Below are 60,948 nucleotides of genomic sequence, written 5' to 3'. Positions count from 1 at the left end.
GCTCGCTCTCTCTCAAAAGACCTCACTTCCTCTACTCGCCCGGTGAGGACGGGAGGTGAACAGCGCTCACATGAGGAGATGAAGCGACATGCTCAGGACGGCACAATTTAACACTTACTAATAGTTTCTTTCTGGAATTTTCCATTGAATGTTTTTGGACCACCATTGATCAAGGGATAACAAATTGTGGAAAGTGAAGCCGCGGAGAAGGCGCTGCCGTGGGGAAGGGGGGACGGCTGGCTGCACCAGCCACTCTGAGAGAGAAACGCCACAATGTTGGCGGTCTAAGGAAAGCTTTTTATTAAAAATAAGTTTTTGGCCCACATGATGGCCCCACGCAGGTGTCCCGGTCAGCACGACGATGTGGTGGTTTAAGGACCCAGGTCCTCCCACGCAGAGGGTCCACCACCTCCTGGGGCCTCAGGGCTGAAGGGGAGAGACAGCGGAGGACACACCCCTGGTCTCGGCCGCCTTGGCCCACAGGCGGCATCAAACCGCCTCCCGCCGGAATGCGGAGGATCCAGACTTGCTTGTCTCCTGTGCTCGCAGCCAGACCCTGGGCCCGTCATACCAAGTGTGAATGTGCAGGGAGCACGGATGTAGAGCTGCGGAGGCTGGAGCCGGTACGTCCCCGGAGGTGTCGGAGCCACGGGGGCCCGCGGTGCTCCGGGGGGACAGGGCCTGCCTGGAGCCCTGACGCACGAGCAGGTGAGCAGCAGCTAACCAAGGGGATGGCGACCGGGCCGAGTGTTCGCTCTGCTCCGGCCAGGGGCCCTGCTTGGCCTTTGTGGCTTGGAAATCAGCTCCCGGCCCAGCAGAACAAGCCCCATGTGTCTTCCAGCCGCGTTCTCTGGCCCACGACTGACAGAACTCTGTCTTTCCCAGGCTGCCCGCAAGACTTCCCCCATGACGATGATGATAAGGACAACAGCCTCCCATCTATCGTGGTCACGTCAAGTGCGTCACATCCGGGACATCCTCGTGCCCTCCGGAGGCCAACGATCTCCGGCAGTCACGACGGGCACTTCTGCCTGGCAGTTGCACCATTTCTGGAAATCCAGACACGGCTTCCTCACCCCCACCCCAGCCCCAGGGCAGTGGGCCCCTCAGGCTCTGGGCAGGGCACTGGCAGGGCGCAGCGGCTAAGAGAAAACGGGGTCCCCAGGGGCGCCTCAAGTCCTTCTTCACACAGTTCTATTCACGGGCCGGCTCAGGCCAACGCTTGCTGTCCACACAGTGTGTGCTGCTACACTTTACCGCCTATGCGTCTCTCAACAGCTTCATGAAGCTGTGGCTACCAGGCCTGATTTATACATAAGACACTTGCTATCTGAAGAAATTAAACAACTTTCCCCAAAGTACACACATCATGGTGGAGTCCGGATTTGAGCACAAGGATCACCTGGGTGTCCTGTACGTGCCAAGGGCTTTTTAATGCATTTCCAATGACAGAATTTCAGGACCAGTTGCTAAGCCTCGTGAGCTGGCCTAGCAGGTAAAAATGGCCCGTGTAGTTGGGCAACGGGAGTAGGTTCCAGACAAGCGGCTGCTATGGCCCCGCGTCTAGCTGGGGTCTGGGCAAATGTTTGGTGCTATTTCTGAAAGGCCCTGAGTTGGAGCCGCAGGCTCTGGGTATCCTGGGGGGCAGCCCATGCGCGTCTGGGAGGCTGGGCCACAGGAATAAGGCCACAGCCGCAGAGATTCAAGCGCAGGATTTTGCCCGATAATTCACCTTTTTAAAAGAGTAAACACGTCTGGTCCTCTAAGGACACAGAAGAGGCCTGGTGAAATGCACCGATCCACGTGTGGTGGCCCCGTGGATTCATACGCACGCACCCTCCTCGCTCAGAGCTGGAGCTAAAACCGGCGGTTTCCAGACTCCCTTGCCGCCAGGGTGCAAGATGGGAACTACTTCCTATCACCCGGACTCGCGTGGGGCCCTGAATTATCCGGAAGAGAAATGCGGGCGGCTTCCCGCCTTAGGAGGCGGCTTCTGGGAGACGGTGGGGCAGCAGCTTCTTGACTGCACACGGGCAGAAGGCCCCGGGCTGCACAGCCTGCATGGCGGGCTCAGGAGCCCTTCCTGGGCGCTCCTTCCCGGACGTTGCTATGGTCCTGCCGGGCCTCTTCAAGGTCTTTAATCCTTCGTAAACGCCTCTTTGTCCAAACCATCTTAGGTGGATTCCCTGGCCTGCCACCCGGAACTCTGACCACGCCCCGAAGGAACGCGTCTGCGTGGCTGGGTCCACCCTCTTTACTCCGACCCAGGCCCACCTGACCGGAGGGGCGCCGCTGCCCTCCCTGGGACCAGGACGGCCGCTGCGCTGGAGCAGCTCAGCGACGTCGTCTGCAGTAGAGGACAGGGGCCACCGCGCCCTGCAGGCTTCCACGTGGAACGTGGTGCGTTCCCAGCACCGCGCCCCCACCACACACAGTGAACAGCGCCCCTGGGAGCTCACCTCCCACACGCAGACCAGCCAATCCAGAGCCCTCCGAGGGCCCCACCCACCTCCTCTGTGGGGCTCCATCCCCAGGCCCCTGCCCAGCCGCCCCAGGCACACGAGGCCCCAGGTGAGGAAGGGCAGCTCCTACTACGCCCGGGCCGGCTGACCGTCTTCACACGCGCCAGGCCCGAGCCTCCGCAGCCTGTCTCGAAGTTGCTGCCCACACGCTGCCCGCACTCCCTCCGCCTTCTGACCGCCCTGGGCCTCTCTGCGTGGGCCCGGGGCACGGGAGCTGCCCCCTTCTCGTGGGGTCTGTGATGGACACAAAACCCTTTTGCAACGGCAGCCATCTACTCACCAGCTCGCCTTGCCACACCTAAGTAATAATAAAACCCGTATTTTGAAACACCCTTTATCGACGCATCTGTACGTTTAAAGAGCATCTGCCTCGGCCACGTAAGCGCCACGGTTCTGGGCCTCAAGGGCCCGCGATGATCAGCTCAGACACTGTTGCCACCTTTCTGAAGTGTGATTAGAGCCACACACATCAAACAAATAATCCCACAAATGTGTAATTAGAAAGCGTAACACACTATATGGAGAAAATAATTACAGAGCGCTATGTGAGCACAAGGGGACCGGATTATGGCTCCTGCACGCAGGCCTATAAAGCCTGAGCCGGGTGAGGAGTGGAGAAGGAGGATGTGTAAGGACCGACAACAGGAGCACGTGCCAGGGTCCTGGGGCAGGAAGGAGGGTGGGTCAAAGGAAGAGAGCAGCTGGGATGGTCACTGCAGGGGAATGAAAGGAAGCAGGCGAAGGGCGGTGCCAAGGTCCCGTGGACACCTGAAGGACTTTGGAATTCTTCCTGAAACAGCCTATCTTTGAAGGGTTGTAAGCAGAGAATTATCTACCATAGTTTACTTTAAAGAAGTCTTTTAAATTGATCTGAGAGAGAGAGAAGGAGAAGAAACAGCGAGTGAAGCATCGACCTGTTGCTCCACTTACGGATGCATTTGTCAGTAGATGCTTCTAAGTGGCCTGCGTGCGGCTCAAACCCGCAACCTTGGCATATCTGGACAATGCTCTAACCAACTGAGCTACCTGGCCAGGGACTAGCATAGTCTGTGATTTATAAAGACCCCCTGGCTGCTGTGCATGTGCGATTACAAGACAAAAATGAGAGCAAGAGGGAGACAAGTGTAAAGATGCAAAGTGCCAGGGAAGAGGATGGGGAAGGAGAGCAGGAAAGGGGGTGACTGTGGGGTCAGAAGGGACAGGCCTTGGTGATGGGTGGAGCCGGGGTGCAGGAGAGAGGGCGTGGCGTCTCCCTGGGGGCTCCTTTGGGCCCTGGGTGGGAGGGAGGTGCCCGGGGGTCTCCTACGGAACCAGCTACCAGCTGCGTCCTTCCGCGAGCCCCAGCAGCCCAGCCCGAGCCCCGCGTCCCCGCCTTGGGTTGCAGCGGGGACGAGAGGCGGGAGCCGGGTGAGGGGTTTCCCTCCCTGCCCTGAAACCCAGCTGAGGGGCCTGTTCCGAGCCCACCCTCTGCACCCCGACCCCAGCAGGACAGAATGTTCTGGAAGGGAGGAGCCCCAGGATAAAAGGGTACACATTTCCTCCTTTTCTTTCCTTCCTTTATTGGCCCTTGGAGGAGTGAGCTGCCCCTTTGAGGGGAGGGCCCAGGTAGAAGATTTTTTCAGGATGGAGAAAACCTCTTTCCCCCCAGGACTACAAGTCACACCATTGTGTTTTTGGAAACTGACCCCCTCCCCAACTCTCCTACCCTCTGCCACCTCCTGTGGAGAATCAGTTTTTCTGTTGCCAAACAAACAAACAAAAAAAAAAAAAAAAAAAGGTACCCACAAGACTGGCTCTTCTTCTTTTTTAAATCAAACTGACCGAGATAAAATTTACATACTATAAAATATACTCATTTTAAACCTACATTTTGATGTGGGTTTTTTTTTTAAGTTTTCAGTTCAGTGCATTTTCACAAGTGCCCCCACCCCCGTAACCGCAGCTGGCCCGGGGAGACGGCACAGGCTGTTTGCGTCACCCCAGCAAAGGCTCCCGGGCCGCAGGCAAGCCCGGCCTCAGGCCCGCTGTAGGCTCTGCCCACGCGCCAGCCCCGCAGCCCACAGCCCTGCTACACAGTGAGGGCGGCCAAGACACGGGGTCACTCGGTAAGTTGCCCAAGGTCACGCAGCCACGGGTGGCAGAGCCAGGACCCGAACACGCACAGCCCGGCGCCTGGCCCGTCTGCTCAGGCAGGCAGGCTGCGGAGCGCTGTGGCGGGGGCCGTCGGCAGCCCCGCCGAGGCCCACACCAGGGTCCCACCTGGGCTGCTGTACGGACAAGCTGTTCGGTCATCCCTAAGCGGGGGCTACAGTCCAATCTCCCGGTCCCGTGAGATTCACAGTGACGACTCCTGCCCACAAAAACAAGAGGTCTGTCCCGAAGGTATCCAGCCAAGTGCTATGAAAAAGAGCGACGTCCGCTGAAGAAGATACGAGATGTAGGAAACACTGCACACAAGGCCATGGCGCCTCCGTCCCCTTCGGAGGAGGCACCCTGGGACCTCACACGGTTCTCCCAACTGCCATCAGCTGCCCCTTCGTGTTTTCCTGAGATGCAGTTTCCATCTCTACCTCTACTCCGGAATTTTTAGCACCATTTTGTAGGTCCCACTGGCCCCATCTGTTCCCAGGTCTGAGGGATCCCTAGGAGCCTCCGCCACAGGCTAAGGGATGTGTGGAGGGGGATTTCGTGGGGTGCGCTCTGCGCCTCCGTTTTGGCAGGTCGAGTTGCCAAGAGACGGGGTTCGTTCGGGGGGAATGGCTGGCTCTGGGGACAGAGGAACAGAGGTCCAGCGGGGTGGGTGGCAGGCGGGGGGCAGCGCACGGCCCTGCCACACAGCACAGCACCCGTCTCTCCCAACATCATGTACTCAAGTTACAGCTATCTAGACTTTCCAAAGCAGGGAAACAATGTATTGGCCGAAAAAAAAAAAAAGTAATTTGTCAGAATATGATTTCACCTTTTCAGCTGGATTCTAGAGGTGTATTGTTCAGCTGCTGTGTAAACATCCCAACTTCACTTTTATTCAACCAGAATAAAGACTAAAAAACAAAAAAGACAAACTCTGATATTATCGCTTGTCCAGGCGGGTCACCAGGACAGCGCAGAGGCACAGAGGCCCAGGCCCTTAGGACACAGGGCCTCTGGGGCACAGGACCTGCAGCCAGATGGACTGTTTACTGAAGCCCCTCCATACCCCCGGGACCCCCTTGGAGCCTGGGCAGGAGGTGCTCAGAGCCCCGGAGAGGAAAGGAGCCGAGGGCTGCGCGGGGCCGGCAGGAGCTCAGCAGCCCCGGGACGAATGGTCGGCCGAGCCACTTCCCACTCCCTGCTGCGCATTCATCTTCACGCGCTCACCTTGCAGCCGATCTGGAGGATGTTTGTGTCACTTAGTTTTCTTACTCATCTAATGACAGGCAGGGGAAGCATTCCAACTCCGCCAGTCCCAGGGCTCTGTGGCAAGGAAATGCGCAGACCGGGGCGGGCCCGACAAGGGGGTGAGGAAACCCACCGCACGCCCCGCCCGGGGCCTCTGCACCTGGGGTGGGACTCTGTGCTGCCCCCTTGGCCCCGCGTCGGCAAAGCCCGGCCTTTTCATTTTTCTGCCCTGGCAGCTGGGACCTGCCCCAACTGTGAGGTCACCTCAACCCACTGATGACTGTAGTGGCTTCGTTCTTCTGCCGCCCGTGACCCAGCCTCCGAAACGCTGAGGTGGAGGCGTGCAGCCAGTCAGTGGGCGGTGAGGAAGCCTAAAGAGGCCAGCAACGCCCTCTAGGAGCCAGGGCTGGGGGTGGACGCAGCAAAGAAGCCAAGACAAGGTGTGGGCTCCTCTTCCTGGGACATCGGAGGGCATGCATGGTGTGCCCATCACTGAGCAGGGCCTCCAGAATCAAGTCCCAGCTCTCCACCGTATTGAAAAAACAAAAACAAACAAACAAGAAAAAAAAACTTCAAAATTTTCTTTTAATTACAAGAAAAGGCACTAGCCAGGTAGCTCATTTGGTTAGAAGATCATCGATACACCAAGGTTGTGGGTTCGATCCGTGGTCAGGGCACATACAAGAAGCAACCAATGGATGCATACATAAGTGGAAAAACAAATTGATGTTTCTCTCTCTCCCTAAAAATCAATAAACAGAAATTTTAAAGGGATATCATCCAGGAAGCAAAGCTTTGAGCGCAGTGGAAAAGGGCTTCCCTCCTCCAGGGCACAGCACACGCCAGCTGGGCCCCCACCTGCGGCACAACCTACGATCCCTCACCACCTGGCTTCCTCGTCTTTCTGGCCTCCTGTCCCTCTGCTCCCTTCTTTGCTGGGACCTGCCAGGCCTCCCTCCCCACTGCTTCGGGCAGTGGCTCTGAAGCCCCCTGCCCCCTCTGCTCTTCTGTCTGTGGAACCCTGTCTCTGCCTTGTGAAGTCCTCTACCATCCCCCCTCTCCCCTTTTTATAAAGCCTCTTTTCTCAACACTGAAATGGAACACTCGGACCGGCACCTGACCTTGGGGGAGAGGAGGCAGCCTTGTGGCACTAGGCTGTAACCCGCGGGGCGTCATGCTCTCGCTGGGTAGGCAGCGTCGGGATTGAGGTAAATTAAAACGCAGGATGCCCGGCTGGTGTCAGAGAGTTGCTTGTTCTGGGGGTAAACCCCACACATCTGATCATCAGGACGGTCAGAAGGGAAGTGTTCTGTGTGAGGGCGAAGAAGGCTCACAGGAGGGAAACACAGGAGGGCAAAACTGGGATTGCCTGGACGTAGGAAGGAAAATACTGAGTTTCTCTGTTAATAACTCTGTTTTCCGGTCATTTGTAAATGACTTTTTAAGGAGTTCCTTATCAAGTGACTTGCCTATTTTTTTAATATTGAGGTAATACTTTTTTCTTATTAACTTGTAGAAGTTTTTCATATACTGCAGTTAGGAGTCCTTTGTTAGATATGTGTTTTGTAAATATACATGGTCCAGCAGAAGTAAGGCTTGCTTGTGTGTGGCTGGTAGGGTAATGATATAGGTGTAATAATTTATAGTTTTAATGTGAACACTTCGCCTCAAATGTCGTATGGTGTGCTTGACTGTGATGTTATGTTACAGAATTACATGCTTATGATTTTGCAATGAAAGATTTTGTGATAAAAAAAGGGATGTTATTTGTGCCAGGTCCTGTATTTCTTCCAGTCCATGGTTTATCTTTTTTACTCTCTTATAGTGTTTTCAATTAACATAAGTGTTTTTAAAGATTTTCTTTATTTTTTGGGGGGGGGGGTGGGAGGGAGAAAGAGAGGGAGAGAAACATCAATGTGCCAGAGATATATCCATCAGTTCCCTCTTGCGCACCCGCCCCTGGGGACCTGGCTCACAACCCAGGCCCGTGCCCAGACTGGGAACTGAACTGGTGGCCTTTTGGTTCGCAGGCCGATGCTCAATCCACGGAGCCACACCAGCCAGCGCACATCAATTTTTATTTTTCACTACTTATCAACTTATTTTATTAGACTAGAGCTTTTAGTGTCCTATTTAAATATTTGCCTACTCTCACATCATAAAAATACTCTTTTCTTGTACAAGATTTACTCTTTTACATTCTCATTTAGTTTTATGATCTACCTCAAAGTATTTTTATGTACGATGTGAGGAAAGAATCAAATCCCCCCGCCCCGGGCCCCATATATAGTCCCTGTTTCCTCCTACTATCCCTTAATTGAAAAATCCTACGTGCCCCACTGAATCGTGGCGGTGAACTGTTGTAAAATAAGTAATAAAGAGACTCCATACCTGCGTAAGAAAATTTCCTCAAGGACGGATCAAATATGCCACCATGGTCCCACAGGGTCATAACGGAGCCGAAGGATTCCTGTCCTGACTTCCCCACCCGCGTGACGTCGTGTCCCCGGTGGAGCGACATGAAGCCCAAGGGATGCTGCAGCAGACCTGACTTCCATCGCCGCGGGATGACCACCGAGCCAGATGAGGTCGCAGCTCAGGTGACGTCGAGGCTTGTGTGATGTCTCCTAACGTCTGAAATGGCGTTTAAACCTACTATACTGAAGTCTGTGTGACATTTATGCCCAGGAGACCAAGAGCAGGCGTGATGTCCCATTGCTGTGAAAGGACACAACAGGTCACGGTGTCTCAACCACTGTGACGTCCAATAGCAGCAGACATGACGTTTAAAACCCCTGATCGTCGCAGGCTGTGTGAGGTATAGTATGGTGTCTGGTCGCGGGCGATATGACGTATAAACCAGCCGACCGAGCAAACATTTTAACGACTCGACGCAGCGAAAATGACGTTTAAACTGAGTCCACCTCCCAATAGTGTGACGTCCAATGGCCTAAAAAGACTTGAACACAATCGACCTTCACCCGTCAGACCGGAAATGACGTTTAAACAAAGGCTACCTTGCTGGCATTTTGACATAAACTGACATCATGTTTGAACCCGGCTGATGTAACATTCATTTTAACATCTGGTCCCGACGAAAACGACGTCTCAGTGCAGTCGCCAGCACCGACTTAATGACCTCAACCGCGACGGAAATGACGTTTAACGTCTATCGCCTACAGCAATTTTTACCTACGTTGCGGAGATTAAGGGGCCCCATCTATTCATTTGACCTTCCTCAAAACGGAAATGACGTATAATAAACGTCCCCATTTCATAGTAATATTGACCCTCTTACCGACGGAAATGACATAAATATTAAGTGTCCTAAGTAATCATTTTGACCTTCGTAAAGACAAAATGACGTAAAAATTAAGGGGACAAAGGATCATTTAACCATCCTCTCGACGGAAATGACATCTAAAGCAGTGCCACTACACATAGTGTCGACCTTCTTCGCGACGGAAATTATTTAGGACGTAAAATTAAGCGTCCTAAATAATCTTTTGACCGTCCTCGTAACAGAAATGACATCTGAAAGCAGTGACATCATAGGTATTATTAACCTTCTTCGCTAGGGAAATGACATAAAAAATCAAGAGGTGTATGTCATCATTTTGACCTTCCTTGTAACGGAAAGGATGTAAAAATTACTGGTCCTATAAAATCATTGTGTCCTTCCTCGCGACGGAAATGACGTCAAAAGCAGTGACATCACACGTATTATTGACCTTCTCCGCGACAGAAATGACGTAAATTAACGGGGGGGGGGTCCATATTTTCATTTGACCTTCGTCACGACGGATATGAAGTCAAAATCAATCGCACTATATACAAATTTTGACCTTTGAGACGGAAATGACGTTAAAACGGTGACACCACACATTATTGCCCTTCCTCGCGACGGATATGACGTCAGAATCTAGTGCCTTGCCCAATAGAAACACATTGACCTTCTTCGCGACGGAAATGACGTAAAAATTAAGTGTCTAATCGTTCTGACCATTCTCGTGACGGAAATGACGTCTGACAACGGTGACCTAAGCATTTGGACCTTCTTCGTGACTGGAATGACATAAAAATTAATGGGCCCCATCTATTCATTTGACCTTCTTCAAATTGGAAAAGACATATAATTTAAGACTCCGAAATTCATTATTGACCTTCTTTGCGACGGAAATTACATCAGAATCAAGTGCCTTGCTTTATAGTAGCACTTTGACCTTCTTTGAGACGGAAGTGATGTAAAAATTAAAGGGCCCATATTACCTTGACCTTCCTCGCGACGGAAATGATGTAAAAATTAACTGTCCAATCATTTTCGCGTTCCTCGTGAAGGAAATGACGTCTGAAAACGGTGACATAAGTATTCTGACCTTCTTCGTGACTGGAATAACATAAAAATTAACGGGCCCCATTTATTTATTTGACCTTCCTCAAGTTGGAAAAAACATAATTTAAGAATCCCAAAATCTTATTTATTGACCTTCTTGCGAAGGAAATGACATATAAATTAAGGCGCCATAATATTTTGACCTTCCTTGCGACGGAAATTACGTCCGAAAGCAGTGACATCACGATACAATTGACCTGAGCGACAGGAATTACGTAAAATTAAGGCGTCCATATCATTTGACCTTCCTCGCGACGGAAATTACGTAAGAGTTAATCGCCTTGCCCCAAAAAGCATTTTGACCTTCTTCGCGACGGAAGTGACGTATAAAGTTAAGTGTCCAATCATTTTGACGTTTCTCGTGACGGAAATGGTGTCTGACAACGGTGACATAAGTATTTTGACATTCTTCGTGACTGGAATGATGTAAAAATTAACGGGCCTCATATATTCATTTGACCTTCTCCAGTCGGTAAGGACATACAATTTAAGACCCCTCCCAAATTCATATTATTGTTGACCTTCCTCGCGACGGAAATGACGTCAGAATCAAGTGATTGGCTTATATTTACTCTGACCTTCTTTGCGACGGAAGTGATGTAAAAATTAAGTGTCCAATATTTTTGACATTTCTCGCGACGGAAATGACGTTTGACAACAGTGACATACGTATTTTGACTTTTTTGGTGACTGGAATGACATAAAAATTAACAAGTTCCGCCTAGTCTTTTGACCGTCCTCACGTTGGAAAAGACATATAATTTAAGACCTCCCAAATTCATATTATTGTTGACCTTCTTTGCGACGGAAATGACAAAAATTAAGGGGCTCTTATTTTGACCTTGTCTGCGACGGAAATGACGTATAAGCGGTGACATCATACATTATTGACCTTCCTCGCGACGGAAATGACGTCAGAATCAATTGCCTTGTCCTATATGGGCACTTTGACCTTCTTTGCGACGGAAATGATGTAAAAATTAAAGGGCTCTTATTACTTTGACCTTCTCAGCGACGGAAATGACGTTAAATTAAGTGTCCAATTATTTTGACCTTCCTCGCGACGGAAATTACGTCTGAAATCTGACATCATACAATTGACCTTCTGCGCGACAGGACTGACGTAAAATTAAGGAGCCCATACCATTTGACACTCCTTGCGACGGATATGATGTCAGAATTAATTGCCCTATGTAATCATTTTCACCTTCGCGACGGAAGTGATGTAGAAACTGACGGGCCCATTTAATCATTTTGACCTTCCTCATTACGGAAATGACGTTTGAAACCAGTGACATCACACAAATTGACCTTCTTTGCAACGGAAATGAGGTAAAAATTAAGGCCATTGAATCATTTTGACCTTCCTGGCGACGGATAGGGGCCGCATAATCATTTTGACCCTTTCTGCTACGGAAATGACGTTTGAAGCCCGTGAAGTTACGCGTTTGTTGACCTTCTTCGCGACGGAAATGAAGTTTAATATAGTGGACATATTTGTTTTGCTCTTATAGTGACGGAAATCCTATTTAAATTAAGGCACCTCGATAGTCATTTAGACCTTTATCGCACCGAAAATAACATGCAGGGCATGGCGGTGCCCCCCTGGCTTGCCGGGGGCCAACCCTAGGTCACTAGGCACCCCCTCCCTACAAGCGGGCTGCGGTACCCCTGAGGGTTGCTGGCGGTCCATCTTCAGGGGCTACTCACCCCTTCTCTGCAGGGAAGTTGCGGTCCCCTGGAGGCTGCCTGGGGTCCCCTCGGAAGCGCCACACCCGCTCCACACAGGGGAGCTGTGGTCCTCCCCTCTTGGCCCCACGTTGCCCGCGACTCACCCTCGGGGTCTACGCACCGCCTCCCTACAAGGATTTTCTTGCAAACAGCAGATACAGCCACTTTGATTTACGGTTTTCCCGAGAAGATTTGGTGTAGCCACTTGCCAGGGCCCCTGGTTTTCTCAGTGCAGACCAAACCTTTGACGATGGTGCCTGCACTTTCCACCCTGACTACGGCCTGGGAGGAAGGGGCTCCTGGTTTGCCAGGGCCAGCATGGCTCTGCTGCAGTCCCACTTGTAACCACCAGATGGCGCCCTTCGGACGCTTATTGAGAGGGCGCTGGGTGCTCAGCCTCGCAGCCCAGCAGCAGGAGCCTGGAAATCTAGTCAGTTGACAGTCGGCTTGTTTATGACAATGAACAAAGGTAATAGAAACTTGCATTTATTCTTGTGCACATGTGAATTTAGGAAAAAGTTGTAAACAGCATTGTATCTATGTATTTTGGGGTGAGACAACCCTGGGTGTTATTCCTGGCCTGCTGCTTCTAGAGGTGGGACCTGCCACATTCTGGGTGTCAGATTTCTCCTCCGTGGAACACAGTTACTACTTCCAGGGCTTTAAATGAGACGAGGTTTTTCAGAATTCCTGGCATAATTCCTGGTACATACCATGTATTCACTTTCCCTTCGAAAACTCTTCCATCACCACCTCTGCCTCCTTGACATCCATTGCTGCCTGTTGGGTTTGACAATAGCTTCTCCGTCTGTCTTGTTGCTCCATGCTCCAGGCTGGGGACCCTCGACAGCAGGACTTGCCTGATTTCTCTGCCTTCAGCACCCAGCCCAGAGCCGGGTACTTAGCAAACCCTCAACCAAAGGATGATGACCAAGGACACCTCTGCCCCCACCTCCACCTCAGACAAGAAACCTGAGTCATTTAGGTCTAAAGTCTTGGTTGTTTGGGCGTAAAACACACAGTTGGGAAAATGTGGTAAAACCTGAACTGGTGTTTCTGCTCTTGGGACCCCAGACGCCTGGCTGCCTGTGCACCCCCCGGAGATGCCGGACGGAGCCAGCCTGGCCGGAGCCCCGCTGTGGGGAGGGCGGCCCCGGGGCGCCGGTGGCGAGCACCGCGACCGTTCCGGCCCCACAGGATCCCCGGTGTCCCAGGCGGGGGGCGCTTGCCGCCCTGGCGAGGTGGGCAGGGGGGACACATAGATAGGAAGTGTGGGCAGGCTAGCGTTGCAGTCCCTGGAACCCTGCCCGCCCCTCTGTCCCCGGTGGGTGAGGGTCAGGCGCCCGCCCCCCCGGGGCTCCTCGCAGGCCTGGGGGAACGTGCACTTCTTTGGGCTTCCCAGCCCTTCCAGGCTGGAAAGAGGGAGTGACTGGAGCAGGCACGTGGGCAGTGTGGCGGGCTCACCAGTAAACGCAGGTGGAGATGCGAGGAGATGGGCCGTGCTTCAGCTTGCCCGGAGCGCTGGACGCCATTCCCGTAGTGACACAGGGAGGACTCCGCCGCCCTGGACCAAGGTCCCTCACGGAGACTCCGCTCCAGGAGGCGGGGCCTCCCTAAAGCTCCCAGCCTGGCCAAGAGCGTGCGTTTTCCCTGACTTTTGTCTTTACACATGTGATCATTCAAAGCACTGGAAAAATGGGAAGTGGGACTAGAAGATTCTGGAAACCCCCAGGTTTCCCAACGCAAGAGCGGCGTGGCTGCTGAAGCCCGGGAGGCCACAGGGATGAAGGACGACAGGAAGGGGGTTTGGAAGGCACGGGAGGGGGCGGGCGGCTAGGAAACACAGGTTGTTACAGCACTCATGCAACAGAGCTGCTATTTCTTAAAATGTTTTTTTATCCTGGAAACCACGTGACGTGCCCAGCGCAGAGAGAGCAGTGCCATGAACCCCTGGGGGGCCCCCAGCTTCACAGTTTCCAACATTTGCGCGTCATTTTCCATCTCCCGAACTTCTTTTTCTTTCAGTTATAGTAGAAGCACCTCATTCTCTTTTAGGAGGCCAATAAGCCCTTGTAGAGACCGCAGGTGAGGACCGAAGAATGTCTGGGGCTGGGAGGAACTTGAACGTGTTCTGGTGCATCCTTCTTAGGTTGAAGAGCCTCCGGCCAGAGCCGCCTGCCGCCGGCCTCAGGGCGGCTGTCCCGTGCGTCTGCTCTAACGACTGTGCCCGCAGCCCTGCCAGGAATCCGGGGCCCTCTGTCACCCTCACCTCTGTCACCCTGGCCACAGCCCCTTCAGTTCGTCAGCCGGAAGCTGCATGTGTCATCTGCATTAGTCAGGACTTGAGACTTCTAAGCGACAGATGCTCTCACTGAATGGGATAGTGTAGGTCTTGTTGCCAGTTCTCCACCTCTTCCCTGTAACGAACTTACAAATTCATGCCTCTTCTCCGTGGGACTTCACGGGTGTTTCTCCCCATCGCTGCCGTTCGCTCTGCTCTGTGACGTGCCATGGATGAAAGGTCACTAGCAGCCCAAAGGGGAACAGAGAGTTTAGGTGGCCTTTGTACTTTGGTTTGGCGTCTTGAGCTTCTGTTATCAGCCAGGGAATTTTGCCCGAGGCAGCTGCTGGCCGGGGAAGAAGCTGGCTGGAACTTGCCCCACGGCCTGGAGCGACGTCACCCAGCAACTGGCAGGCCCGGGAGTAAGAAACCTGAAGTATCTGTGAGCACACAGCCTAGTGCGGCTGCCTGGGAACAGGCTGAAACAGCAAACAGAGCTTGATCGGTGGGCAGAACGGCAACGTCCGAGGCAGGTGCGGCTGGACTTGGGCTCAGCTGCTGTCCCCACGGTTCTGTCACCCCCCAGGCCTTCCCCACTCATTCAGGCATCTGTTCCGCAAACACGGGCCTGTGCCCACTGGGTTCCAGGCTCTGAGGTTACCGGATGAACAGACATTCTACCAGATGACAAGGAAAACAAATTCTGGACCCAGTGCGGCAGTGAGGGGGCCGCGGAGGCAGGAAGATAGGGAAGGCCAGGCGGGCACCCCGAGGAGCCTGGAGCCTGAGTGCGTGGGCCCTGGGGGCAGCCAGGGAGTGGGAGCCCCAAGAACCACGAGGTGTCGGGGTGTTGGGTCAGTCAGCTGCAGTCAGGAGGCTGGAGGGTCTTGAGGCTGCTGTGATGGCCCACACATGTGGTGGCGAGTGGAAAGTTTCTCAGAAGAAAAGGGAAGTGCCCTTTCTCAGAGAAGGGGAGGGTCCGGGGCAGGCAAGAAGCCTTGTGTGCCAGTGAGGTGCTTCCCCGAGGCTGGCGGAGCATTTCGGAGAATGACAGAGCAAAGACTTCCTTCCCCTGGCGACCGGCCGGCGACCTGCCTCGTCAGAATGGTGCTGACGGACGCGAGGTTGGCACAGGCTCCGAGCTTCTGCCGGCTTCTCGTGGAGCCGTGGGGGCCGCCGGCCCCCCAGGGAGGAGAGGCAGGCAGGGCAGCCCCTCTAAGATAACCCGCACAGCGGGAGCCCGGAGCTGGACGGCCCTGCTCAGTGGGCCGCATCAGCCCACAGACTGTGGGCGAGGCCCTGCGTGGCTGCCGGCGTGTTGCGTGAGGTTTGGGGGAAGTGCGTGATGCAGCCCTGCGCTGGCCACAGCCAGCTGGCACGGCGGGGACGGGGTCCGTGCTCTGTCAGGCTGCACGGGATACCGCAAGGCCTCCCCTTCCTGGGCTCTTTGGGGTTTGGGTGGTGGCACATTTGCGGGGAAGCTGCTACCCTCTGCAGCCTCCCAGGGCTGCATCCAAGCCGCTTTCTCCCCCGGACCCCACCGGCTCTGGCCCCTCGGCCCCTCTGTGCGCTGGCCATGGTCCTGCTTGCGCCTCGTCTCCTCCATCTGGCTCGGCTCGGGGAGTCTCCGTGGGCTCCCAGGGTGTGTAAGGGACTTTTAGACTTAGTACGAAGACAGACAACTCTTTTAAAAAAATGGACAGGTTTTAATGGATGCTTCAGAAAAAAAAGATACATAGACAGCCAACAAACACACAGAAAGAGATCCAGCGTTATTAGTCGTGAAGACATGAAATTAAAACCACAACATGCTATCGCTGCGCACGCACCAGACGGCCACATTTCATGGACTGGTGACACCACGTATGGCCTGTGTCCGGGGCGGGGGCAGGGCAGGGCCTCTGTGTTGGCGGAAGCGCAAAATGCTGACATCGCTTTGGAACACAGCTTGGCGGTTTCTGGTGAAGAAAATGAAAAACAAAACACATCTCTTACCATTCGACCTGAAATTCCATTCCCAGGCATTTGCCCAGGACAAATGGAAACATGTCCGCATGGCCCCTGCGGAAACAAGCTCCTTACACACACACACACACACACACACACACACACACACGTGCGCACGGTCCGTGGTCCAAGAGTCTGGCTCCGGGGTGAACACCTGCAGGAATAAATACCTGCGCTCCTTAGAAAAGCCTGAACGCGGCCTGGAGCAGGGCCGGGACGCGTCTGGGGTGGTCGAAACGTTTTACGTTACGATGGAGATGTTTACGTTTGTCAAAACTCACCGAGATGTTTACTTAACATGGGTGGATTTTATATTTGGAAATTGAACGTTGCTAATGATTTAAAACAACGCTGTTACCCCCGCGGCCTGAGGAACCAACGCTGTCGATGCAGCTCGGCCAGGACAGCCTCCTGAAAATGCAGAGCCGGCGTGTTTGTCGCCTGCTTAAGGCCCTTCAGAGGCTCCTCTTATTCTCCAGTCCCTTGCGAGCTCCCTGCCCTGTGCACAGGCTGCTTGACCCCGGCCCCCCCACCCCACTGCCCCCAACGTGTCCGCACTGCCCAGTGCTGCAGCCCAGCCTCGTCAGATGCCGATGAGGTGGTGGAGTTTCCTTGGGGAACCTCCTGGTGTCACTTTGTACCGGGCACCAAACATGCAGTGGCCGGACTTTCTGGTGGTCCGTGGGAGACCCCAGCACGTCACGAGATCTGTGGTCATGAACAAGGCCCCTGGCGAGCGCGGGCGCAGCGGGAAGGTGGCTGGCTGGCTGGCTGCGGGCTGTGCGCTGTGCTCCGCACGGTGTTCTGAGCTCCCGGCTCTCGGCTGAGACTTGCCCTCATGGGGCTGGGTTCACTCGCAGTCACCAAGCAGCGCGCTTCTCCTTCCTCGGGCAGCGTCTTGGCCGTCCGGTTTCGGGCGGTGGGAAGTCCGAGGCCCTCTGCCCTGGTCGCTGGAAGGTCCTAGTCAAACAGGCTTGTCTTTTGTACTTCCCCTGAGATGGCATTTAGGACAACAGAAGAAGGTGTTGCTTTCACTTTGCAGAGTCAAACCCAACAGAAAAACCAACCTGGCGTCCTGCCCAGGGAGAGCGGGCTGCGCCCGTGGAGATCGGGGGACCCCGGCACGACAGGGGAGCGCCCCTCGGCATCTCCCCTCCACCCTTCCTCCTCCATCTCCGCTGTGGCCATGTACCAGTCCCGCCCCAGACGGCACGTTTGTTGACACCTTGCTCTTGTGTCCCTGCCCCTCAGCTGCCCGCGTGCTCGCCGATGCCTTGCTCTCGAGGACGGCACGAGAACTGGGGGCAATGCCACGTTTGCTCAGGGGACCCATGGGAATGGGTCTCCTGGGGTAGGACCTGAGCTCCCGCCAGGCTCCCAGTGGCACCTGGGTTTCTTGACGGGGCGTGGCCTTGCCCCCATTGTGTTTTCTGATGTCGGGTGGCTTCCTCTGTGTGGTATGGGGTTACCATTGACGACCGTTGTTCCCTGCAGAGAAGTCGCCCTGGCCTCAGCCTGCGCCTGGGAGGTGGCTGCCATGAAGCTCCGAGGAGCTGGGGCTTCCCCGTGAGCCACCTCCGCTGAAGCAGCCAACGGCCCAGTGAGTTTCCGCCCAAGTGCTGCCGTTGGTGAAAGGGGCCGCTGACCCCAGCGGGCTCTCCCCTGAGGTCACGCACCCCCAGAGCCTCGTCTGGGGGCCTGGGGCCCTCTGGCTGCTCATGGGGCACGGACGTGCCGAGGTCCTTCCCTCACAGTCCCCATCAAAATGGGCCCTTCGTCAGCCCTCGCTTTCTGCTCCCCAGCCAGAGCGGGAGGGGGACCGACAACAGCAGCCTGTGGCCAGGGTGGGGGCGAGGGGAGATCTCTCCCAGCCTCGCCTCGCCCCACGCAGCAGCCCTGTCCTGGGAAGGTTCCAGCCCCGGGGCCCTGGGGCAGCCTGGTGGGAGGAGGGACGGGCGGCCACCCCAGGGCTGGTGGGGCTCCCTGCCTCCCTCCCCCAAGGGATCCTGGGAGGGTGGCGTTGGTTAAATTGCACACGTGTGTCTGTAAGTGGCCTTGCCTGTCAGTGGCACATTGCGGCAGTTTTAAAACACGGCTGCAAATTCTTTGACACTTCTTCCCAGGGACAAAGGCCCGCGTGTCCTCTCCCTGAAGGAGGGCGGGCGTGGGGTCACTGCTGCTGCCCATACCGAGGGGCAGCAGTGGGGCTCTGTTGCCTCCCCACCGGGCCACACACGGCCGCTCAGCTCCTGCTTGTCGCACTGGAGCACTCGCTCTTGGGACCCGGAGCCACTGCGGCGGAGGAGTGACTGGTTCGAGGTGGCCGGGCCGCGGAGGCCACATGGAAAGACCCCGCGCTGAGAGCTGCCCCTCCAGGCCCGGCCGCTCCAGCCCCGTCCCGCGGCGCCTTCCTGCCAGTGCGCCCAGCGCTGGGCGGACGCTTCTTTCTCCCGCGCCTCACGGCCCCTGGCGCTCAGCTGCGGCCCTGTGTGTGCCGCCGCCACCGCGGGGCACACGTATGATTTCTGGACCCCGCCGTTCTGGTTGACGCCCCCCGAGGGTGCTTGGGTGGGCCCCTGATTCCATACAAATTCCACATGTGGACTCAGGGGGACGGGAACCCTGGGCTGGTCCATGAGGCGCACGGAGACCCCTGTAGATTCTAGTGAGAAGGGGGACGTCTGTCTTCACGCCTTGTCGCCGTCAGGCACTGGTCTGTGTCCCTCACTCCCTCTCCTCTCCAGTCTTTCTGCACTTTATCAAAAAAGAAATCCTTCTTTTTTAGAAAATACTTTGTTTTTCTCTCACCTGTCCTTGAAAAAGCATTTATTTGGAAACTCCCCAAAAGAAATTAAAGCAGGCCGCACTCTTTAACATGTTTAAAGCAAGTTGTTTTGGGATCCACAGGGTCAGGCATATGGAGCCCTATGTGCCCCTTTGCAGCTCGGCAGCCAAGAAAACACCCCAAGGAGGAGGTTGCGGGAGAGACTGTGGGGGGACGTGCCCTTGAAAGAGAGTGGGGAGGCCGGTGGGTGAGGCTGGGGGCGCGGCAGGCCTCCTGCAGGGCTGACCTCGGAGGGGGCGCGGAGGCAGCAGGCTGGGTGGGGCTGCAGCCGGGGCGGGTCCCACAGAGCAGGGGCTGGGGCAGCCCTGGCTTCCCGGGTACCTGTCAAAGGAGGCGACTGACAGGAACCGGCCTTAGCGCCCACGCCCTGCTCTGTCATCAACTGGGGCGCAGGGGGAGGGGGGCACTTCCTCAGTGACGTCCCCATGGCAGGACCTCAGGGAGGTGTGTTTGCTGGGCCAGCAGCTCCCTATTAACGAGCACCCCAAGCAGCATTGGCGATAGCTCAGAAATACCACTTACATGTGACTTTTTCTTCCCCCTCTGCAGCTGTTCATAGACCCTAATGCAAAGGACCTGGTCCCCCATATGTGGATGGAGAAGAGAAGTGGGTCCTGTCCCTGCAGGGACCCTGACACGTCTCTTCCTCGTCCCGCCGCCCCTGCCCACAGGCGGCCGCTGGCTCTGCTGCACACAGGAAGGTGCAGCCCGCCCACAGGGGCGAGACTGGAAACCTGCCCGAAATCCCCGCGCCCCCTCACAGCCGGTAAATTCACCGTCTCCGACCAGCCGTTTCCCAGAATCGCCACCATGCTCATCACATGGCAGACTTGCATCTCATTTCAGGCTGCGCCGGTGCCTCGTTGCCGTCAGCCCCGAGAAGGGTGATGGGGAGCCGGTGCTGAGGGGGCACCAACGTGCGCCAGGCGTGGTGAAGGGGGCGACACAGGCCACCTCGCTCTGCGTGGCCTGAGGCCACTGTGTCCCCTTGTCCACCCCCGGGGCACACGGTGAGCGAGGGACCGAGTCGGGTCCTCTGTCCGCGATCGAGCGCTCTGCCTGGTCCCACGGCTCTCACCCGCGCATCGGATGGCCCAGGCACTCGGGGCGCTGGCCTAGAGCAGGGCTCTGTCAGGGGCTCTCCAGCCGGCGGCAGGTGGAGACGCAGGGGGCGCTCTCGCCTCCCCTCCTGTTTTGCCCCCTCCAGTGCCGAAGTGTCCCGCGGTGTTGCCGGGGCAACGCGCGACAGTCACCAGGGCTTGCCGACCCCCTCCCACCCCGTCGGGCACAGTGGCACCGAAGATATTTTTTGCAGGTGACATTGACATCATGGACTACGGCTGATTTTGAAGTGAGCGGTTCAGCGTTGCTTGGCGCGTTCACACAATGCAGTGTAAACACCACGTCTGTGTGATTCCCAAACATCTTTGTTGCAAAACAAAACCCTGTGCCTGGGGAGCAGTGAGCACCCCCTTCCCACAGCCCCTGGTACATGCCCATTTGCTTTCTGTCTGCACAGGTCTACTTTCGGATTTTTCACAGATTGGCTTCTTTCCCTTGGCATCATGTTTTCGAGATTCGTCCACAACCTTCCTTTCGTGGCTGAATGGCGTCCTGTACCGTGGTAGCCCCTCCCGTTGATGAACATGTGGGCCATTTCCACCTCTTGGCTCCTCCGCGTCATGCTGCTGTGACCGTTCGTGCTTCAGTATTTGCCTGAGCCCCGGTTCTCAGTTCTCCTGGGCACATGCCCTGAGGAGTGGGGTTGCTGGGCCGCGTGGTCATGCCTCCGAGTTTCTGAGGAACTGCCGGGTTTCCACAGGGACAGCACCGCAGCCAGTCCCACCAACAACCGAGCGGAGTTCCAGTTTCTCTGCGTCCTCACGTCTCAGGCTGAACGACCACAGGCAGGATGGGGAAGTGGGGCCTCAGAGACGGTTTGAACTTTTACTTTTACATACGGCCTACGCAGGAGAATGCCCGGGGGGACGGAGGCGGCCGGTGATGCAAACAGAAATTCCACTGGCGACAGATGTCACTGTGTGTCACATCCCGCCGCATTCTGAGCTCTGGTTTCACAGTCACCTCAGCCTCTTCCTGGGCAACAGCTCGGGACGCAGCTCTGTGGGCGCGGAAGATGACCGACTGCGAGTTCGGGTACGTGCAGGCGCTCGCCCAGGACTACCTGCGGTATGTCCTGCAGATGCCGCAGCCGGGGGCCCGCCCAAGCAGGACCTCCCAGCTGCTGCAGGATGTTGCGTTTTCAGTCCAAAAAGAAGTGGAAAAGAATTTGAAACCCTGCTTGGACAGCCTCGATGTCGCGTCCGTGGACGCTGCCCGGACACTTTTCCACATGGTGATGCAGAAGGAGTTTGAGGACGGCGTCATTAACTGGGGCAGGATTGTGACCATATTCGCCTTTGAGGGGGTTCTCATCAAGAAGCTCCTCAGAGATCAGATTGCCTCGGACGTGGACACTTACAAGTGCAAGGAGATTTCTCACTTTGTTGCTGAGTTCATAACAAAAAACACAGGGGAATGGATACGGCAAAACGGAGGCTGGGTGAGTCGGCTTCATTGCTCTTTACTTTGAAATAGGAATTTATAGTTTCCTCGTTAATTAAATGTACACACACACACACATGGATTATATTTTCAAGCACATCTGTAACACATCTTTAGAATCAACAGTGCAGAGCCTAGTCTAGGGCTTTGTGTGTGTTAGGGTTGCCATGACAACGTAGACTTAGCAGCATAAGATTTGGTATTAGATGTGGTTATATGTAGGTTATTTATTATGTTGCAAAAGGTAGGTGTAAATTTTTGCACATTATTGCTTACTAATTGATCTCCCCACCCCCCCACCCCCGTTTTCTAATAAAACGAATTCTGGCTGGTAAAGCTTGATGATAAAAAGTAATGGGCTGCACCACCAGCAAGAAACTTTTTTCAAGCACTCCCGAGTGAAAATTGTCTTTTATAATCCACGCTTTGAAAAGCCAGGACCACGCGAGGGGCCGACATCGGGACCCCCGTGGAACAGGGCCCCTTGCAGCTGGCGTCCCCGCTCGCCTCTACATCCCAGGGCGGAGCGCTGAGCTTTCCAAAGCGCCGAGTCCTGGAAACCCTCTCCCCAACGCCCAGCCCCAGCCCTTCCCTCTCTCCAGGGGGCACCACTGTTATCAATTATTTTTCATGCAACCCACGGCTCCTGGATGGAGCCATAGAAAATACACATAGTGCCTCTTTGTAAGAAAGGTTTTTTTATGTGTGTAAGTAGTACAGGGTACTTCTGCTTTTTCTTCACCCCAGGGTATTTAAAACAGTCTTTTAAAAAGCGTGCTACATACCACGTATGCTATTGTGCGCAAATGCTATCGAGTAGCCACTTGGAGCGGACACTTAGGCCATTCCCGCAGTTTACCATCCCGCACGATGCTGCCCGTTGCGGGTGCGTGTTTTAATTGACTAGATCTTCTAGGTCACACGCCCATCACCGCGTGTGAGGGCGTTAGAGCAATCTCCTAATTTCCCCACTCTTTTCCGCTCAAAATAGATCCCTCATTTACCTCGTTTCATTCTAGTTTCCTTGATTACTAGTGAGGTCAAGCACCTTTTTATACGCTTACTGACCACTGGCAATTCTTATTTAGGGAATTGTCTATTTATACTCTTTAGCCATTTTCCTATTCTTCTTACTGACTTGTGCAAATTTTTTGAATATTCTGGATAGAAACTACTTTCATACATAGGGCAGAGACCTTCCATCTGGCTGCCTCTGGAAGCTGTAGATGTCTTCGGTCATTATAAATGCTTTAAAACTTGATAGAACCCTATTTCTTGGTGCCTTGCACTGTCCTGCAGAGGGAGAGGGGGCGCCGGAGGCCCTCCCGGTCCCACCGGCCTCCAGGGCCGGCGCCCTTGCCTCCGGACTCAGCCTGGCTTGGGGCCGGGCGAGGTGTCTGACATCGGACATGTTTTCTTCCGGTGCCCGCGTTGTGGGGACGCACAAACACGCGCGGGCGCCCCACGCGCAGGCCGCGCCTGCACGGAGGCCTTAGGCAGGTTCCAGGCCCCGATCACTTCCGTCTGAGTCACGAGGGAAACGCTTTGCAAGGTGTCCTTTCACAGCCACCTCCGCCTCCCTTTCCCGGCTCCGTGACACCGGATCCTGCTCACGGGAAGCGGGTCCCTTGTGCTGTTCTGGTGCTGTAATGAATGAACTTCCTCCCGAATCAGTCCGTGGGTGGGGGAGGGGCCCGCCCGCGACTGTGCCGGTGGAGCCCCGAGGGTCACAGGGTGAGGGGGCGGGGCCTCCCCCAGCTGTAACCAGACACCGGCCAGCGCCGCCCTCCGGGCCCCGCCCGCCGCCAGCGCGCCTTGGCGTCACGGGTCCCAACGGTCTCCGAACTGCAGGGGGACAACACCCATCATTGAGTTACATGGCCAGCGGCCCAGGGATTGCAAACAGCTTCTGGGCCAGGAATGTGGTGCCTCTGAGGCCGACGGACCTGAGATCCAGCGCGGCCTGCCCGGCTCGCTACCTCCGCGACTCATCCAGTGGCTTCGCCGCTCCGAGCCCGGGTCCCTCCTCCGCGACCCGGGGAGACGGCTGCCACCCGCCTCCGGGGACGGTCTGAGGGCGCGATCAGCAACGCTGCGCCCAGAGCAGCCTCTGCAGCAGAGCGCTATTCCGTAGGTGCCGCTGTTATCGCCAGCGGCAGTATTGCCTAACGTCCCTGCATTGGTGTATTAAATCTCCATTAATTATGTGATCGACGACAGTTAGACGTTAGTCACCATCTAAACAGATGCCCCAGAGGGGGAAAAGACCAGTGTATCTACAGTGGGACTTAGAAGCTACTAATTTATTCTTTATTTTTATCGGCATGCATTCCTCCCTCCCTGCCTGCCTGCCTCCTTTTGGAGCTTCTCTCCTCCCGTTTCATTCCCCTTCCCCATTGATGGTTACTTCCTTCTGTCCCCTGGGCCCCGGGAAGTGCTGAGGATGACTGGGCTCTCGCAAGACCTGACGGGAGGGCGAGGGCGATTCTCTGCTGTGTTCAGCATTCTCGAGGCAACGCTGTCTCCTGAAAGCGCCCGGACTGCGGGCTCTCGGTTCCTCGGGCGCCAGGGGCCTGTCCCGGGACAGCGGCCCCCGCCCCGCGCGCGCGCCAGGGGCGGGGACGGCACCCTCGCTCCGCGCAGGCTGGCCCAGGTCCTTCTGCTGAGAACGCGCCGGCAAAGAGGTGTTGAGAGACGGTGAACGAAGGGACACAGGAGCTGAGGTCCGAGCCCTGGTCTTCCCAGTCTCCAGAGGTGCGGCCTTGCGTTAGCGGTGGCCCTGAAGCCACCGGAGAGTCCGCGTCCTTGTATACAACGCCCTTCCTTTCCCATCACGTCACATTGTGTCGCAAAACACAAGGACTGGACTACCTACCTTAGAAGGGAAGCCCCAATATTTCAGAACGTCTTCCTGAGGGCCCTGGAAACCGTCAAACACAATGTAACTGTGAAAGTCACATGGGAACCCCCGCCTAGTTTCCATGTAGAATTCTTAGAACGACGCTAGTACGGACAGAAAGCCCCCGCGCCAGCGCAGATGTGCGGTCAGGACTGGTGCTTTCCAAGCAACCAGCATAGAAAAGTCTGAGTCATCAGAGTTAGGGCAGCAGGGTTCCTGCTTTCACGATCTCCTTTAATGTCCTTGGTGTTCATCACACTAGATGCAAAGGCGTTCCTGACCCCAGGATGTGGAGCTGGCTCAACGCGGAGCACGTGTTTGCTAGATGAACGCGTGTAAAGATCTATTCACCAATTTTCTAACCCATTTGGTGGTTGCTTGGAAATGCATGGTGTGAAAAGCAGTGTTTGCGTTCCAGCACGGGCCCAGGCACTGAGAGGCCGGTCTCTGGGTAACACACTTTATTCTAGGCCTCAGTTTCCTCATTTGTCAAAGGCCGGCTGGTCTCAGAGGTGCTTTTCGGTGAGGATGAGCCATAATTATAGCTCATAAATGAAATACAATGCCCAATCCGTACTCTAGTTTTTAAACACTATGAGGGAAAAGAAAATGAATTGTAATAGACACAATCACTGGCTCAGAAGCACCGCTTTAATGTCTTTATTGTGAGTCTTCATGACTCTTGGCATAATACAGTTACAACTACAGGGGCGTATTTCAGTGCCAGACAACTGAGAGGGAAAGCCGTGGGGGAGGGGACTCTCTAGCCTCTAGAGCTTCTGTCCAGCATGGTAGCCACTTGTCCCTTGGGACAGTTGAAATGTGGGTAGTCTGAGTGAAGATATGCTGTAAATACAAAATACGCATCGGATTTTAAAGATTAGATAACGAAAAAAAAAATCAGATCCTCATTAATAATTTTCATATCGGTTACACGTTAAAATCATATTTTAGATATATTTCAAAAATCAATTTTGCCTATTTTTTTCCTTTCAAAATGTGGCCACTAAAGAAGTAAAATTACATATGTAGCTTACACTATGCTATTTTGCCATGTATAACGTGCGCCACGGTTCTGTGTGCATTATACACGGGATTGTACCCGTTATTGCACCTATGGTGTGTAATCATTATACTCATGTATAATGCACCTTATTTTTCCCTCAGAAATTTGAGCAAAGAAGTGCCCACTGCACACAGAAAATTACAGTATGTTGTTACCGAGTGTGCTGCTCAGGGTCTGGAATCAGACACTGAGAAAGATGATGGCGAACAGAATAAAAGTCGTGAAGCCACGAAGATTAACCATTTGCATTATTTAAACGAAAGTTTGTTTTTATTCCAGCACATTTAGTCTCTACTGCTTTTTAAAAATGTTTAATCTGTTCTCTCATAGGAAAATGGCTTCGTAAAGAACTTTGAACCCAAAACTGGTTGGCGGACTTTTCTGGAAGTTATAGGAGAGATCTGCAAAATGTTCTCTCTCCTCAAGCAATACTGTTAACTGAGAAGGACACTCTGCATTGTGAAACCTACAGAATTTTCTGGACTCTTACAAGAGGAATTGCCAACACTTCTTCTAAACAACGTTCATGATGCAACTTGGATGTTCCAGTCAACAGAACTTTTGCCCTCATTTCAATGAATAAATTGAACGTACGTGTCCCTCTGTGTAGTCCGTGTCCTGCCTGGGAGTCCATCTGAGAGGTGAAGCTCAGTACAAGGGACAGGTATCAGGTTAAGGGGATGAGAAAGAGGAAGGTGTTGGCTTCTGCCCCGTGGTAGGTGCTCTTAAGGGTGTGCCCATCACCCAGAAGTCATTTTCGCTGCCACTGGTGTGGACTGCACCGTGGGCGAGCTGGCTTCCCCCTCCCTCTCGGCCCTGCCCTTTGTCGGACCCAGTGTGCCTGTGCGGTCAGCTTTCCCTCGAAGCCTCCGCCAACCTTCCGTCCTTGGCCTGCCGCTGGGAGCGACGGACGTGGGAGCCCGCTGCTCAGCACGCAACGGGACAGCGGGAACAGCGGCAGGCCAACGATTTAGTGTTGCCGTCACTAACCCTTTGAGCGTGTCACCCATTAGAAAACTGTCTTTCGTTAGACCGTGTTCCAATTTTGAGGTCAGCAAACTAGACTGCGGTGTGGGAGCTGTGTCCCTTGCCCCAGACGGCCCCACTCTTCCTCCTCCTCCCACCGGACAACCCCCTTCCCACGGGGAGTGCACTGACGTCCCGGTGAAGTCGCAGGTACCGTCCCTATTGTACTCTTGAGGAAACAGGCTTAAGAGCAGGAAGAGCTTTGTCCAAGGTCATGGGGCTGGTGGGCGCGTCACACAGACCCCCAAGCCCATGCCGGTCCTTGCAGCCCTGAGCCTTCTCTCCCTGCAGCGCTGCCCCCTGGGCACGTGGTGCCACCAGGCCCTCTGCTTCCTTTCCCATCCCCTCACAGGGCGAGGCTGCCTGTCAGTGGCAGCTGGGAGAAAGGGGTTTCCCCACCCTGATGTGGGTCTGCAGCTGCCAGGGCAGCGTCCCATGTGCTCCCTGTACTATCCCCGCCTTACACCTGGTCGCCATGGTTCTGGGTCTGGAAACTTGTACCAGAGGGGAAAGCTGCTTTGTAAAATAAGCGTGCATGACAATAACACTAACCCCTTCTTCGTAAACAGTAGCTCTGCGTGACTGTTTGTGCTGGGAGATGCTCGGAGGGGCACAGAGGGAGGGCAGCGCGTGGCTCAGTCACTCCTGCCGGGTCGGCGGGTCCTCTGATTCATCTGCCTTATGACCGACGGCAGGATTTTCACCCGGAGGAAGCCTAGGGCTGTGGCTGCCTTCGCGGGGCAAAACTAACGGGCTCACAGGAGAGCCAAACCCATGACTAAGGTTCTCCAAAGGTTCAAGTGGAAGGCTGATGACCGTGCCGTTTGAGCAAGAGAAGGGCGCGTACACAGGAAGAGTTTACTAGAGACACTTGCAACACCATTTAGGCAACTGAATTCGCATTGCCCTTGCTTCCTCTTTCACCGAGAACTTCCACATCCCGGATCCATGCTGACCTACCCACCCTGCATCTATACGGGCCTATCCTTCCTCCTGCCTGTCGCGGTGAATCAGTTGGCCTAGGGCCAACCCCTAATATTTGTGTGCCCGACCGCATCCCTTACTGCCTCTGCAGGGACATCTCTTTGGCCTCACTCTTCTGCATCAGAGTTTCCCTCTCTCCACACACTTGCTGTCATTTCTCCTACGTGACGTTTGGCAGTGGTGTGACCGGTAGGTAGACTTGAACACCCGTTAGGAGCTGTCTGTGGTAGATGGTTGGTAAGTGCTTGTTGACTTACACTTAACTAAACTTCATGTATCTATTTGTGTGTGTGTATTTAATACCAGGAGTTTACACTGACACTTTTAATTCCCATACAACAGCATAGGGTTCAAGCCAAGCTTCCTCTCTCTTTATTTGTAAGTTGTGTTTCTGGAAGGCAGAAACGTGACTCTCATTATCCACATGATGTTTACTTATTTGTTCAATTCTGTAATACGGGTAAAGCAGTTTCACAGTTGCTAAATTATAACCCTACAAAAAACAAACGCAACCACAGTGCAATATTTGTATAAAGTTATTTTTGTCTTTAGCCTTAACATTGAGTCCAAATACTGTTTTCCAAAGTTACTTAAGCTCTTTTCTTCTCCACCCATTGGGCTGTGGGTATGTTAATCATTTACAACACAGTTCGGTTTGTTTGTCCCTGCCTGTAGTCTGCTTTGGCCTACCCCCACACCCTGGTTGCATGTATGTAAGCAAGTAGGCAAAATATCGCCATGGCTCTAAGCATCAGAGATACAAACAAAAGTGCCACGAGAGAAATGTCACTCTCTCTTCCTTGCTGCTGCTCCGTTCCATTTTCACATTCTTTTTCCCCTTTCCTCACTCATTCCCTATAGGTACCCAAACTTAGGGTCTGGTGCACATGTACTGCATTTTTCCAGAAATGCGCGGAAACTTTTATATTTTCTTGTATCTCTTTTGTCTTATGGAAATATACTTCACACTGAATTCACCCTTTTAAAATATACAATTCAAAGCCTTGGCCAGGTAGCTCCGTTGGTTAGAGTATCGCCCTGACACGCCAAGGTTGCAGGTTCCATCCCTGGTCAGGGCACAAGAATCAACCCACGAATGCAGAGATGGGTGAACAACAAATCCATGTTTCTTTCTCTGCCTTCCTCTCTCTCTCTCTAAAAATCAATAAGAACTTAAAAAATGTACAATTTGGTAGGTTTTAGCATATTCACTGTTGTACAACTATCACAATTGAATTTTCATCATCCCCAAAAGAAATCCTTTACCCTATTGCTCTTGTCTCCAGCCCAAGGCAACCACTAACCAGCTTTCTGTGTCTCTGCCTGTTCTGGATATTTTCCTATAACCGGGATCATAGAGTATGTGGCCTTTGGGGTTTGGCTCCTTTCACTTAGCATACACTTTCCAAGGTCCTTCCATGTTGCATCATTTTAATTCCTCTGGGTGTGAGGGTTTCGATTTCTCCACATCCTCACCAGTCCCTTTCTCAGTTTTATTTTTTTTTAAAATTACAGCCAGGCTGGTGTGCGTTAAGTGGTATCTCTTTGTGGTTTTGATTTGCATTTCCCTAACGACTAATAACGTTGAAATCTTTCCATGTGCTTATTGGCCATCTGTAGAAACATCTACTCGAGACCTGTGCCCATTTTAAAACTGGATTATGTCTTTTTTTAAACTGCTGAGTTGAAAGAGTTCATGCACCGTTCTAGATTATCAAATAATATGATTTGCAAATATTTCCTCCCATTCTCTAGGTGGCCTTTCCATTTTCATAGAGTCCTTCGATGCACATGGTTTCAAATTCTGATACATTCTCTGTTGCTGCTTGTGTCTACTGTCCGCTTGTGCACCCGAGCGGCACTGCCACGTTAACCGTAGCCTTTACACCTCCATGTCTGGAAGGGCCAGTTCCCCGCTGCGATCTTCAGTTCCAGTGTTATCCTAGCTATTCCTGAATGCTTGTTTTTCACAAGCACTTTCGTAAAGATGATTAACATAAAACGCGGTCTTTTTCTTTTTTTTTCTAAACTTGCAATTATCTTAGAGTTTTAATTTCCTTACCCGTTGGACCCTCCCCCCCTTCTTTCGATTCCTAAACGTCACCTGCAACACCCGAGGCCCTGAACGCGTAAAGAGCAGGGGTGGCCTGCGGAGGTCGCCCGGAGGGGCGGGGCGGGGGCGGGGCACCCACGATCCGGAAGCCGCCAGACCCTCCCCCGGCCAGCGGGATCAGCGGCGCGGACTAGGCGTGAAGGCAAGTCGTACCTCTGACATGGCGGCGGCGGCTGTGAGCGGCGCCAAGCGGAGCCTGCGGTCCGAGCTGAAGCAGCGCCTGCGGGCCATCAGCGCCGAGGAGCGGCTGCGCCAGTCCCGCCTCCTAACCCAAAAGGTGCGCGACTACAGAGACGACTGCGGGTCGGACTTACGGCCGCGCCACGCGGGCTTGCGGGCTCTGGCGCGCGCACTGCGCGCACGACCCTCACGTGCTCACCTGCCCCCAGTGCGTGCACGTCCCCTACCCCCGGCGCGCGCACGTCTCTCACCGCCCCGCCCCCGCCGCACTTCTCCGCCCCCTCGACGCACGCACGTTTCCTCCGTCACGATGACGTCCTTTGGAGCGTGTCTGGACGCTCTTAAGCACGAGGTCCGCGCGCGCGTGCTGCTGGGAGAGCGACAGGGCTAGTGGGAGGGCGGAGCGCGTGACTCTGTCCTTCCGGCGAGGCCCGCGTGGTGGTGGTGAGAGCCCTTCGGTGGGGCTGCGGCAGGTGCGAACGGAGACAGCCGGTGGGGGCCTGGCGGGCCCCAACTGAGGTGCCTTCAGTCGGCGTTGGAGGCCGCGAAGCAGGAGCGGAGGCCAAAAAAGACTGGAGAAACGCAGTTCCTTAAGTCGAAGACCCCGCACGGTCGGGCAGAGGCGCTAGCGAGCGAGGACCCCACTGACGGAGAGGAAGGCCGCCATCTTCGCCTCAGGGCCTAGCGTCTCCGGGTCGGGCCAGAGGTGACCAGGGCGTGCTTTTCTGCGCTGATGAAAGACTCCCGGTCCTCCTGCCCCCGCCGAAAGCGGAGGGGGAAAGTGGGGGTGGGGGGGGAAGGAGGGTGCCCGTCTGCGGGTGCGAAACCTCCTGTTGGTGACTTTCCCCGCCGGCGAGCGGTGTAGCTCAGGCCGTTCCGTAAGGGACGCGGGTTTTCTCGGCAGGAAAACGTGGCGACCATTTCAAACGTCTGCGGGACTGGTGTGGGTGGGACTCCAGAGGAGAAAAATTGATGTCCCACGAGTAAATAAATAGTGTTTATTTTCTCAGTAATTTAGAAAACACATGTTCTTTAGTTACAGTGGACGTACAATGTTATGAGATATACAACACAGTGGATGGTGAACGTATTAATACTTTGTACTTTAGAAAATATTTTTCTCTTCCTATTCAGGGGATAGTTTGAAATTTCTTTTAGGTTTTTTTTTTTTTTTTTTTTTGAGGCGGGAAAGGGAGAGAAAGGTCGGTGCGTGGTTACCGCGCGCGCCCCTCCCCCCGCCCTCACGACGCGGCCGGCCACGCGGGCCTGTGTCCTGCCTGGGACTTGAACGCGCGACGCCGTGGGCCACGGGCCGGCGTTCAGTCCGCGGAGTCGCACCAGCCAGGGCTGGCGCTTTGAATGTCGAATTTAAAATTCCTTTTCCTTGTTCTGCCGAGTCCCCGTGACCGCCATTCAATCTGAAGTTTGGTTTTTTTATCGGTCATGTTTTCGATTACTCCTTTTCTCTGCCTTTCTGTAATTCCTGGTAAATAATAAAAATTTTAGATTGACCTTCTGGGTCTCTCTCTTTTTCTCTATTTCCTCCTTTCTTTTTTTTCTCCTTGAAGGCTTTCTCCTGAACTGTTTTAATTTTGGTAATCTTGATTCTGCGTTCGAAGGGGGTGTCCTAATTCTCTGCCTTCTTCCTGTAACAGCGTGGTTTATGGATGCAACTCCCTTGAATTTGAGAAAACTAATTAGAATTAAAATACAGTTTTATCTTTGAATTACTGTAGTTTCCTACTGGCTCCGCCCACCACCTTTTTTAAAAAACTTGTTTATTCATTTTAAAGAGAGGGAGGGGAAGCGGGGAGGAGAGAAACATGGATTTGTTGCTCCATCTACTTACGACTTCAGTGGTGGCTGCTTGTATGTGCCCCGACGGACGAGGTTCAGGAATTGAACTCGCAACCTTGGCGGGCGAGGGCGACGCGCTAACCAAGGGTTGCCTGGCCAGGGCACCCACTCTTTTTAATCGTTGCACGTTGTGTTTGGGCTGTCGGAAAGGGCCCGTGAGCCTTTACTGTCTGCACCTGTTTATGACTGGCAGGCTGGTAGCGAACGGGGCTTTCCTTTGCCTTTTGTAGTCGCTTTGGGATTCCATGAGAGGAATGGATGCCGCCTGACCCACCTCCATCGTGTTCTCTGAGTGCTGTGATCTCCCGCTGCTTTGTTTGTAAATACGCTCTCATCCATTTTCTCTGCTGTATAAATTAGTCAAATCTCCATGCTCCTGTTCTGAGTGCTGTAATGGTGGTGTTTTTTTTTCTTACTGTCATATACATGAGATTTGAGGAAGGAAGAAAGATAAATGTATGCAGTCTCACACTGAATTTTAACCGATGTTTGTTACTACTTACTCAGCTCTTGATTTTCTATATTCTGCTTTTAGACCACAAAGACAACACTTGACTTTCTCAGATGACTGGGTGCCAAAATGCCCCAGATCTGCTGCCCAAGGCCTGGGTTTCACATTTACATTTGCTTTGCTTATTTCAGGCCTAACAGCTTTGTACTCTCTCAGGTGGTGGAATTAATTTTCTCTCCTAATACTGGTGTGGTGTGCTCTATTTACTCTATGTGTCTCTTTTAGTAGGAAAAATTGGTTTTTCTGAATCAGCCAGTCACATTTATAAGCCACCTTTGCTGTATCTTTTCCTTCTTAGCTTGCAGAGCAAGGGAGAACAGAAAAGGAAAGGGGAAAAAAGGAGCTAAGCTGACTCTGAGTCTGGGGAAGTTCTGAAATTGTTAACTTTTCTCTGTGAAGCAAAGCTCTGCCCCTTGTCCTGCTTGATGAATGATTGCACTGAATATGAAGGAAATTCTCTCAACGGAGTCTACCTTCTTATCAACTTGGCACTTGGTTTTAGAGGGACTTTGCCTCTCCAGGAGCCCCCACCCTCATCTCTGAACATTTTAATGTTCATATGAGCAGAAGAGTTTTTTTAGGAAACAGGATGGAGGTTTGCTGGAGATAAGAGAATTGTAAGGCATGTTCTCTGCCTCCTGGGAGCTTAGAGGCTGGTTAGAGTAGTATACGAAGGGCCCATGGAACAATTAGTGATCAACTCCTGACAGTATGTAAGTGGTAAGTTATATATTAACTGTAGGTGTAAGGGTTCTGCAGAAGTCAGGAAAATTAGGGCTTGAGTTGGATTTAAATGGGTAGACGTTAGGAGAGAAGCCTGACAATCCGAAGACTGAAGGAGCTTGTGAGAGCCAAGGTTCAGAGTTAAAGTGGGGGGGGGAGGAGCAAAAAATAGGGGAAGTGAGTGAGAAGAATGGGTAGATAGTTGTCAAGCCTGGAATTCTCTACACAGACAGCGGGGCCACACAGTGTCTTTATACCGAGTTTTCATAACTACAAAATCAGGTGTTCCAGAGAGGTGGAAAGGGATCAGAGAAGAAAGTGTTGGGATCGGAACCAAAAGTGAGGGCTCAGGACGCAACACTGTCCAAGCCACTGTAGTGCTGTGCTGTTTTTGTCTTGTTTTTGGATAGTTAAGGGAGTTGAAGAAGGTTGACAAGTGAGAAAATACTAAAACTGTTAAGGGGAGTCTCTGATGATTAAAAGTATAATCTTGGAAAATGTAATTGCCACCCTTTCCCATTTAGGTGATTGCCCACAGTCAGTATCAGAAGTCCAAAAGAATTTCCATCTTCCTGAGCATGCAAGATGAAATCGAGACAGAAGAGATCATCAAGGACATTTTCCAACAAGGTAAAACCTGCTTTATCCCACGGTACCAGTTCCAGAGCAGTCACATGGATATGGTCAAATTAGCATCGCCCGAGGAAATTTCTTCACTTCCCAAAACATCTTGGAATATTCATCAGCCTGGTGAGGGTGAGGTTCGAGAGGAGGCCTTGTCAACAGGTGAGCATGTGATACTGTAATTGACATCTTGGGATGGTGTCAGGCTGTGATGAGTTGTCAGACCTCTGATCCACTTGACTATTTAAGTGACTGTCAAAGAGTCATGAGAAGTTTTGCTGCTGCTTTTTTTTTTTTTTTTAACTAAGCCAGAAAATAATTAGTCACAGGATCCTCCCAGGTTTGATATTTCAGTATGATTCATAGCAACAGCTCATGCTCTTACTATAAGAGGAGTTTCTAAACCTTTAATACATGTCTCTTTTGCTTCACAAAAAAATCCCCTGCACTAATTTGAACTCGCAAAAATAAATGATCAAGATTAAAAATAAACCAAAGCAGTTGAGATTTTGCTCTAAACTGGATGGTGGACGGTGGTAGGCCCAGGCTGATGTACCCGCTGAGAGCCAGCAAGAAAAATAGCGGGCAGGGAGCCTATGGAGCCTACGCCCGGCCCCGTTGGGCTAGGTAAGAGACAGCCCTCACCCGACTCGGGACCACCCTCGCAACCCGAAGCAGGAGTCACTGGGAACGTGCTGCTGCGCACCGCCTCTGCCGGCCTGCGCGCTCTGTGCAGCGGAGGCCTCACTCCGTCTGCCCTGTTTTCAGATGGGATCACCGAAGCCCAGGTCCTCTCCGAGGACACGGGGGCAGGTCACACGGCCACTGCTGCTCCTGTTTTCCCTCCACTGCCTTTTGAAGCACCATTTCTTTTCTTAACATCTCCTTCATTAAGATTGCTTTACCACATGTGCTTTCTGCCTCTCTCCTGACAGCGTCCTGCCTGAGAACCGTTGCTCACGGAACAGGTCCCCTTGGCGATGGTATTCATGGGAACGTTGTTACACTTTCCCAAGGAAGAACTTGCTCCAAGTCAGGTGTTTGTAATGGTGCACTGATTATAACCTTGAGGTTTTTTCCCAGTTATTTTATATTCAAGTAAATACACAAGAAGAAAAGCCAAGGCTTTCCATTTGTAACAGGCCTTTCATTTGACTTGTAAGTACACTCATGATAGGCTTCCTTGGAGCTGTTCCAGGATTGTCTATTTTATCTTCTGTGGCAGCAAATTTAGAATATATTCTCATTTCACAGAGTGGTAATTTACTTTTTGTTAACTCCCAGCCCATTAAGATGAAAAGATACTTCCTTCGGGGTTTGGCCTGTTATTCTTGCCAAGATGGGTTAGCCTGCTAAGTGTTCTATTCCAGCACAATGATTCATTGAGTGCACGGTTGAACACTGAAGCATCATTAAAAGAACTAACCTAGGTGACATAAAAGTCCCTACATACAGAACCTCAGATATTTAAACTCCTTTTCCAATCCAATTTTTATTTCATTGCCTTTAATTGAGACATTAAAATGTCTATGAGGTTTATGTATGTTTTCATATATGTTCTATTCATAGAAAAAGCAGAATTTTTAATTTTAAGAGGAGTTTGAAATAGAAAAAAAGTTTTTAGTTTAGTCCTCACTCTTAAACCTTGAGCTAGACTGGTGAAAACCTGTGTGTACATAAATGCTGTTGTGGGTTTACGTGACTGCGCTTGCTTCGCCCTGCCCCCAAACTCTTCCTCTCTTTTTAAAAGTTTATTGACTTTATTTGGGCGACTGGTTAATGAAATAATACAGGTTTCAGGTGTACAGTTGTATAGTGCAGCATCCGTATACTGTGTTGTGTGCACACCGTCCAAGTGCAGTCGCCTTCCATCACCATTTATCCCCCTTTACCCTCTTCGACCTCCCCCCACCCCCTTTCTTCCTCCCTTTCTCTCTGTTGGTCTGCCCCTCCATCCCTCTCCTCCCCTCTCTGGGCCCCTCCGCATCGCCCCTGTGCCCAGGGATCAATGGGACAGGCCTGGGGCAGGCTTAGGGGGCTCCTCGCCCCAGCACTGGATGTAGTCTCCTCTTTTTCATCCGTCCTCTGGGCAAGAGCCAAGAGGGTGTATTTCTTTGAATGCCTCCATCAGTGAAAACATCCCATTAAAATTCTTCCTTATAGCATCTTGAGAGGCCACAGGACTGCGATGTTTCTCGTTGATGAATTGCAACATTTTCTTTTTTCCAGAAAAGTAAGTTAGAGAATATTCTCCATTGAAAAGATGAGAACAAGAGTTGATCTCAAGAGAGCTGTGCCAGGAAATGAAATGTCACCTTTGCCTCCAGTGGTTGTGGCAAATGTGGGGGTTGCATTCTCTGTCCTAGGGGATTGCAGTGAACTCCCAGCTGGCCGCCTTCTCCAAACGTGTGTCTTCTCAGTCCACGTTGCTGGCGCAGTGACCGTAAAGTGCACCTGGATTGTGGTACTCCACCACTTGATGACTTTGTCTTTATGGCCCAGAAGATAAGTCCACAGTCTGTAGCCAGAGTCAGGGAAGAGGAAAAGAGGGAAGTGTGTGTATGTGTTTCCTGTTTGGGGAAGGTCTCTCTGCCTCTGCGCGCCAGTCCCCTCCTAGCGATTGCCTGTCGTCTTTGCCTGTTGGAATCCTCACTGCCCCCATCTCGGCTCGCGTGCTGCGTCCTCCAGGAGCCTCCTTGGGTTCGGACCCTTCTCCACCTCTCGACCCAGGCTAGGACACCTCAGGGCGCTTTGCCTGAGTGGGTTAGCTTTACTGCGTCCCACGTGTGTAGTTTTAAAGTTCTTTGTTTTTACTGCAGTACAGGGACGGAGAGCCCCCAACGTAGCAGGGAAGCCCGCTCCCTTTAGAGCGCTTTGTCCAGGTCAGGGTCGTGCGCTGGGTGCCTTCTTGGGACTCTCACCCGCAGCCCTGCTCCTGCCCTGGAGAAACACAGACGTTGCCGACGTTTCCTTTGTGGTGTTCGGGCGCAACACAGTGCCCCAGTGGATTGGGGGTGTCGCCTTTTTTCTTTCTTTTTCGTTTTTATTAAATACTTTTTTCTTCTATTGCAGTTGTCCCAATTTCCCCCCCTTGGCTCTCCTTCGCCCAGCCCAGCCCCTGCTCCCACAGTCCGTTCCCACCCTGTTGTCCGTGTCCGCAGGTCGTTCATACGTGTTCTTGATAAGTCCCTTCCCCTTCTTTCCACCCTTATATCCCCCGCCCCCCGCCCGTCCCTGTTAGTCTGCTCCTGATTTCTCTGCCTCCGGTCTCTTGTGCTTGTTTGTTTTGTTGATTAGGTTCCTCTTACAGGTGAGGTCATACGGCATTTGTCTCTCACTGCCTGGCTTATTTCACTTCGCATACTGCTCTCGAGTTCCATGCTGTCGCAAAAAGTAGAAGCCCCTCCTTCTGCCTAGAATTCCATTGTGTGAATCTACCATGTACCACAGTGTTTTCATCCACTCGTTTACTGATGGGCACTTAGGCTGTTTGCGATACTTGGCTATTGTAAATAATGCTGCTGTGAACATCGGGTGTAGGTTCTTTTGAATTGGTGTTTCAGGATTCTAAACTTCTAAAATTTGAGATTGCAACAATTTTTCTCTCTTCCCTGGTCTGCGAGAAGTTTAGGTTTGCCATGTATTTACTTCTGAGGGGCTCTATTAGAGATGAGGTGGTTGATACTCAGGCCCAGATAGAGAAAGAAGGGCAGGGCTTAAAGTTGCTGGTCTCCTTTGGTTGATCGGAGGTGCAGTTAACCGGGGGGCTCCGGGAGCAAGTGGTGGTGGCAGGCCGCTGCCGGAGAGAACCCTCCCACCCTGCAGTGTGAGCCTCCGCCTGTGAGATGAGTAGTCAGGGAGTGGGATGCGCAGCGTGGCGACTGCCGCGCATGCCGTGTGGCCTGTTTAAAGCATGCCCCCGTTTTTCATGCACTCAGTTCTTGTAGGTCTTTTTCCAGATGTTTTAGTCTTTTCCATTGATCTCTCTGCCTGGTTTGGAACTAGTGCCATGATGTTGTGATTGATACAGTGTGGTGGCTATTTGATGCATTTCAATGCTTTAGTGCCTGGTCATAGAGTAAGTCCTGTCCCATTGTTTTTATTTTAAAAATTAACCTGACTGTTCTTAAATTCAGTTTTGAGAGTAACTTTAAAATTATTTTGTCAGTTTCTCCCCCTAGATCCTGTAGAGATCTTCGTTGGAATGGTGTTAAATTTTTAGATTGGTTTAGGGGAATGGATTTCTTTATAGCAGTCAGTCTTCTCCAGGAATACAGTCTTTTGTCCCCCATAGTCAGTATTTATGTGTTCTGTTGATTGTTTTGCTTTTAATCATGTTGCTTCTGCACGTGTTTTGTTAAGTATGTTCCTAGTTAATGAATATTTGTTGTTATGAATGGAGTCTTTTTCCATATTTTCAGGCAGGTCATTTTTGTGGTAATAGGAAAGCATAGGAACATAGGCTCAAATTGCCAAGTGGAACCAGACATCTCTGAAGTAACTTTAAAGTTATTTCCTTCAAATTTTTCTGAGGTTCTATAGAATCAAGTATTAGAAAACCCAATTTCATAAGATATTTGTACCTTTTGATAACATGTTTCAAAGTGAGCACTGGAGACTGGGTGTGTAAGGGGTGCTGCTTATTGGGTGGGCTGAGTAGGTTCCCAGCTTCCAGCAGATGTCAGTGTTTTACAGACGTGTAGCTCGGAGCTGGTGGTTGGGTCTGCAGTCTCCTGCATTCATAGATCTGTTCGACAGGTCATTATCATGGGGGGTTTATTTGAACTGTAAGGCGTTTTGTAGATCATCAAAGTCAGGCCTTTCATTTTGCAGATGAGGAAACAGGTCTGGATGGGAAGGGAGTTGTCCAAAGTCACAATAGTCCCAGAGTAAGGCAGGAGCCTAGATGACGTCGTTTCTGAAGGTGCGCTCTCTGCAAGGCTGGGAAAAGGCACTCACAGGGTCAGAGCCGTGCCGTCCACCGTGGAAGTCACCTCTGGAGGAAGGGGACCGGGTGCTGCCCAGTGTGGCTGGATATATGTTTAAATGTTCCTGATGAATGAGATATTAGATTCTTGGATTATAATAACAGGGTAAAATAAACTAAAAATGGTGGGCTTTTGTTACGTGAATGTACAATTACTGGATGTAAAAGTGACCTTTGATGTAATGTCCCCTTTTCCATACCAGCCATGGTATGACATCAGTACCTTGTATGTGGCCAATAGAATAACTCCCCCCACCCTTTCTGCACAACTGAATTGGTTATTTTAGGGGGAAATAATACGACTCATTCAGTTCCACCGATGTCAAAAAATACTGAGGCATCTGTAATCTTTTCTAACATACACCACGTCAAAGAAAAATGTTTTTTGGTCTCCATTAGGACACATCAGGGCTGGGAAGCCAGGAGGGCATTGCGGGCAGCTGTAGGCAGGTAACGGAGTGGGCCATGTGGCAGTCCCAAGAGCCCGCTTCCCCGAATCAGCTGAGTCCACCCAGCCCGGCTGCTGGCTCAGCCCTTTTTTTGCTGCTTTCTTCCCATCAAGATACTTAAACAGGTTTTAGGGAACTTAGTTAAGGGCCTCAAGAGCAAGTTTGTCCCCCACTAGAAGACCTACTGAAGCAGGTAAGAAGGGTAGCTGGAGCGAAAAAAGCACTGGGAATGCATTAGTGGAGGCCATTATATAAAAACCAGGTACCGTCATTTCAAAGTAATAGGTTAGTCCATCTCGGGCTGGCGGTGATGGAAAGTGTCTGAATGGCACAGGCGCCTGGGAGCCGAGCGACGAGTGATCCTAGGGCGGAAGCCGACCGCAAGTGGGAGAAATACAATGTGCCGTGTGGTTTTATTTTAGGTGAATGTACTGAACCAGAAAGTTGGCCGCACTTTGAAGTGCTCGTTTAACAAGCCCTGGTGAACCAAACCGTGGGAGCCAGGGAGAGGTTTCCACTTGGCCAGGCTGCTAGGCCGAGGAGGCACGCCTTGCTGCAGTCACTTACCGTAGTGACCGAGAGCCCATTTTCTGCGAAGGGGGAGACGTAGGAATAGCTCCAGAAGCGCCCCCATACTCCTGTGTCTGAGGAAGTCGTCCCTCACTGCTCTCAGGAGTACAGCAGGCATCCCTTTTCTTTCCTAAGCACCCCTCCCATGCACTGGGGCCGTCGGGGGGCTGCGGCCAGTCTCGCCTGGCTTCGCCCCAGTACCTAAGCTCTTCCTTTGTTTTTTAAATTGTGGCAAGAAGCATGTAACATAAAATTTACCATTTAACCATCTTTAGGTGGACCGTTCAGTAGTAGTAGGGATGTTCACCTTGTTGTGGAACAGGTCTCCGGGACGCTTCCTCTGGAAAAACTGCTCCTCCGTACCCAGTACAGCTCCCCTCATCCACCCCCTCCCCCAGGCCCTGGCAACCCCCGTTCTGTTTCTGTGAATTTCACTTTCAGATACTTCATATAGGTAGAATCATACAGCACGTTTTTGTGACCGGCTTAATTTATTGATTTTGTCACACAAGATATGTTACAAAGAATTGCCCTTAAAATTCTCAAAATTGCTAAGGTTTGGTTCTAAAGAGGTCTGAGAAATTCACTCATTCTACAGATCAAACAGCCAGAGGTTGCCCAAAATTACTGAGAAATTGTAGGAAGTTCTGTCATTTCTTTGCAGTTTTAAGGTCAACTGATCATCAGTAACAGTGAAAGTATCCCAAGCTCTGACCCAAAACAAATGTAACATTTAGAAAGTGCCATTAGGGTAAAGCTGCTTCTGGTGGTCCATTTATTGATTTAGAGTGTGGATGGGGGGAGGGAAAGAGAAGCATTGATTTGTTGTTCCACTTACTGATGCATTCATTGATTGGTTTTTGTGCGTCCCCTGACCGGGGACCGCAGCCTTGGCGTGCGGGGACGACGTTCCGACCAGCCGAGCGCCCAGCCCGGACGGGCAGCGGGGCTGTGTGTGGCAGGAGGCGCTACTGCAGCATGAGGTTCTGTATGGAGACTGCCAGGCAGCCAGGACGCGGTGGGTGCAGCCAAGCAGCGGCAGCAGGGAAGGTGCGTTCACAGGACAGGTTTTAAAAATTAGCTGCCTACGTTAGGTGGTTCAGTTGAATACGCCTTCAGAGCATTATGGATTTGCAGGGAAATAAATTTTTTAAAAACCCAATTTTATAGGTAACCAAAGTCAAATGTATCTTACAACAGTAATCACATAAATGGTTCTGTTTATCACCTTGTATGCTCTGCGCTATTTTAACTAGAGAACGATTCAAGGTCATGCCTCGGTCTGTGCTCTTTAAGGCAACCGTGAATTTAAAGCACATGGTATTGACTTTTGAGAGTTCTGCCACCAGAGAGACCGTGAATTATTGGTTCTGTATATTATTTCAGGGTTTCAGCCTCTTTGTATTTCAGACACACGTTTGATGGACGTGCCTATGTCTGTAATCAGCCGCACGGCCTAAGGAGTGTGCATGCAGTAATTGATTAAGTTGACATTTGATGTTAATAGCTCAGAGACTCCTCACATCGCAGTTTGCTTATCCATCTTCGATTGTAGGCGGAGGCAGTTCTGAGGGAGGCTCCGTAGCCGTCCGGTGGCAGTGTTGGGATTTGGGCTCCCACAGCCCGCACACTCATCCCCTCCTCTCTGCTGCCTTGAGTGCACGTGCCCTGTCATCGTCCCTCCGTGCCCTCGCCTGATCCCACAGGCACCTTTTAGCAGCAGGAGCAGCGTGTGCTGTTGAGTCATCTACCTGGGCAGCAAGCACTCGGCTTATCTCTTAGGAGCTCGGTGTCCTTATGGAGTAATGTGACCTCTCTGAGCGCTGACATCAGTTTCCTCATCTGCGAAATGGGGATGAGAACCCCACCCTCTGGGCTCACCCGGTCAGTGTGCGGACCAGCTGCTTGCTCATGGTCACCTGTCCCAGGGTATAGTGCAGCCCCTGGCACAGTGTAGGCAGCAACTGATGTCAGCTTCCAGGCTTCCTGCTTCCAGAAGCTGGACTTGGATGAGTGAGGTGTCATGCGGGATGGTCTGAACAGGTAACCACGTAGGTGTACTCAGGAAGCTAAGATAAATACAGTCAAGAGACGTATTAGGTTTTCACTCTTTTACAGCAACCAGAACTGAGATCAGTCTCTCTCTGGGGAGGAAGCGTACCTGTTTCCAGAAGGCAGGGAAAAGGATTCCTCCTCCTCAGTGGATGGTGGACCTTCTCGCGGGAGCCAGCAAGAGCTGCTCAGCAGATTGCACGCGCAGGGAGAACGAGGTGGAAGCTTATCCGGGGTTGGTTAGGGTGCGACTTAGGATCAGACAAGTGAGTTAAAGGATTAGAAGGACCTCACAGGCGTGGAGAAGAGCAGGGCAGGAGCCAGGACACACAGGCAGGAAACCCTGGGTGGGTGTGGGGCAGCGACCCTGCTCAGGGCCACTGTGCTGTGACGCGGTGCTGGGGAGGGGATCGGGGTGCGCTGGTGTGGGTCCTGCGCGCCCAGTTAGGGCTCCGGACTCTCTCTCTAAGGGATTGTGAGCAAAGGAGTCGCAACGAAGGTGCATTTTAGGATCAGTTGAGCCCAGCAGTGCCTGGCAGTGGGAAAACCAGTCGGACCTTGAGGACGAAGGTGTGTTCAGGGTGACAGGTGGAGACGCGGATCCCAGCCGTGGTGCAGAGGGGTCATGGGGGGCGGAGGCACTGAGTCATGAAGTTCCTGGAGAGGAGTTTGTGGGAGACGGGGCCACGCACGCTGAGTGGGAAAGGAGAGGAAGGGGAGAGAAGGGGACGCCTGCGAACAGCACTCGGTGGCAGTGTGCGAGTTAGCGAGCACTGCCCACTCTGGGCTCCCGGTCCGCTCTTTCCAGCGTCTCTTCACTGCTGGGCATGCAGCCCGTGGCTGACCTGGTTCCGTTCTGGAGAGCCCAGGACGGGCGTCTTGAGTCCTGGGCTTCCTAGGAGGCGTCTGGGCTCGGCGGCTGCCTCCTCGGCCAGAGTTTTTGTTAAAAAAGGATGCTTTGTGGAGTAAACTGAATCCTCTGTGCCAAGCGTAGTGCTTTCAGTCTCAGGAATAAGTGAAGTGTTTACAGACCCTCTGTCCTCCTCCATCCTCATTTTGCAGGACCTTTTTCCTGTGCCTTTTTTTTTTTTCCTTCCCCCCAAGTGACAATTGTGCAACTCGGGTTTGTCCCCATCTCCCCACTTGAATTATCCTTACCCAGCGATTCCCTTTAGTTTCCTGTGCTTACCTCACTTGTGGTTTTCACCACCTTTTAACATGATTTCCACTTTTCTCTTTCTGGAACTGCTTCCTGGGCCCAATGTGCGGCCCACCACCTGTTTTGTGAAGACAATTTTATTGGTACACGGCCACAGCCATTCGTCGATGAGTTGTCCGTGGCTGCTTTCATGCCACGTGGCAGAGTTACCGGTAAGCCCTGGGACAGAGACCCCGTGGCTGTGGAGCCTGGATCACATACTCCCTGGCCCCTCACAGGAGAATGTCGCTGACCCCATTCTCGTCTCTCCCCTGGTTTCCTTCCCAGTCCCGGAGCTGAGAGCACGTGAGGCACGGCTGTGAAAGCTCTCGTTAAAACTCACTTGAAGGACTGAAGACACCCCATCCCCTTTCCTTGCCACCTGGCTCAGGATTTGATGCCTGACATTTAAGGAGAAAAGCTATCCTAATAAATGTATATGGTCATTAAAGGCATACTCTGGGCCCTGAGTGGGGGAGGTCACTGACATTTTTTCCAGGACCAGCCTTGTGAAGTGGCTACTGTGATAGCTGCCTCTTCGCCCATGAGAAGGTGGAGGAAGCACAGGAAGGGTAGCCGGAGCCCAGCTGCCCACAGAAACAGCCTCAGGGCCCTGCCCACCACACGGGACGGCCGCCAGAGGGCGCTAGCGTTCCAGAGCCAGTTCCACGGGAAAAGGCCACAGGTTTGAGCAAACTGGGGCTGCGTGAGTTTTTGGAAGGTTAGCTTGGCAGGTTTGGGATGCAGAATCATGCTGGAAAGCCAGCCGATGCTGGGGAAAAGCACCCAGCAAACCGTGACTCTGCAGAACAGCCTGGGTTGGCGGAGAGCACTTTGGAAACTTGGGCTGCGGTCCCCATGCAGCTGGGGCTCCGGGCAGGGGCACCCAAGGACTGAACAGCATCGGGCGGGCTCGTCTCGCCTCTGGGGCAAGTGTCCACGTCCTCCTCCGGTGAGCCTTTGATGAGTTGAGGACGGAGCTGCGCTGGAGGCTTACGGAGAGTATGTGCGTGGCCCCGGGGTTTTTCTTCCATCCCCCAGCTGAGTTTTGACTTCACTGTGCGTCTCTATGGGCCTCAGGTCAGCCTCTGTTCGTGGGGTTGCCTGGGGGAACGGGCGTGTGCGAGGGCAGCTGCTTTAGCCTGCACGCGATTTCACGTCCCGCTGGCCCATCGCCTTCGTGGGGGGCACGTGTCCAGCACCGTGTTGTGCCTTGTGCCGAAGCCAGGTGTGCACGTGGGGGAGTGGCGACGTGCGTATGCTGACGGTGGTGGCACAGGGAGAACTTCCGGGGTGATGACAGATGGACGAACCCGACAAGGAATATAGTATAAGTTTCAGGAAAGCACCTGAAGTCACCAGATAGCAGAAGTGGAACTCGGAAGGGGTTCTAAGGACCTGAAGCCAGGGGGAGCAGGTCACGCTGTGTTGAAGGAAGCAGCAGTAGCAGGCCTGTGGATTGGGGTCCAAAAGGCCACATCCGGAATAGGGCGTTGGGGCCCTGCCTGTGAAGGGCCGTTTCAGAGCCTTTGCCCATGGCCTGAGAACCCCAGAGCCGCCGCCCTCCTGCCGAACAGTTGTGGAGCTCACTGGGAACAGGCTGCCGTGCAAGGTAGCATTTCTGTCGTTTCCTTGTCCCATGATACGGCCTCCTGATCAGACCCGTGTACCTTGGAGTTAGGAAGGTAGGGGCTGTCGTGCCAGGGTTGGTTGCCGCTGCACCCCCCCGCCCCGAGCTTGATGCTGTCCTGTTCTTTGGCAACGTGCGAGCTGGGCACCCTCTGCTGAGAGCTCCAGCCTCAGCCTGCTCAGGTGATAGGCTCCTCTTCTGGCGCTGCTTTGACCTAGAAGGCTGTAAAAATTGTGGGCTGAAGGATGACTCGCAAACCCGTGGTCCTCAAGATGTCTCGTCTGGTGCGGTAGACAGACGGTAACAGGCGGCTGCAGTGCCGGGTGGACTTGAGGGAGGCTGCGATCGTCGGGCAGGCAGGGAAGGTGGGCTCCAACTCGGGTTGGAGAATGGTCCCTGCTCTCAGGTCTCCTTTCTTCATCCTTCCAGCTGCCTGCAGGCAGTGGTCTGAAATGCAGCCTCTTCCTTGGGCACTGACTCTGGTAGAATCCTGATTATCCGTCGGCCTTTTCTTTCGGTAGATATGTCTTTAGAAACCCCCGTTGTAAATAACCACAGATCTGCCCTCTGAGCAGGTTTCTAAGTGCACACACGGGGTTGTTGACTCTAAGCACAGTGTCGCACAGCAGATATCATGTGCTTTTCCATCCTGCGGAAGGGAAACAGAACCCCTGGTGAGCAGCATCTTTCCACGGCCCCCTCCCAGCCCCGGGCGACTCCAGTCCCGCCCTCTGTGCGTTTGGCTGCTGCGGGGTCTCGCGTGAGTGGGGTCGTGCAGTGTTTGTCCCTCTGCAGCCGGCGTGTTCCGCTCAGCCAGGTGGGCGCAGGCTTCTTTGGCTTGTAGCGTGTGGCAGCGTTGTTTTTCGTTCTCACGGCCGAATGCTCTTCCACTCTGTATACCACATTTTGTTTATTTGTTTATTCTGTTGATGGACACTTAGGTTGCTTCCACCTCTTGGGCATTGAGAATAGTGCTATGAACACGGGTTTGCAAATATCTCTTAAAGACCCTGATTTCAGTTGTTTTGGATAGATAGGCAGAAGTGGGATTGTTAGTAATTCTCTTTCTCATTTTTCGAGGTACCTCCGTACTGTTTTCCGTAGTGAGTGCACCCTTTTTATAGTCAAGCAACAGTACACAAGGGCTCCAGTTTCTCCATGTCCTCCCCAACCTTTACTGTACTGTTGGTTTTTTAGGGGACATCCTAACAGGTGTGATGCCATAACTTGTTGAGGTGATGATTTACAGTTTCCTGTTGGTTACTGATGTTGAGCATCTTCCCATGGGCTTTGTCTCTCTCAGAGAAGTGTCTGTGCATGTCCTTCGTCCGTCTTTTAAACAAGGTGGTGGTTTTTGCTTTTGAGCTAGGTGTGTGGATCTGACTTTCATGCCCCTGCCCCTGTCTGAGAAACTCATGTTTCTGCCACTCCTCAGCCTGGTCCTCTGCCTGCTGTTCCCGTTCTCACCAGTCTGCTCCTCCCACCTTTCCCACGGTTTCTAAACATACAGAGACCCAACTCAGACACATCCTTAACAACCCAGGTCAAGTCAGAGTTCCTCAGAGGTCCTTCCTAACGACCCAGCCAGGGTAGCTCTCCCTCTGCTGAAGTCTCTAATACTTCCTGACTCACGCTTTTGAAAATTGGCAGAGCCTGCTTCTTTGCTTTGGGATGGAGAGGACATATGCATGTTGTGTGTTAATCTACCTTCAACACCTCCTGTCTCTAGGACTTTGCAAACCACCTCGGCACACCCTGGGGGTAAGACGCCCAGGAAGAGGTCAGAGCTGCCCCGCAGCCTGCGTGTGCTCAGCGGCAGTGTGCTCAGCGGCAGACAGGGCGAGGAGGGAGCAGAGTCTTGAGCACAAAGCTCCTATTCATCCTGAGGGAGAAGGGGGGGCAGGACGGGGAGTGAGGAAAGGGAAAGGCCAGAGACCAGGGCCTTAGAGCAACTTGGCATTGGAACAGACAGCAGGTTTACACGAGAAGGTCGTGGCTGTGACCTGAGATGCGCTCTGCTGGGTGTCGGCCCGCAGGGGTGGACAGGTGCGTGCTGGGAGCCAGAGGGAAGGTGAGCTCTGCTCACAGCTCCGCAGGTGGTCACAGCAGCTGCTGGGAGCGGGGCGTCTGCTCGGAACAGAGGCTCTGGCAGCCCCGCGCCGCCTTGCCAGCCCCGCCGCAGGAGTGGTGCGGCCCCCAGGGCGGCCTGCGGGAGGTCAGAGCCCAGCACAGGAAGGCCGGAGGGCAGGCCCCAGGTTGGACATGTGACGTGTCCCTCGAGTTCTGTCATGCTCCCTTCCAGAGGCTGGGGGCCCGTTTCCTGGGCCTCCCAAATCCATGGAGGTCTCCACCCTGTGACCTTGATTGCCTTCTGCATGCGACGCCTCCCACAGTGGTCAGGTTTTAAAGCCTCCAAGCTGCTGCCTTCCGCCTCGAGCCCCCGCAGCCTGCTCGGTCCCAATGGTGCCGGGGCCAGTTCTGGTCCCTGCGTCCCCGGGAGGGTTTCAGCCAGAGAACCAGTTATGGGGCCTCTGTCTTGTACTTCGGGAATGTCCCTGAGTAGATCACAGCCTGCTCTCAGGTGACAGCTTGGCCTTGCCTCGCTAGAGGGAGGGGGAGTGGTGGAGAAGGTGGCTCAGCCCTCTCACCAGCTGTCCCTGCTCCTGCTCAGACAGGAAACACTCCTGTCTGCTTTCTCTCTGACCCTCTCTTGCTTCTCCAGTTGTCATGATCCTGGGACCCTGGCTCCCCAGCCTGGCAGGCATGGAGAATCACAGGGATGCTTAGAGGAAAAAACAAGTTCTTGGGCCCTGTCCCTAGGGCGTCTCTCGAGCCCAAGTGTGGCTGGGCTGTATCAGACATTTTTGTGCATATTTACGGGGAGAGCTGGAGGGGTGGGTGATGGGGTGAGTGGCTGGATCATTCATTCATTCTTCTAGGTCCTACCCTGTGCTTTTCAGATTTTCCAGACTGTGTTTTCTTAGAATTCAGAGAAAGAATAGATGTCACTAAAAAACAAAACCCAGGTTTGAGAGCAGCCAGTCTCTTCCAGAAGCTGTTAACCCTCATGAGTGTGTTCTTCTCCGCAGGGGGACTGGATCTCATCTTCATGCCGGGTCTCGGGTTTGACAAGCAAGGCAACCGGCTAGGACGGGGCAGGGGCTACTACGACGCCTACTTGAAGCGCTGTGCGCAGCAGCAGCACACGAAGCCCTACACCATGGCCTTGGCTTTCAAGGAGCAGATCTGCCTGCAGATCCCAGTGGACGAACATGACATGAAGGTAGACGAAGTCCTTTACGAAGACACTTCAGCGTCCTAGGTCCTGCCGACTGTAGGCAGATAATCAGAGTTTTGTACCGAAGAAACAATGCACCATAGACTCTGTTTTCCCTTGTCAGAAATTAGCTGAAATTGCACACTAATGGGAATAGGGGCTACGTTGTTTCTAGTGTAATTATAAAATACCTGACATAAAGGCATCTTTAAAAATTAATACACTTGTGAACAGTAGAACGTTAATTAAAATGGAGGCTATCACCATAGGATTTGAGTTTACTTTCCTGCCGTGACCGTGACAAGTTGATCTTTCTGCTTTTCAGTTTAAGTTAAATATTTAGGAGGAACTGTGCTATGGCTCAGAGAGAGAGAGGAAGGTGGACTCATCAGGAGTGGACGCTCTGTCATTAAGTCCTTCCGAGGGCCTGCTCAGTCTCTGGCAGGTATGTGGAGACTCGGCAACTATTCATGGACTTGTTGGTGTTGCTTTATGTACAGAGTTCCTCAGGAATGTTATTTCTCACACTTTGGTAGATAACTGGGCATACATTGTTTGAGAATTTTTTTGGATGAGCTAATTGAATTTCTTCAGGGTAATTTCATGTAAAACATGGATCAATAGTCTCTGTAGTAGCTTATGATTTGATGTTTTAGGCACAAAAGTGAAAAACACTTTAAAAGTGTCAGTTGACCTAAAATTGGATTTTCACAGAACAGTACAGTAAGAAGCGGAAGGGAAGCAGCCCCGTCAGCTCTGAAACCGTGTTCCTACTGCGCTGGTTGGAAATCTGCGTGACTTCCACCCTGGGGTTCACGGGAGACGCTGGTACAGCCGACTAACGAGGGGCCTGACCTGAGACTGGGCGTCCTGAGCTGCTGCGGGTCCGGGAGATTTAGCGCCGAGCACTGTTGTTCCTCCACCGAAGGGGAGCGCTCACAAGCCACAGCCCCCGCTCCTCGCGTGCAGGCAGGAGGCACAGGCGACTGGGGGAGAGGCAGGGGCTGTGGGGTCTCCTGAAGGGCCACCGTCCTGGGTCCGTTCCCTGGGGTCCACTCGGGTTGTCGTGGTGCAGAGGATGCTGGGAAGGGAAGAAATAGCCTGATGATGCAGGTGGTGATGACCCTGTCACTCTCATTAGGGCACAGCAGAGGCTGAGAGCATGGCCTGGAACCCCAGAAATGAGCACCCCGATGAGGGTCTGTGGGGGGGACAGTCCAGGGAGAGGGATCTGCGCAGAAGCACCGGTCCGTGCTGGGCCCCCATGCACCCGTGCCGCTGCCTGGTCTGCGGTCTGTGCCTTTTTAACAGGAAAGCAAACTGCAGAGTCTTGGTCCGCAGGTGCCAATCAGGGCCACACTCGCTGGTCATGAGCCCTCCTTGGAGACTGATAAATATGTAGGCACGGTGGCTTCGTGGAGTTCTCTTTCTGGTCCCAGTTTTTTCTCTTTTTCTGAGAGAGCGTTGGAAATCCAGTTGATCACGTTGCAGTTTAATCCTATGATTACATGCTGCTTTCCTCCACGAGCCTGCGAGCAAATCTCCGCCCAGCCGATGGGTTACCCTAGGGCCCCAGCGTGGAGGGCCAGCCAGTGGGTTCCTGATGAGGGAACGGGCCTGCGTGTGTGTGTCGCCCGTGGTCTCTGGAGTTTCCTTGGAGGAAGAAGAACGTGCTGGCTGAGACTGGAGCTCTCAGCAGAGGGTGCCCAGCTCGCACGTTGCCAAAGAACAGGACGGCATCAAGCTCGGGGCGGTGGCGGGGGAGGCGTGCACAGAGGCCCATGGAAGTAAAACCCCAGGCGTTTTGTCCAGGGCCCATCAGGGAGCATAACCAGAGTGGAAGACTCTTTTGCTGACCGACTCTCACTTGCTTGGGTTGCTTGTTGCAGGCGGATCAGTGTCCCTTCGGATGGATGCGGACTCTGGGAGTGCTGACCGAGTTGGTGTGAGGACCCTGTCTCGGGGGGTGGTGTACATGTAGCAGGCTTTTAAGGAGCTCTTACTCTGTACTGGGAGTCAGCAGGTGCTGCCATCCTTTGGGTTCAGGACCACCTGAGAGAAGACACAGGGCTGAGTTGGAGGACGGGTGGAGAACCAGCTTCGTAAATGGATTGGGGGATGTGGCGTAGGTGTAGCCTTCCTAATGCTTGACTCCTGCATTAGGCACTCGTCCTATGCACATTGTGAGCAGAGCTGGCCAGAGGTGCCTGCGGGCCTTCCTGCAGGGGCAGAGGACACTATGGCAGCGTCAGACCCAGAGAAAGCTGAGAGGGTTGAGGCCAGCAGCCTTAGTCCTCCTGTAAACTCCCGTCAGCAAAGGGAGGCGGGAGAGGACAGGAGTCTTCCTCTAGCTGAAGGAAGCCCTTCCAGGGGAGCACGTGCAGCCAGGGAAATGGAGGTGCGCAACAGCTACTTTGCATTTATTTACATAGGTTAACTCATGCAGTTCCTTCTGCCTCTGTGACTCTGTGCCCTTCTCACAGAAGAGGAAACAGGCCGAGGTCCTGTTCCGAGCAAGTGGTGGCTCAGGACCTGAGCCAAGTCATCTCCGACCTTACAGCTTCTGTTCTTTTCACGGCCCTCCCCTCCCATCTTCCTTCGCAGTCGGTGAAGGGGAGGAATCCTGGTGCTCTTCCTGAGCCTCCCTTGAGCTCTCCTGGGTCGAGGGGCCATCAGCTCTGTCTCTCTCAGCTCCCTCGAGCGCCTGGGTCCACCAGCGCGGTTGGGGAAATGACGTGAAGAGGCAGGCGGTCCCTGCCTAAGACGGGAAGCCCGGGAAGAGAGCTGCTGGTGTCTCCTTTGTTTCTCCTCCTCTTGGATTTTTCACTCATCAGTTTCTACAGAGCACAACTTTTCAGCTTGTTGGTTTTTCTTGAGAATCAGCAAATGCTTCAAGACAAACAGCCGTGCCAAATAGCAGGTTCACCCCTGTGATTTCCTCCCTCTGTGATCTTGGTGGCTTACAACCTCACCGCGCTGGATAGCTCACTGATGTTTCTACACAGTTTTTAAACTGTGCTGTTGATCATTTCTATTTGTTGTGGCAGAAGAGTTGATGTGCGTAAGTTACTGTGCCTTAGGCAGAGCTGGGACTCCTCAGTACGGAGTTTCTGATCTCGGGAGGTTTGGTTTGATACGTACCAGCTCCTTGCCAGGTCACCAGGGCCACCAGACCCCCTCACGTAAATGGGCTGATTTTCTGGGTCCACCCCAGGCACGCTGATCACCGCTCAGGGAAAATGGCTGGAAGGGTCCTGTTCCAGCAAATGCCCTAACAAAGGCACACTTGGGCGACATGGGGTCCTAAGCACGTGCCAGGTGCATTCTCATGGCCTCCCCAGGCACCCCAGGGAGCCCACCTGTGCCTTGGACCCCGTCTCTTTTTGGGGGACAGGGCTTGGCTGCTCTGTTCAGCCGAGAGGGCAGCGCTGCCTTTCACCGCCGCCTCCCAATGTGTCCTGCGTGCCGCAGCTCGAAGAGTGGGAGCTTGCTTTGCTGAATTATTTCCAATTTCTTCCTTAGACATTTTAATCAAGAGATGAAAAATGATGGGTCTTTTGCAAGCATTTCAGTCTAAGAGGATGTTATTTTCCTCTTAAAGGTACATTAGTTTGCTGTGACTTTCTGTGCAGCAGGCAGTGTGGTGTGAAAGGGACCCAGAGCCTGGGGATCAAGGATGGGCCCCAGGTGCTGGGTGGCCCAGGAGTTGGGGGAGGCCCTGGCCACCTCCCCTCCTCCCTCCACTAAAGCAAATTCCCTCTGTCTGCTTGAGTATATCTGTCACCCTCCAAACTTCCAGTCACGAGCCTGGTGTGCAGTTCGGAACTTCCCCACTGACACCTCCTAACCCTGGCCTGCTCCTTTGCCCTGTCCCGGGGCTTCCCCACTGCTCCCCCGCGGGCCCGCCGGGGCCCCGGTGAGACTGCCCTGCGTGGGCTCCTTGCCCTTGTCCTCTCCCCCTCGCTGCACCCCCCTCTTCCTCCTCCTCCCTGTCCTCTCACATCCCCTCGCGCGCTCTCTGCCCAGCTCTCTCCAGAGCTGCCTGTCAGCAGCGTGGGCTCAGACAGGAAGGCAGAGCTGTCAGGTGCCCTTTCTCTGGGCCGCGTAGCCAGACCAGCCTCTCTGGATCTCTCTGGCCCGGCAGGACAGGTCCGCTTCGGAGGGTTCTCACTGTCCAAGCCCTGGACTGCCCGGCCAGTGCTGCTCAAACCAGTACAAAGCTGTGAAAGACACCCGGTGTAAAGAGGGCATGAGAGGGTCGTTCATGAGACACAACCAACCATTTGTCTATGAGAAATACTTAGTTTCATGTATCATCAAAGAAATGGAAATTAAACCACAGGAGTGGTACAAACTACTCAGCACAGTAACCTGTGAGCTTTGGCTCTGACGCAGGAAATGGACACTCACGTGTTGCGGTGAGAGGGTAAGGTTTTCATTCTTTCTGGAGAGCAATTTAGCAAAATATAACAAAAATGTCCTCATCTTCCATGACTGTAGACGCTGCTCTGAGAGCATCCTTTCGCTGGACATGCACATCCCTCGGAGCTGTGTTGGCTGCATGTATCAGAAAACCCATCCTACAGTGGCTTCAACACACAGACTAGTTTTTCACATGTAACGAGAATCCCAAAAAAATTGTGCAGGGGGGCACAGCTGCTTGAGGGAGAAACCGCGTGTCCCAGTTCCTTTTGGCTCTGCCTTGCCATTCTTAATGTCCTCCTGGTTGCAGAGTGGCTTCCCTTCCTCTAGCCATCGCGTCCGCATTCCAGGCAGGAAGAAGAGAGAAAAGCTAAGGCACAGGCATATGTGAGCTTAGTCGGTTTTGTTTCCCCTGAGGTCCTATACAGTAGACTTCTGTTTACATTCTCACTGGCCCGGTGGGTTCCCCTGGTCGCCTCCAGCTGCAGTGGAGTTGGGAGGTATTTTAAATTGGATGTCTTGCATGCTGAACAAAATCGGCGTTCTAGGTTGGAGGAGGGGAGATTGGTCAAGGGCAGCGAGGAAGGGAGATGATGGGGTGGGAGTGGAAGAGGAGGGGGAGCGTGAGGGAGCGGGTCCGCTGGCGCCTCAGTGCTGCTCATTATAAAGCTGAAATGTCACGTCAGGAGCTTTGCACCGTGCGTGAACTATTTTCATCTCTTTCTAAATGGGTCTTTCTTAACTCAGCAAATACCCCAAATGTTTCTAGTGCCTCTCATTTGTACCCTCCTTTGAATCTCCTCCTTGACAAATGCCCAACTCATGCGACCCTACCATTTTCCCTTATTTATAAACAATCCTCCTTGGCTGTTTAGGAGGGGAGAAAAAAGAAGGATAATTAAAAAATACATAATTACCCGAAGACTACATTAGTTGTAGGTCGATGTCCCAGCAGGGATCTCCAGCCTAGAGAATTCATGAATGCCTGGAGAAGCACAATGAGCAGATGTCACAGGAGACCAGCACTTTGAATTATTGATTAGAAGGGGGGTTTCCTGGCTCTTGTGGTCTAATTGCACCCCCTAGGAGAGAGGAGGCCGACAGGGAAGACAGAAGGTGCAGAGATTTAAAGGAGCAGAGAGGCCGGAAGCTGCTGGATTAGACGCCCGCTCTGTGAGGCTGTCGCTGTGGGCTGCTGGGCACAGGCTCCAAGCAGAGGGGCCTTGGGGAGGGAGGCAAGGGACGTGTAGGAATTCCTGCCGGTGTTTTGACAGGAAGGCTGATGAGGGAGCAGGCTGGGTGCCCAACAGGTGGATGCCGAGCTTCCCTCATCGGCACACCTGTCCTGAGAGTCCCAGGATCTTAGCCAGGCTCCAGAACCTGTTGTCCGGATGACTTCTGGGCTTCCCAGGAGAAATAGACCTCTTGGGGCTGAGACCCGATTTGCAGGCTAAGGGATCAAGGTTTTGTGACCAAGAGGGTGGATCAGAGCTGCCTTGTGCTCTTGGGAAGGGGGGCGATGCCTGAATAACGCAGGGCCCCTCCCCAGGGAGGCGGGTTGCCTGGCCCAGCTCCCAGCTGGGGTGCTCTGCTGTGTGCAACAGCGGGGATGGGAGGGGCGCCATTCTGATAGATGCTAAGCCAGGCCTAGAGAGCTTGTCACCACTTCCTGCTGGGGTTCGCAGAGCCAGCTGCTTCCTGCCATGCCCCCCGGGGCCTTCTCTTTAAGGTACCAACTCTGGCCACACGTGTCCTTCCCTCTTTGCCTGGAACGCTCTTCTCTGCTCCCCACCCTGTGCCCCTCAAGGGGCCTCTCGGATGCTCCCTCTGCGTCCCTCAGAGCTCTGCTCAGCTGCTGCTTCCTCCAGGAGGGCTGCACCACCCTTCCTGCTGGAGGGCAGGGCCCCAGGCCTGTGTCGCCTCGGGGCCCACTTCCCCTTCCATGGGACCTGCTGAGCGCACTCACTGACTGACACTCCCCTGGGCTCTTCTGAGTAATGGGAGCGCAGCAGAATCCCAACACCCACTCTCTCCAGCCAGGCTGGCCTCTGGGAAGCTGGGCCAGGCTCCTCACCTTGTCCCAACCGGGTTCTTACCCAGTCTCACCCTCTGGATTCAGGACACAACCAGTGCCATCTCTCATTGCTGGTGATGGGCTTAGGAGAGGTGTCTTCAGAGATGAGATGCCTCACTTGTTTTATGAGAGGAGAGAAATCGTGAAATGTGCCGTGCCGGGCCGTACTCTACCAGCTCATTTTTCTCTTTGAAGGGTGGGCTGCGTACATTTTCCCAAGACTTTGGCAGACGCCTGATAATAGACTACATGAAAAATGTTACACTTTTCCCTTCAGAGCCAGATTTGGTCGCGTTTTCTGAAGGGCTTTAGGGAAAGAAGTATGGGCAGCTCTCTGCTCCATGACCTCGCTGAGTGATGGAAAGCACCCTCCTAGGAGTTGACGCGTGATTGAGGGTAGCTGGCCCACACTGCCCCTGGGCTTCCTTGTTTGGGGGTGGGGTGGCAGTACGCCTACTGCACAGGGCTGCTGCGGGGCTGCTGCGGGGCTGCTGCGCACCAGTTCCCAGGAGGAGAGCACATTGCGAGCTCCCAGTGAGCACACACTGTTAATCACATGCACGTTGATTGGGGGGGCACCCTTGCCGATGTCTGTTCATGTTGATATGTGTGCACTTGTGCATGCACTGACACACATGCACAGGCTTGTTGCAACTCCAAACAGAAAGCTCATTTTTGGTGTTTATTCGTTTGTATTGGGTAAGTTTGACCAGAGGCCAATTACCCCCCTACCCACCCTGTCTAGCAAGGTCCAACCATGCCCTCAGGTGGCTTTGACCTTCAGCTCTGGCCTCGGTGACCAGAATACCTCTCACGGGATCAGTGCCTGGGATACCTGTGTCTCAGCCCACAGGTCCAGCATCACCCATGCTCCGTGGCCTGGCTCAAATGCCATCCACCCCAGGAAGACTTTCTGGACGCCCCCTCACCTCCGCTAAGCCTTTTGGTTGGGACCTCTCTTGTGGAACTTGGCCTTTCCATTGGGTGCTGTCCCCAGCGGAGCTCCTCTGGGAGGCAGGTTCTCTCTGAACCTCCGCAACAAGCTGGGCCCAGAGACACCAGCTGACCACAGCTGTCCCAGGTGTCTCCCGGGTTCCAGCTTGGGCAGGTCGCTCCTTTGCTTTGAACCCACCGTTGACCCCAGAGCACTTGGGATGAAACCTGTAGTCTTCCTTGTGCTGCCTGGTTGCCCCCTCTCTGCTTTTCAGCCTCGTGTTCCTCTCTCAGGCTCTGGACGCATTTGCCAGCGCAGGGCGAGTGCCAGCTCTTCCCCTTGCCTCGGGGCCCTGCCTACGCTGGGCTGTCTGCTTGGAGTTGGCCTCCCCTTGCCCACCCACCATGGACTTACCATTCGGAACAACATGTATCTGTGCATTTGCTTTGGTGACGGTGTCAGTCAGGCAGTGGGCATTCCCACGGGAGCGCCACAAGGGCGGGGCCGAGTCCGTGTTGTCCTGTATCTGCAGCACTCAGTACGGAGCCTACACCGAGCAGGTGCCCAAAAGTCACTATTTTTGTGACTAAGTGGAAGAGAGACAGGGCCAACCCAGGTAGGCCAGAGAGCACTCCCACTTCAGCTCGGCTCCCCCGGAAGTTGCCCTTTTCGTGCTTCCTTTTTTGGAATCCAAGCCTGCCCAGGACTTAGGGCTTTGCTTGTGAAACACAGCCTTGTGGTGCTGCTAAGCGAGAACCAGATGCTGCGGCCCACCCATCACCCCTGGGTCTTGTGTTCAGCAGGAGCTACCCGCTCTCCAGACACCAAGGTGGCCCCTGTCCGTAGTGGCTCTGAGCGCTAAGGAGTCGCTGCCCCCAGAAGCTCCTTGCCAGTGACCCACATAATTGGCTTGTTAGCCAAGTCCCCAGAGACTCACACAGACCCACATATGCCAGTGTGTGTACGCTGACATCCCCTTGTACACCAGCCTTGTGTCCCCAAGCTCAGAGAGCCCAGGGTCTGCCTCCAGTGCCCCCCCTGCCCCAGGCCTGGCCGCCTGCTTCCCGCCTGCTCGGGCACCTGAACCTGCACAGAGCGAGGCCTCTTCTGCCCCGAAGGCTCACTTCAGTCACCATGGAGTAAGCTACTGAATAATGACAGGCTTCTCCGAATGAGAAGACGAGGAGTTTTCTTTTTGACAGTTTGAGGTTTAAAATTACATGGTGGAACTAATGGGCTCTTTCTGTCTCATAATTATGTTTGTCATGACACAAAGACTTAAATGTTTGGCTGCTGGTCTCCTTGGATGAAAACGGCCCAGCGTCAAGTGGAATTGTAATGCTGTGACAAGCCATTATGCCGTGGCTGGTGGCAGTCCCTGTGTGATGCTCGCCGCCTAGCAGTGCTGTTCTTGGCGCGTATGACGGATGGGGCTGATGCTCGGGGCAAGGGCCGCGTTCTCCGTGGAGCTGTCACGCGGCCCCAAGACTTGGAGGCAGGAGGCACCAGATCAGCTCAGGAGCCATCAGGAGTTAGTGGGTCCCGGGGCCGTGCTGCCCCCTCTGCTAGAGACCTACAGAGCCGTCTCAGTTTCTCAAAGTCCAAACAAGGCAGCTCCGGAGTCACTTTATCGACATGGAGTTAGTTCTGTGCCTTTGATGGAGGGGGATCATGGAGAACCAAGGGTTAAACCGGGCGACCTACAAGAGACCGTTCTGTCAGGGAGTGGTCAGAACAGGAGGAGCTGTGGAAGTAGGTGGCGAATCACTGCAAGTAGGTGCGGGGGGCACGTTAGGGAGGTGGCAAGCCAACAGTGAGCGCCGCAGGGGGAGGCAGGCTTCTGAATCCAACTGACACCAGCTGGTGTCAGTTTTAGAAGATTTTAGGGTATTGCATTTCTAGGTAGTTTGGACATCCTGAGTTACCTAAGCAGCTTAATTTTCTTTCTGTCAAGAAATATCTTAGAGCTCTTTCGGCTGCAAGTGAGAGACATGAATGTGAAGTTATTAAGGCAACAGGGGATGTGATGTAAGTGAGGCAGGGTGACCTGCTAGAGAAAGTGGGTGTGTTCTTGCAAAGGGAGAGCGAAGGCCAGCCAGTGCCACTATTTCGGAGGCCTGATGTGTCCTTTGCTCTGGGAGAGAAGTTTTGGGGGCAGTTTTATTTGTTGAGGTTATTTACATACAGTACAACGCAGGGTCCAGCAGCAGTAAGGCCTGCTTGAGTGTGGTTGTTAGGGTAATAACAGGGGCATCATAATTTATAGTTTTAATTTGAGCACTTCACCTAAAATGTCCTATGGTGCGCTTGAGTGTGATATTGTTATGCTACAAAATTACATGCTTATGATGTTGTAATTAAAAAAGGGGTGTTATTTGTGCTGGACCCTGTGTATCGATGTAAAAAGTACAATTCAATGGGCTTTGGAAAAGGGGGACGGTCCTGTGACCACTGGCACAATCATGAAAGCGACCATTTCCCTCGCCTCTCAGCTCTCCACGTGCCCCTCTGTAGCCAGTCCCTTCCCCCCACCTGGCGTCTTCTTTCCCTGCCTGTGGCTCTGCTCGGTGTCGAATTGCACATCAGCGGATTCCTCAGCACGTGTTTGCGTGTGCCTGACTCCTGCACTGGGCAGGGTGCTTCTGCGGTCCAGCCACGCTCTCGCGTGTACCAGCAGTTCCTTTCATTGCCGTGTGCTGTTGTATAGATATGTAGCCACCGACTTACCTGGTCACCAGCTCCTTGGTGAGGAAGGAGCGGCAGCTTCGCGCCCAAGCACAGGTAGCACTTGTGCAGCTGAACAGCCCAGGGACGCGGTGCTTCTCGTCCAGTCCTGCACCCACCCAACTGCGCCGGTGCCCCTGGGCATCCTGCCGATGACCCTCACCACAGCTTCCGCTGGCCAGAGCGGTGACCTGTTCCTCCATCTTCTCAGGGGCATGTCAGCAGCCTGGGCAGCGGGACGTGGGGGTCCAGTTGCACAGACGGATCCCTGTGGTGTCCCCCCTGAGTCCGCATCAAGGCCGCCCAGCCCTACTCTCCCATCGCCACCGTCTCACCAGGTCCCCCCTGCCAGACTGTCCCGCTGGCTGAGCGGGGCAGTGGGCTTCTGGTCAGCTCTCTGCTTGTGGGTTTCCGTGCATCTCATTGGCGAGGCTCAGAATCGTCACGTGTGGGCTCACCTTCTGATGGTGGTGGCAGGCGGCAGGTGGACTGGCGCGGGGTGGGAAGGGAAGGGGTTGCAGAGATGGAGCCTGAGAGCTTGGACTCCAGCTCTGAAGGTCAGTCCCCCAACCAGAGGCCCGTTGTTTTCACCTCAGGAAAGAAAACAGCCTCTGCCACCCTTTCCTCACGGGGCAGCCGCCCTGCTCTGCCCGCCTGCGGGGTGCACGACGGAAAAGGTTGGCTCCTGCTGCACCTGCCTAGGGGCCCCAAAGCATCGGGAAACTAAAAAGCCCACGACATTGGCAGAGAGGACACCCCGGCCTCCCGGTTCCTACTCGGATAATACAATCACTGTCATAGGGACCACGAACATTTTAAAAAACCCTGCAGCAGCTCACAAAGCAGCATTTGTATAGCTTACCCATTGCCCTCACTCCCCTTCCTGCTCTCGATCTCTCCGTTCCCCCGCGCCCCAAGGGAGCCTGTGGAGCTCAGAGTTCTCAAGGTTGGCACTGTCCTTACTTGCCTGGTTACTGTGTCCAGGCTACGCAAAGCATCGGTCTGGTCCCGGAAGAAAGACTCCACGAAGCGTGCGTTTAGTACGAGGTTGAGCCTGCACTTCGCTGCATACCTAGTCACGCAGTCAGCTTCCGCCTTAACTCATTAACAAAAAATAACTTAGTTAAAGCAAAGTTAGTTCATATTTTAGGACATCGCTGTGGGGATGGATGGTTTTGTATCTGATGCAGTTTATGAACACCAGAGGATGGCTGAGGTCTGTGAGAATATTGAAAATTAATCAGACTAGGCCACCCCCTGCTGTATTTTTGTTGGGAAAAGAGAAGGCAGACCAGGAGACTCTGGTCTAGTTATCATATGCAAGTTGGGCCAACATAATATGCATTCCTTGTTCGTTACCACTCATACGCAATCAGAAGCCAATTTTTCTTTTAAAAGAAACCCCACAGCTGAGCCTCAGCCTTTGCCAGGCCTCTCTTGAAAACGATTATCAAATGAAGGAAAAAGCACTTTTCAGTACATAATGGAGCTTATCTAGAGGTTTAAAGGCTTTGCAGGGCAAATCGGAGGCTGTGTTTTGGTGCACGTGTGTATGCATGCGCATGATGGGGAGTGAGCTCAGCTGATAAAATGCAATGAGGGGGCAAGGGTTCCCCAACTCTGGATGTGCCAGGGACCACTGGGTTGTGCAGCTTGAACGGGTGAATTGTGCGGCATGTGAATTAAATCTCAATAAGGCGGTTCTACAAAGCACAGAGACAAAGGCGCTGCGTGCGTCCCTCCCCATGACATCCCTTCTCTCAGAAAGAACGCGACGGAGGGATGGCATCTAGTCCAGCTTATGTAGCCGTCATGGAAAAGGTGCCTGTGCCACCTTTGGGCTGAGAGACGTTGTTACTGATAGGGTCGCAGGAAGGGCCGTCGTCAGGGGGCGGATACTGGCTGCTCATCTGTGCTGTGAAAACGGACTAACTAACTTGGCTTTAAATAACTTCATTGATTTTTTTTGTCTTAATGAACTTCCCAGGGAGGGAAAAGACCAAGAATAGACAAAGGAGCAGGTGTAATTTGAAAATAATGTCTTCTAACGGGTCAGGCTCAGAGTGAAGAGTCAGGAATTTGGGACTTTTTGGAGGTGCAGAGCTGGTCCTAATTCTTCCATCTGGGCAGCCTGGCTTCCGGGGTGTGGCTTCATGTACGGGGCAGCCCTGGCGGGTTACTAAGGCTGAGAGACCTGCTACTCATGGCGGGGGGCGGGGGGCAGGTGACCACGAAAGGGAAATGGGCAAAGGTGGCACAGCCGTCCCACCGGTGGGGTCTCTACTTATCTTCAGGTGCCCACGTCTCAGAGGGTGATCCTCTGAATAACTCCAGCCGCCTGGAAGGGTGAGCGGAAGCTCACCAGGTTGGAAACGGGGCAAAACACAATGAACCGCACATCCACACAAGGTGAAAGGTCTACTCACGTTGGGCGCTACCACCCCGCCTTCCTCCCAGTGCTACAGGCCTGCTCTTCAGTCGGCTCCCTCCCTCTCAGCTCTGGGCTCTCTACCAACTGGGCTGCAGGTTAGTCCTTTATCCGGGTCTGCAGAAGGGCTGCTGCCTTCACTTCCTGTTTCTCTGTGCCTCACTGTCAAACACAGTAGTGCTTAGGGGGTCCTCGACTCACTGTGGATTAGTGATTAGAGGGGACACGGTGTGTGATGATCCTTAGCTCTCCTGAGACGACTCCAGGCTGGAGTCATTATACGAAACGTGGAAGATCACAGACCTGTGTTCCTTGTTGACTTTTTCTCTTGATGACTGTACATCAGCAAAAAACAAACGAACAAACAAAAAACCCTTGCTTTCTTCAAATCAGCTCATTGCTTGGTAATCAATAGTTTATAACTAATGGGTTTTTACTGTTCTTGCTCCAGGACCTTGGAGCGTGCTGATTGGGAGACTGTGAGAGGCAGTAGATAAG

The 60,948-nt window shown here is 53.2% G+C and overlaps 2 protein-coding genes and 1 long non-coding RNA gene across 6 annotated transcripts; all 3 read left to right on the top strand.

The window, feature by feature from the left end:
- Window positions 1–608: 608 nt before the first annotated feature.
- On the top strand, window positions 609–2,857 carry LOC129083168 (uncharacterized). Its single transcript, XR_008530467.1, has 2 exons — window positions 609–708; window positions 886–2,857. It is a non-coding gene; the product is annotated as an uncharacterized LOC129083168 (long non-coding RNA).
- Window positions 2,858–21,189: 18,332 nt separating this feature from the next.
- Window positions 21,190–26,255, top strand: BCL2A1 (BCL2 related protein A1). The gene is made up of 2 exons (XM_054588877.1): window positions 21,190–21,720; window positions 26,018–26,255. Exons 1-2 carry the CDS (start codon window positions 21,190–21,192, stop codon window positions 26,123–26,125), a joined length of 639 nt encoding a protein of 212 aa, XP_054444852.1. The 3' UTR covers window positions 26,126–26,255.
- Window positions 26,256–26,302: 47 nt separating this feature from the next.
- MTHFS (methenyltetrahydrofolate synthetase) lies at window positions 26,303–48,128 on the top strand. Of its 4 annotated transcripts, none has more exons than XM_054588894.1 (3): window positions 26,303–26,328; window positions 33,606–33,867; window positions 47,681–48,128. In XM_054588894.1, exons 2-3 carry the CDS (start codon window positions 33,660–33,662, stop codon window positions 47,911–47,913), a joined length of 441 nt encoding a protein of 146 aa, XP_054444869.1. In that variant the 5' UTR covers window positions 26,303–26,328; window positions 33,606–33,659; the 3' UTR covers window positions 47,914–48,128. The 4 variants fall into 4 exon arrangements, with proteins under 4 accessions (XP_054444869.1, XP_054444886.1, XP_054444878.1 ...); XM_054588911.1 differs by lacking the exon at window positions 26,303–26,328 and adding an exon at window positions 26,785–26,863; XM_054588903.1 differs by lacking the exon at window positions 26,303–26,328 and adding an exon at window positions 27,785–27,886.
- The last annotated feature ends 12,820 nt before the right edge of the window (window positions 48,129–60,948 follow it).

Source organism: Pteronotus mesoamericanus, unplaced genomic scaffold (genome assembly GCF_021234165.1).
Source record: "Pteronotus mesoamericanus isolate MK-2021 breed Mesoamerican mustached bat unplaced genomic scaffold, CSHL_Meso_final contig_1242, whole genome shotgun sequence".
Taxonomy (NCBI): domain Eukaryota; kingdom Metazoa; phylum Chordata; class Mammalia; order Chiroptera; family Mormoopidae; genus Pteronotus; species Pteronotus mesoamericanus.
Note: the sequence above shows the minus strand (reverse complement) of the source record. Positions and strands in the feature narration are given on the sequence as shown.

Coding starts and splice junctions, on each gene's coding strand:
- BCL2A1 (XM_054588877.1), top strand. CDS start 21,190: ATGTCACTGTGTGTCACATCCCGCCGCATTCTGAGCTCTGGTTTCACA. Junction 21,721..26,017: donor TACGGCAAAACGGAGGCTGG/GTGAGTCGGCTT, acceptor GTTCTCTCATAG/GAAAATGGCTTCGTAAAGAA.
- MTHFS (XM_054588890.1), top strand. CDS start 29,971: ATGGCGGCGGCGGCTGTGAGCGGCGCCAAGCGGAGCCTGCGGTCCGAG. Junction 30,088..33,605: donor CCCGCCTCCTAACCCAAAAG/GTGCGCGACTAC, acceptor TTTCCCATTTAG/GTGATTGCCCACAGTCAGTA. Junction 33,868..47,680: donor AGAGGAGGCCTTGTCAACAG/GTGAGCATGTGA, acceptor TCTTCTCCGCAG/GGGGACTGGATCTCATCTTC.